Source organism: Callithrix jacchus, chromosome 1 (assembly GCF_049354715.1).
Source record: "Callithrix jacchus isolate 240 chromosome 1, calJac240_pri, whole genome shotgun sequence".
Lineage (NCBI taxonomy): Eukaryota > Metazoa > Chordata > Mammalia > Primates > Cebidae > Callithrix > Callithrix jacchus.
In genome coordinates this window covers 18,724,024-18,796,112 of record NC_133502.1, presented here as the reverse complement: position 1 = coordinate 18,796,112, position 72,089 = coordinate 18,724,024, and the positions used below count along the sequence as shown (strand labels likewise).

Below are 72,089 nucleotides of genomic sequence, written 5' to 3'. Positions count from 1 at the left end.
ACTGATATGGTTTGCCAGTGTCCTCACCCAAAATCCCATCTTGAATTGTAATCCCCATAAGTCCCATAATCCCTGGCTGTCAAGAGAGAGACCAGATGGAGGTAACTGAATGATTCAATTCTCTCATGCTCTTCTCATGGTACTGAGTGAGTTCTCGTGAGACCTGATGGTTTTACAAGTGTTTGGTAGCTCCCCCGGCATTCGTTCTCCTTCCTGCCACCTTGTGAAGAAGGTGCCTTGCTTGCCCTTTGCCTTCCACCGTGATTGTAAGTTTCCTGAGGCCTCCCCAGCCGTGCTGAACTGCGAGTCAGTTAAACCTCTTTTCTTTATAAATTACTCAGTCTCAGGGATGTGCTTATAACAGTGTGAGAACAGACTAATACATGCACCCTCTGTGTACATATCATTATTTAAAAGGGTGTTCCTACGGGGCATTAGGTGACCTTGTCGGACAAGCTGGGGTGTCAGGACCGTGGTCCGTGGTTCTACGATCGTCAGGCCTTTTCCATGAGCCACACATGCATTAACAGTCTCCAACATTCCTCTTCAATGCCTTTTCTTGCTCAGGTCACAAGGAACATTGCCAAGGCAAGCATCCAAGGCTCCTGGGCTGCGGACGCCCACCACCCTGCCATTGTCCCTGCTCCTGTCCCTCTAAGACACCCTTTCTTCCTTGCCTATCCTGCTCTTAGAGAACGCCTGCTCAGAGTTCTTTCTCCCTAACACCACCACTGGCAGAAATGATCCTCCTCTTCGTCACATCCCTACCAGGCACAAGAGACACTAAAAGTGAGGACCATGTTCTGTTGTCTCTGTAGACCCAGCAACTAGCAGAAGTTCTGGCAAAAAGAAGAACGTCTCCATGTAATGGTTGAACTAAATCTTTCCTGGGCTCCGAATGTATTCATCTGACAAGTGTCTGTTGATCACTACTGTGTACCAGGTCTGTGCTATGAGGAAGGGATATATATATATAACTAAGTCCCAGTTTATGTTTACAAAGAGCTCTTAGTGTAATGAAAATGAATGCAAATCTGTCAACCTCTAAGGGAGGAAACCTATCCAAGTTCATTCCCTTCTGATAATAGGACAGAAGCATCTAATTCATTGGGCCAGAGTTCCATCACCATTTGCAGAGAAACTCACCTGACTGGGCATCATACCCATGGCTAATGAAGTCTTAATAACCTGGTATGTTTAAAGCTGAATTCAAGTTAACAGAGGCCTGAAGATATTAGGGTTGATTAGGAGAAGTACAAGAGAGAGAGAAAGAAAATTAAATCTGAAAAAGAGAGAAATAAAAATGATAATAAAATTTTACAGTAGGTGATTTTGTTCTATTTCTCTGTCTCGAAGTGAAGGCGAAAGTAGAATTTTCTTTTATTCTTTAGAAAATCCACAACTGGCCCAGGAGGCTAGGCATGTACTCAGCTCCCACCTCCAGGCTTCATTTATAGCATTCTCCTATTTTTAAAAATGGATTTCTGTAAAATGTTTCATAATGTGGATTGGTTTCTTTGGGGTCTGCCTCTGCACTATAGCTGCATTAAAAAAGACATTAATAACTTCTCCGTTAATGGGTTTTTCAGAGTCTCCAAAGACTTACCTTGTACATTATAACTTCCTCCCACTTAGCCCCCTGGTTATATCTTGATTGCCCTTGTAAGACATCTTCAGGACATATTGCTTAAGTTAAAGACTGTCCTTATGAGAAATAACTTCTCTTACTCTGCACAACGTACGCTCAGGAAACAGCAGTGCTTAAGTGCCGTCATTTCATGTGTCATTTTACCTTCATCCTGTGAAACACTCAGCTCTGAGAGAGGCTGACCCTGCCTAGTACATGAAGAATTTCAAAGACAGAGGCAGCTGAGGCTCTATTCAAGACATAAGAGGTGACTTTGAACTGGTTATTTCATATTTTTGTCCTTTGCCAAGATACTCTGGTCAACTTACCCAATCTTCTCTTTTACAGGGTGAGGTGGAGTTCCTAGAAAATTATTGTTACATGTTGAAACCTGTAGAAGAGGGAAGGAAAGATTCCATAAAATCATAATTTGCTAAGTGTATGTGGATGTGTGTATATATGAAATAGATGAGTATCTTTTCTATCATCCAGATACACTGAAATTAAAGGCAGAGTCTTGCAATGGGTCTCAAATTTTGTACGTGAGTTCTATGACACCATAGAATGGAAACCACTGGAGGGTAGGAACTATGGCAACCTCGTGGTTGTCACTGCTTCTAGTCTTGCAATGTTAGCCATTTCTGGTCCTGAAAGAAATCAATCTTGCATCTCCCTAACTATCTGCCACTGGAACTAGAAACTGGTACCAGCCGCTTTAGCTTGGCAAGTAAAACCTGAATTCAGAAGTGACAAGCAAAGGTCCCAAGACTCTTCTAGCTAAAGTAGGAGTTCTTTGCCTTTTATGAATTACAGACAGCGTTGAGAATGTTTTTTAAATGTATATAGGTTCAAACCCATGCAAGTTTGCATGCTATTTTTGGAGGGTCACAGACCCTAACAGCTAACTTCAGCATCTCTACCTTGAAAATATTTGAAAAAGCAGCCCGCCCCATCAGCTCATATTCCCCAGGTTGGCAGCCCCTTGCTTTATTTTGGTTCCTGCCGTCTTCATGCTACTCAGAGGGCACTTGATAAGTAAGCTGCCTCCAAAATCATCAGGTAACTGCAGTGGTAGTTGTGTGCCTCACCATGCTGCCATGAAAGAAATGACAGTCTGGTTAAAAATGCAGCACTGGTTTTTGACAGATGACAAAGCGTTCACGGCACTGAGATCAGTTTCAAAACAAATGGCTGTCTCAGGCTACTCACCACTCTGTCACGAGACTGTCAGGGACTGCCTGTGCGTGGTTCACATCCGAGGAAGCCTGGCCAACTGGCACTCACAAGAGATGACATCTCTCAACAGCTTCGGTCTCTGTAGGCCTCCGAGTACTACACCAAACATTCGAACACAAAGTGTGATAGCAGAGACTCCCGGTGCGCCAGGTGCAAATTAGTGTCAGACAATGAAAAGCTGGTTCAAAATTTGGCTTCATGGTTTTCACTCAGTGCAGCATGATAAGTGAAAGCAGATTTTTGTCTCCAATGGACCTCATTTGCCACTCACTTGCCCTTTCAAACCACCCTTTTACTCAGTGTCCCTTTATAGAAAATGGGGATAATTGAAAAAGGTATTTTTCAAGGTTACTGTGAATGATAAATATAGTGGTGATTAGTGCAGGTAAAAACCTTTGCACAGCAACTGTCAAGTATTAAAGTATTCAAGAAACTCAGGAATGAAACAGCAAATGCAAGTTAGTTCTAACATATAAAAGAAAATTATCTAAGTACTATCTGAAGACTACATAGTGAAGTCAGTCTGCTTGGGCTTCCATAAAAAAATACCATAGACAGAGGGGCTTAAACAACAGAAATTGATGTCTTGAAGTCCTGGAGGCTGGAAGTCAAAGCCCAAAATGAGAATGGAGATCCAAGTGTGGGCAGAATCTGTTCTTGGTGAGCACCCACTTCCTGGCGTGCAAATGGCTGCCTTCTCACTGTGTCTTCATGCAACAGATGTGCGTGAGGGAGAAAGGGGCAGACCTGGCGCTTTCTGGGGTCTCTTCTTGTAAGCACACTAATCCAATCAGATCAGGGCCACATCCTTATGACCTCCTGTAACCTTCATTCCCTTCTAAAGTTCCTATCTTTAAATACAGTCACATTAGTGATTAGGAATTAGTGCAACTTAGGAACATGGGGGGAATACAATTCAATTCACTGCAAATGGAAATCGATTTTAGGTATCCTGAGAAATTTGGGAAATGAGACCAAACTTAAATAATATCTCCAATTTACAAATTGTATAAATCTTCAACTGTGAAAATTAAAATTCTGAATTGAGAAAGTCCATATAAAATATATTTCTCCCTCTCTGGGTTGAGGGAGAGCCATGCCAAGTCCAGAAATTCCCCACCATTTGACCCATTTTGTGAGTCTGTTTGTACAATTTGAGGGTTGGGCTACGGACATAGAAGAGACACTCCAGCAACTGTGCCAGGGAGTGAGGGTGGGGAAGAGAGAGAAGGCAGGGAAGGGGATGGGCGAGGGTGGGGAAGGGGGTAAGGGTGGGGAAGGGAGCGAGGGCAGCCTGCCACTGCCTCTTGCTCCATGCAGCCATTGACACTGAAGGATTCTGGGAGCCAAAGAGAGTATTTTAAAGTTCACTGCACACAAAGAGTACGGAAGAAGACAGGGACATTTTCTGAGTTGGGAAAGACGTACCTAGTTTTCTGCTAAATCTACACAGTTTTTCTTTTTCTTCTAACTCTGGAGGAACTAAAACGTGAGGGGAACAGCTCCCCTGCATTTTCGTGGCTGGCTGGCTGTGCTTATGCTGGTCCTTTGGCTTGAATACTGTTCCTGCCTTCCCTCATAAGCAAAATAAGTAAGTTTCAGGGCAATAACGCATCCTCCTCGTAATTTCTCATAAGTCCCTTAGTCCATCATTCTCTCTCTCTCACACCATATCCCAATGCACTTTCTCCTTGCTACTCTGTGACCTCTTAGCAAGTTCTTTACCTCTCCGCTACTAGGTTTTCTTGCCTGCAAAATGGATATGATATTGATATATCTCTTATAGATTTGTAGTAATTAATGAAACAACAAATGTGAAACATTTAATACTCTGCATGACACATTATAGCCACTTAATACATCTTAACCGATCGCTATTATTATAATAAATTGTTTGTAACATGTGTTTCAGATATCTTGAACAACTTTCCACGTCTTATTGCTTCTATTAACTATATAATATTTATGGGATTGTATAAAAATAGATAAAGACACTTAAAGGTATGTATGATATGTTCATTTTTAAAAGTTGGATTGAATTTATTCCAATTCAATTGAATTGACAAATTTATTATTTTCTTTTATAAATCATTATTCTTTTCAAATCAACCATGTTGAAGCATAATTTACTTTCAATAATATGTACTCATTTTATGTGTAAAGCTTAATGCACTTTTACAAACGCATACATCATTGTGACTATCACCACATACGAGACACAGAACACTGCCATCCCCATGAAAGGTCCCTTGTGTCCTGATCTACTCAAGGCCATTCCACCCCTACCTGGGAAATTATTGATCTACTTTCTGTTACTGCAGATGAGTTTTACCTGATCTATAATCTGATATAAATCAAATCTTATAGTTTGCTTTAATTTTTTCTGGCTTCTTTTGCCCAGATTAATGTTTTTGAGATTCGCCTATATTTTAAAATCTATTATTAGCTTATTATTTATTGTTTTTTATGTATTTATATCACACAGGCTGTATGTAGCTTCACTGTAGATGGACATTTGATTGTTTCCATCTTTTAGGCATCATGAATAAAGTTGCCGTGAACATTTTTGTACAAGTCTTCATATAAACATACATTTTCATTTCTCTTGGAATGAAATTATTAGGTACAATGTCAAGTGCCTATTTATAAGAAACTTCTGGTTTATCTTCTATTTTTATTTCCCCCAGTGATTTATGACTTCCAACATTTCGTACTGTAAATCTGTACTTTTTTCCTTTCTGGTAGGTATACAGCAGTACCCTGCAGCAATTTTCATTTATTTTCCCCAATGATTAATGATGGTAATGATCCTTTCATGTGCTCCTTGGCCGTTCATATGTTGTCTTGTCTAAAGTTCCTGTTCAAATATTTTATTTTTTCCTTAGTAAGTTATAGAAACTCCTTATGTTTTCTGACTACAAGCCCTTTGTGAGATACATGTATTCTAATATCTTCTCACAATCTTTGGCTTGCTTTTCATGTTCTTAAGAGTGTCTTTTAAAGAAAGAAGCTTTAGATATGGATAAACTAATCATTGTTTCTTATATTTAGCTTTTGTTTTCCAAGAAATTTTTGCTTACCCCAATGTCACAAACATTTTCTTGTATGTTTTTGTCTCATGGTTTTATGTTTTCAGCTTTAACATTTAACTCTATGATCTATTTAAAGTATATTCTTATGTAAATTACAAAGTAGTGGTACTGGCTGAAGTTCATTTTTCCCATACATATATCCAGCTCTTCCAGAACCGTTTACCTTTTAAGAAATGATTTTTTTCCGGTGAACAACTATGACACCGTTTTGGAAAATTAATTGACTGCATATGTATTTGTCTATTTTTAGACTCAATATTCTGTTTCATTGCTCCAAGTGTCTTTTCTTATGCCAATATCAGTCTTGAACATGGCTAAGTCTTGTGATATGGTTTGCTGTGTCCTCACCCAAATCTCATCTTGAATTCCAATGTGCTGTGGAAGGAACTCAGTGGGGGAATAACTGGATCATGGAAGCAGGTCCTTCCCATGATGTACTCATGGTGGTGGGTGGGTCTCATGAGAACTGATGGTATTATAAGGGGGGTTTCCCTGCACAATCTCTTTTCTTTACTTGTTGCCATCCATGTAATTCATGCTTTGCTCCTCCTTGCCTTCTGCCATGATTGTGAGGCTTCGCCAACCATATGGAATTTTAACTCCATATTAAACCTCTTTTTTTACAAATTACCCAGTCTTGGGTATGTATTTATCAGCAGTGCAAAAACAGACTAATACAGTAAATTGGTCCCAGGAATGGGGCATTGCTGAAAAGATACCCGAAAATGTGGAAGTGACTTTGGAGCTGGGTAACAGGCAGAGGCTGGAACAGTTTGGAGGGCTCAGAAGAAGAGAGTAAAATGTTAGAAAGTGTGGAACTCCCTAGAGACTCGTTGAATGACTTTGGCCAAAATGCTGATAATAATATGGACAATGAAATCCAGGCTGACATTGTCTCAGATAGAGATGAGGAACTTGTTGGGAACTGGAACAAAGGTGACTCTTGTTATATTTTAGCAAAAAGGCTGGTGACATTTTGCCCCTCCCCTAGAGATTTGTAGCACTTTGAACTTAAGAGAGATGACTTAGGGTATCTGGCATAAGAAATTCCTAAGCTGCAAAGCATTCAAGATGTAACTTTGGTGCTGTTAAAGGCATTCAGTTTTATAAGGGAAGCAGAGCATTAAAGTTTGGAAAAATTGCAGCTTGAGAATGTGATAGAAAAGAAAATCCCATTTTGGGAGGAGAAATTCAAGACAGCTGCAGAAATTTGCATAAGTTACAAGGAGTTGAATGTTAATTCCCAAGACAAAGAGAAAAATGTTTCCAGGACATGTCAAAGGTCTTCAAGGTAGTCTTCCCATCACAGGCCCGGAGAACTAGGAGGAAAAAAATGATTTCATGGGTTGAACTCAGTGTCTTCATGCTGTGTGCAGCCTAGGGACTTGGTGCCCTGCATCCCAGTTGCTCCAGCCAGGGCTGAAAGGGCCCAATATAGAGCTCAGGACATGGCTTCAGAGGGTGCAAGCCTCAAGCCTTGGCAGCTTCCACTTGATGTTGAGCCTGCCAGTGCACAGAAGACAAGAATTGGAGTTTGGGAACTTCCACCTAGATTTCAGAAGATGGAAGGAACCACCTGGATGCCCACACAGAAGTTTACTGCAGGGTGGGGCCCTCATGGAGAACCTCTGCTAGGAAAGTGAGGAAGGAAAATGTGGATTCAGAGTCCCCCACAGAGTCCCTACTGGGGCATTGCCTAGTGGAGCTGTGAGAAGACAGCCACTGTCCTCCAGACTCCGAGATGTTAGATCCACTGATAGCTTGTATCATGTGCCTAGAAAAGCTTCAGACACTCAACACCAGCCTGTAAAGCAGCTGGGATGGAGGATGTACCCTGCAAAGCCACAGGGGCAGAGCTGCCCAAGACCATGGGAACCCACCTTTCACATGAGTGTGACCTGGATGTGAGACATGGATTCAGAGGAGACCTTTTTGGAGCTTTAAGATATGACTGTCCCGCTGGATTTCAGACTTGCATGGGGCCTGTAACCCCTTTGTTTTGGCCAATGTCTCCCATTTGGAATGGCTGTATTTACCCAATGCCTGTACACCCATTGTATCTAGGAAGTAACTAACCTGATTTTGGTTTTACAGGCTCATAGGTGGAAGAGGCATGCCTTGTCTCAGATGAGTGTTTGACTTGGATTTTTGAGTTAATGCTGAAATGAGTTAAGACTTTGGGGGACTGTTGGGAAGGCAGGATTGTTTTTGAAATGTGAGGACATGAGATTTGGCAGGAAACAGGGGCAGAAAGATATGATTTAGCTGTATCTCCACCCAAATCTTATCCTACACGTTGTGGGAGGGACTTGGTGGGAAGTAACTGGATCATGGGGGCAGGTCTTTCTCATGGTGTTCTCATGGTGGTGGGTGGGTCTCACAATATCTGATGGTATAATAAGAAGAATTTTCCCTGCACAAGCTCTTTTTATTTGCCTGTTGCCATCCATGTAAGATGTGACTTGCTCCTCCTTGCTTTGTGCCATGATTGTGAGGTTTCCCCAGCCACATGGAAATGTAAGTCTATATTAAACCTGTTTTCTGTAAATTGCCCAGGTTCAGGTGTTCTTTATCAGCAGCATGAAAATGGACTAGTCTACCTTGAAATAAAGCAGCATAAGAGACTCCCTTCTATTCTGTTTTTTCAAAAACTTTGTTATTCTTCAGCACCATCCAATATAAATTTTTGTGATGATAAAAATGTTCTATATTTGTGCTTTCTAATACAATATCCACAAGCCATGTGTACCTAAGAGCATAAAAAAATTGGATTTTATAACTGAGAAACTAAATTTTTAATTTACTTAATTTTGCTTAATTTAAAGAGTTACATGTGGCTAGTGGTTACTATATTGCACAATAAAGTTCTTTGCACTTCCATTGAAATTTTATAATCACTTTGTGAATTTCTACCAAAAAAATGCTTTCTAGGATTTTGATTGGGATTGCATAGAATCCATAGGTCAATGGGGAAAATTGATATCTTAATATCAAGTCCTAAAAGCTAAATAAAGTCCTCCATTTATTTATGTCTGCTTTAACTTCTCTCTGTTTATGTTGTAGATGTCTGTCCACAGATCTCACACACTGCCTTAGTTCATTCTGGCTGTTAGAAAAAAACACCACTGACTGGGTCACTTGCAAATAGCAGAAACATTTCTCACAGTTCTTGAGGCTGAAAAGTCCAAGATCAAGGCGCCAGCAGATTTAGTGTCTGGTGAGGGCCTACTCTCTTATTCATAGATGGCCCCTTCGAGCTCTGCCCTCACATGATGCAAGGGGTAACTGAGCTCCTTCAGGATTCTTTCATAAGGGCACTAATCCTATTAAGGATGGTTTCACCCTCATGACCTCACTACTTCTCAAAGGCCCAACCTCCTCATACTATTACCCTGGGGCTAGGATTTCAACATATAAATTTTGGGGAGACAAATCGTTCAAACCAGAATGTACATTTTGTCTAATTTATTTCTAAGTATTTTATGTTTTTCTATGCTGTAGAAAACACTTTACGTTTTTCTATGGCTGTTTCTAATTTACTAGTATTTTGCTAAGAATTTTTGAATTTACATTCACTAAGGTATTAAGACTGTAATTCTGGCTTGCATTGCTTCTTATGAGAAATCAGTGGTCACTTTTAACTGTTCTCTTATGTATCCTGTTTTTTCTTTCTCTTGCTTCTAAGATTTTTCTATTATAACTGTTTTTCAGCAATTTGATTAAGCTATGTCTTGGAGAAACAGCATTTCTATTTATTTTCACACTTTTCATAGCTAACACATAGAAACTAAGCTGATTCTGTGTGTGTGTGTGTGTGTGTGTGTGTCTGTGTGTTAAACCTATATCCTGCCATTTTACTAAAAGTTCACTCATTAGTTCTAGTATGTGTTTTGTAAATTGTAGATTTCTTGTAGGTTTAATACATAACAATTTATGCCATCCATATATAAAGCACTTCTTTCTTTCCAATCTAAAATCTTTGTTTTTCTTACCATATTGCACTGCATAGAAAAACCTCTGGTACAATACTGAATTTAGGTGATGAAGATGACTAGCTTTGTCTTATTCCTGTCTTGGATGCCTAACGTCAGTAGGCATGACTGAAGTAGGTTTCTTTTACAGATACCTTTCACCAGGTTGAGGAAATTTACTTCCAGTCTTAGTTGACTGAGAATTTTTACCATGAGTGTATGTTGTATTTTATGAAATTCTTTTACTCAACTATCAAGATGACATGAGTTTTCTTTTATAGTTAGTTAGTTAAGGACACATGCACAAGAATATTCATTGCAGCACTGTTTACAATAGCAAAGACCGGGAACCAACCCAAATGCCCATCAATGATAGACTAGGCAGGGAAAATGCGGCACATATACGCCATGGAACATTATGCAGCCATCAAAAACGATGAGTTCATGTCCTTTGTAGGGACATGGATGAACCTGGAAACCATCATTCTCAGCAAACTGACACAAGAACAGAAAACCCAACACCGCATGTTCTCATTCATAAGTGGGTGTTAAACAATGAGAACACATGGACACAGGAAGGGGAGCATCACACATTGGAGTCTGTTGAGGGGGATAATGGGGAGGGAGAGCAGCGGGTGGAGAGTTAGGGAGAGATAGCATGGGGAGAAATGCCAGATATAGGTGATAGAGAGGAAGGCAGCAAATCACACTGCCACGTGTGTACCTATGCAACAATCTTGCATGTTCTTCACATGTACCCCAAAACCTAAAATGCAATAAAAAAAGAGTAAGTTTTTCTTTTATAGTAAGAGTTTATCTCTGGAATACAAAGTTGGTTTATTATTTGGAAGTAAACCAACATAATCATATTAACATAATGGTTAATATAATTTCCATATATCACTTAATTCAATTTGCAATTTAGAGAGGGAGAGAGAGAGAGAGGGGGAGGGAGAGAGCGAGATAGAGAGTGTGTGTGTGTGTGTGTGTTGAGATAGAGTCTTACTCTGTTGTCCAGGCTAGAGTGCAATGGTGTGATCATAGCTCAACCTCCCGGGTTCAAGCAATTCTCCTGCCTCAGCCTCCTGAGTACTCGGCCCTGCAAATTCCAGCCTCCTCCTTCTCTGTCTTCTCAGATCAGTGCAACTGCTATGCTCTGCTTGTGTTCCCTCTCCTCATATCATGATCCAAAAAGTGGTTTCAGGCAGAAACCTGAGGCAACTATAGGACTCATATTGTTAGTTTCCCTTTTCTCGGGCATTAGAAGACTGTGTGGCCTGCTGCCAAATATCTGAAAAGTTATTTTCTATATATTGGTCAACATTGCAGTTGATTGCAGAGAAAGGTGAGTCCTACATTACCTATTTCTTTCTCTCTTTTTTTTCTTTTCTTTGGGGGAAGGGGGAAGAGTCTTTCTCTGTCACTCAGGCTGGAGTGCAGTGGTGTAATCTTGGCTAACTGCAACCTCTGTCTCCCAAGTACAAGGGATTCTTCCTCAGCCTCCTAAGTAGCTAGGAATACAGGCATGTGCCACCATGCCCGACTCTTTTGTGTTTTTGGCAGAGATGGGGTTTTGCTATGTTGGTTGACCAGGTTGGTCTCAAACTCCTGACCTCAAATGATCCACCTGCCCTGGCCTCCCAAAGTGTTGAGATTACAGGCATGAGCCACTATCCTTGGCCCCTATTTCTTTCATAGTTAAAAATCTCTATGCATTTCTACATACATTTAATATACAATGTGTCATTTGAATCGTAGCCTTTTAAAATTAATCTACAACACTGCTGAAACACTTTGAGGTCAAGAACTTTTGTCTTTTGTAGTTATAAAACCTGAATTTGGCAAAATGCCTGACATATAATGAACATTGGCATAACATGTTTGTGGAATTTGTTCTTTCTTCTTCCCTCCCAACTCTGGCCTCTGTTCTCCCATATGTGTACTGACAAGCTGACTTAATTTTATTTTTCATGAACCTTGTTTCCCCCATTATTCTCTTCGTTTCCTTCAATTCAGTTGTAGAGCTGTGTAGTTTAAGGCAAGTCAGGTAAATCTACCCTGATTCCTATTTGTTTCTTGACTTGATTTTTGATTTTTGGTATCCCAAATCCAACCAAATTAGTAAGAGTAAGGGAAAGATGTGAACTTCCTCACTTGGCAGGTCTAGGAAAATCAGATCACATACGTGGTAATACATATCCAAAAAATCAGGTAACACATAAATGGTACTTAATAAATGTTATTATTCTCATACTCTCATTTTCAGCCTTCATCAACACAGAAATCATCAGAGGATGCTTTTCCATTCCCAAATACAAATTATCAGAAACACTCAGTGGTTGATCTGCCACTCCAATTACACAGCTACCTTTCCTTTTACATGAAAAATTCTTAATCCAGTTTTGGCCCACATTCACTCTGAGTGTTTTTGTCCACTCACTTATTAGTTCTATCTTTCATGCCTTTGTCTATCAGTTCTTCACATACATAAGTTCCTAGTAGGCATTCATATCAGCAATAGCTTGTGTTTTATCTGGCACTTACTCTGTACCAGACACTGTTGCAAGTATTGTGGATCTATTAACTCACTGAATTTTCCCAACAACCTTGGGTGGTAGGTGCTATTATTATCTCTATTATAAAGATGAGATAACCAATGCCCATAAAGGACATGGAATTTGCCCAAGGTCACATAGCTGGTAAAAGCAGGAGCTGGGAATCAAATTCCAGAGCTGGAACTCCTGCCCATTACAAGGCACTGCCTCCACAAGGATGTTCTTATGTTTCCTGGCAGCAGAACAGTCCTCATACATTTATATGGTGTGACTTGAATTGGATGCCAGGCCACTTCATCATCACCCCAGATCCACCAAGCCCCATCTGGCCCCGGGTCCCAGCCACTTGCTTCATCTCATGGCTACAATGGCTGCAGTAAAGAACGGCGCTTCTGCAATCATTTCTCTGCATCTCATGACACCACCAATTTTCTCAGTCTCCCCTGAGGATAAGAGTCAGGCTTTTCTTGGCTTTTACCTCACACATTCCTGCAGGAACTACAACCATCTCAACGCCCAGATCCAACGTGACTAAACCCATGCAGGGTCTAGCTATTCCACAGGATGTCCAGAGTGACAAATGAACACTCCCAGAAGCATGAGGAGTTAGTGCCTCATGGAAAGTAATTTGACCTTTAATAGACAGGAAGAAGCCAGTAGAAGCCTTCCTACTTGACAGCTCCAAGACAGAGCGATTTTGTGTCACCTCTCCACCTCTCTAGATGCAGACCAAGTAACTGAACAACCAACTATGTCATCCTGCAAAGCTGTAGCCCACTCTATTAGGTACCCCTTTTGCTTCCTGTCTTCCTTGCCTCGCTTTCCTTTTCCCCTCATTATTGCCTCCCTCCAATTATACTCTCCAGTAAAGCATAGGCACACAAGCTTGACTTGAGGCTCCGTTTTCTTGGGCAACCAACTGGTTTTCTTCCAATAATATCCCTGTCTTTGCATATTAATTATCTATTGTTGTATAACAAATTAGTCAACACTTAGTGGCTTAAATCAAGAAACACTATCTCATGGTTTTCATAGGTAAGAAATGCAGAAGCAGCTTAGCTGGGTAGTTATGGCTCAAGGTCTCTTCAGAGGCTGCAGTCAAGATAACAGGCAGAGCTGCAGCCTTCTAAAACCTTGACTGGGGCTGGGCCATCTCCTTCCAAGATGGCACACTCACAGCTACTGCCAGAAGCCTCGGTTTCTCACTAACTCTTAGCAGAAGGCCTCAGTTCTTCACCATCTCTCCATGGGGCTGCTTACATGTCCTCCAGAATGAGTGATCCACAAGGAGGTAACAAGGAAGATGCAATGCCTTTTATAACCTAGTCTTCTGAGTCACACACCATCATTTTTGCCTTATCCTATTCATTAGAAACAAGTCAATAAATGTGGCTCACACTCAAAGGGAACAGTATTACTCTCTACTTTTTAAAGGAAAGAGTGTGGACACAATTTTAAATCACCACACCTGGTTTTCCTAGTTGCTAAGAATATCTATTTACAAGACAGATTGCTAAGGTTATAGTCTATAGGCTTGAAATACAGTTTCTAATGATCCTACCAAAAAAAAAAAAAAAACTCAACTAATGGCACCTCTACCACTTTGCAGAGTTCTAACTAGCTGTCTTGCTGTATTGCACTACGATAAATGATTCGCACTTCTTTTAGGATGGAAGTGTGATGTCAGCATCCCAAAATCATTTTGGTTCAGCCTTTCTTGGTTCTTTTATTCCCTCCTCTCCAAACCTATATCTGCATTTTACAGATATAGGATGATAAACATCCCAACAATTTATCAATACTGACCACATTTACTATTGGTAATGAATGTTAACAAAAATAAATGTTCTCATTTGTCAGTAATAACAAGGTTATTAGAAGAATCAAGTAAGTTAGCAAATGAAAAATGACTATAGAGTGCTTTCTGGCACAGTGGATGGTCAATAAATATTCTCCTCTAAATCAAAACAAAACAAATCTTAAAAAAACTACTTGTCAGCTAATAGTTCTTAGCTTAATGCTGCCTGAGTCACTACAACTATCACCCGGTAGCTTCCAGATCACATAACCCAAATTTGTTCTGTCCCTACATGGTGATAAGCAACTTGTCTCTTTCAACTAATATTTTGTTGGTACGAAACATAAAAACAATGACATGTCAGGCTGGGCATTTCTGCTTCATTACCTTCTTCCCATACTTTTTACATACCTTGTCTATCACTTCAACCTTGGTGAAACGTGCACTGACCCTCACTCACACTGCAGGCTCAATGAGGTTCTGATTGTCCTACATAGTAAATGAGATGGCAGTTTATGTCATTCGTTTCCTGCTTCAAGATACGTTCACTCAGCTATTGAAAGAATTATCCTTTTAACTGAAAACAAACTTTAATTGCTGGCCACAGAAACAACTTTCTATGTATTATTATTATTTAAGATGAATATTTTGCACACACATAAAGGTAAGCCTTATAGCCACTCACCAAAGATCTTTAAGCATCTTGTTAAGTTCCTGCGCACAGCCAATTTTAAATTATTTGTGCTAATAAGTAACAACATAATTGAAATTAATGAGCCATTAACTGTATCCTATCTTCCAAAAACCTTCTCTTTTCTCTTTACTACACAGCTACCACACTTAAATAATGTGTTTTATTTCATTCTATTTATTCTACCTATGCTTATAGAGTGCTAATAAGCAGATAAGGGTCAAAATAGGTTAACCTGAAGAAGAAAAGCAAAGATCTTAGTATACCTAAAAATGAATATTCATTCCTTAAATAAATGAGAATGAAGTACACTTCCAGGTATAAATACAGAGAGGGAAAAATCTTTATATAGTGGTAATTATAAGTGATATGTTCTTAGACCAAGAAATTACATTTATAACTATGCCAATAAATAGTTTTCAACTCATGTACCAATTTCATATGGTGCACATACTGAAATGATCCCAAAACCAAGGACACAGGGGACAGAATATGACAGCACATCAGACTTTTGCAAACAGACTTACTCAAAACAAATTGCTTGAACATTTTCATATCCATCATGTCCATTTAATCCACATAAACCTCACCTTTGAGCCATCAATACCTTCTATTTCTGGAGACAGATTACAATTTACCATTAATTTCTTTCACCCTACCCCTCTTAACCGACCTGTCCCTATGAATTCCTAATAACTGCGCTCATTCTGGAAGGACAGCAGCAACGAGGGCAACTGCATGGCAAGTCCAACTGAGAGAAGGAAGCAGAGAGGAAAAGACAGCAAGGCTCCAAGGGAAGCCAGAGATTGTCATGGTTTTGGAAGGGGTTTATAATGCTCTGCCCAGGAGAAAAGGAGTAATGCAAGTTTATTGTCTCCAGAAACTTCTCCTGGTGATTCCCTATCACAAGAATTCACCCAGCTTGCCTTGTAGATCCACTTACAGGCTAGGGAAGAGGACAGTGGGCTTCTAGAGAGGTAATAGGGCTGGGCTCTACCTACAGCTTCATGCAAAAGTAGCTATCGTACAAAAGGCCAATGCTAAACTAACATACATTCAGCAAACATGGTTACCCATCACCTAGTTGATGAACATTATAGTACATTTTAATTTACTTCTCATTTCTTCCAAGAAGTAGGGAACTTCACCTTGACACTCTTGGCCCCTTGGAAGTTGGCTCAAAGTACCTATCAGGCTTATCAGGAAGAGAATCCAACCTTTTCTCCCAAAGAACCAAGAAAGCAACTTGACAATTATTTCTCTCAGTGCAACGAGGACTGCTTTACATTCCTGGAAAGGCAGTTGATCCCCCATGCTCAGCACATAGCTCCCCAGGAGTATTTTGTCACCAGGCCAACATTCTATTTAGCATCCATGTCTGGCCTTCACAGGGTTGACTCACACAGGTGCAAAAGGCCCCCATGCTTGATGTGCCCAAGATCTGGAATGTCCTTCCAGACAAACGCCCAACAGCTGGGAGCCCATTTATTGTAAAGACAAATGCATTTGTTCCCATCACAGAACTACAGGCAAAGTCTAGCCGAGTAGGAACAGGAAAATGAAAAATAGATCTTTACAATCTACGTCTGTCTATGATTTCAATCAAAGTAACAAGGCCAAAAAACTTTACACCAAAGACTTCTTACTCCAATTTTAACATTGTTGTGGATACAGTTTGTGCAATGTAAAAAATAAAAGCTGGATGTGGTGGCTCAAGCCTGTAATCCCAGTGCCTTAGAAGGCCAAGATGGGAGGATTGCTTCAGGCCAGAAGTTTGAGAGCAGCCTGGGCATCATAGCAAGACCCTGCCTATAAAAAAAATTAAAGTTTAAATTTAAAAAAAAATCTCTTTTGAAGACCAAATATTAATGTTGTAAGTACCTAATCTAAGTACCATTTGTGTTAATCTAGTGGGTCCTAGATAATATCCATATGTAATTTTTACCTTAATTTCTACGACTTTACTGTTCAAACACTGGATTTATTATTTTTTAACTTTCCTGGGCTACTTACCTTCAATTTTTTTTTCTTATTCTTCCCTGTAAGCTAAATTCTAACTTCACCATTTCCAGGCTATGTGATCTGGAACAAGTCACTTCACCTCCTTCTGAAGTTTATCTCCTGAAGTTCTTCATCTATGAAGCACAGATAAAATAAACCCTGCCTCATAAAGTTGGTGGAAGAACTGAGTATGAATACACTGGAACCTCACAGAACTGAGGCATACCATTCTCAGCTTCAATATCACTGCGAGGGAGAGGAAAATACACAGGTTACAATATCCCTACTATATAATGCAACTTCCCTACTATATAATGAATAGCAAAACAATATTACCTATTATTATTGGGCCCACTACCCAAACGACCATGTTCTAGGTATCCCAATTTTAGGCATTTTTATCTTATTCAGTCATTTGTCATCAACATTGTTCTTATCATAAGCTGACTCCTGACTTTAGACTTGCCCCCTTTTAAGTAGGCAGGCTTTGCTTTTATCTTCTGGCTCCAATCTTTCCTGGCTGTCTTGAGTAACTCAGTGTAACATCTGTCCTACAATGCCTCCCTCCTAACGTGCTGTAGTTTACTCGGGGTGGCTGGCAAAATATTAGGTTAATATTAGAGAGAGTTATAAGATTATAGTCTCAAACCTTTTGGAAGGCCAAAAAGTTTTAATGGAAAAGGCTGAAGGCAGCCAGTTCATCACATTAGAACTTTAAGTCATAGGGTAAAAGATAGGGACAATAAAGCTTCCCCAGTTCCTTCTGTTTACCCCACATTCTTTTGTCTCTACTGTTTACTCATGTAAATTTTGTGCTGGATGACCCTCTCAGGGGGAGGTCAAAGGGGAATTACCCGTTAATAGTGTTTACTCTGGGCCCCAGAACCAAACGCTTTTATTATTCATAAAACCACTCTTTTAACCATGTTAATTATCCACAAGCATGTTGACTTAGGACCTCTGTTATTAAATCTATGCTGAATAAATGTGAGGAGGTACAAGGAGTCATGGTTATTTAGCTGCAATCGCCCTCTGAAAGCAATTAAGGACCATCCCTAACCCACTCGAAATCACTGTGTACTGGTTGTAAGAGTGCATTCATTCATCCGCCGTTGAGTCTGGATCTGCAGGACAGACCTCCACAGGAGGTGATGGACGTGTCTCACTAACATCCTTCCCAAGGTAAGTGGACATTGATAAACAGGCACCTGTGCAATGAGAGGGAGCTGCTCAAGTGCATGAACTGGAAACAGCATCTTGGGCAAGCACTGATCAATCAGCATAGGTGTACTTTTTGAGCTTGTTTCAGCTCACTCTTTCTTCCATCACTTTGTGGTTTATAGAGTGATAAATAACATTTTCAAATGTTGCTTTTCTTTTACTCAAGTGGAAAGAAAATTTGCCATCAACTAGATAGCAACCTTTGCACATGCTATTCCCCTGTTCCCTTTTCCTGGGCAAGCCTACAAAGCCCAGAACATAAGAAGGAAAGTGAGACGCATCTAAGTCCAGAAGTAGCAGGGAGCTGATTGATTTGGTGTAGCCAAGCCTCTTTGAAAGAAGCAGGCTGTAACACAACCGACACTCTCGGCTCTCCTCAGATCCACCGTTACTGCCACCGATCTTCTTTAGAGTCTTATCACCTCTCACATGGATTCTAAATTGCTTCCAAGTCTTTCTTGCTCTTACTCGCACATTCCTTCTGATCCAAAGCGCTTTTCAAATTGATGCCAAATTAATCTGATTATTGCAGGCAGATCTTCAATGGTGACTTGCAGCTGGCCACATTAGGTAGAAAAGACACATTCCTGGCATTCAAAGCCCTTCAGAAGATTAGCCCCAACCTAACTTTCTAGCCTGATCTCCTTTCATTGCCTACGCATACCAGATTCTCCAGCAGGGCTAGATCTTTCTCAGTGATCTTTTTCAATGACTTACAACTTTATTTCCACTAGAAACTTATTACCCCGTTTCTCCCCCAGTCAATTTCCATTTCAAATTTTACTTCCTTCCTGACCAGAATCACCCCATCCTCCTGCTCTCACAACGAGATGTAATCTCTTCTCCAACAAACATGTCTTGGGGCGGCGGATACAGCCCTCCTTAGGCTCTCACTGCATTCTGTTCTATATGATAATCACTTGCATATTGAGTTTTTTCCTTGCCGCCATCAAACCATCATCACCTTGAGCATGAAGACTGTATCATTACATTTCCTGCCATGTTCTAAAACAGAGCTTGGCCTGCTGAAATCACTGAGTAAATATTTTCCAAATTGAATTGAATACTGTATCATGAAGAAACATCCTTTGCTTACCTTATTTTTATTTAAATTTGTTTTATTTTTCAAATATTAGTAACTATATCAACCTAACATTTATTTTTCCCTTTTGGGCCTATTACTGGCAGTGAATAATATTTTCCATAGCTGTGTCTCCATACTGAAAGCCAGAGAGAGCGAGAAGGGAGAACCAGGCATCATACTTAATGTTTCCAGATGAAATCCCACCAGTACCTCACGTTCTCAGGTGACTGCATAATGTACCAGGCCATGGAGCCACTGAAATAAAATAAAGTTTAAAAGGCAAGATTCGATTATTATTCTTTGGGACCACACTTCTCAATTGCCCTTTGGTTTATCTTTAAAAGAGTCTTTCATCCCATCAAATTTAGTGTTCTCTCCCTTTTCTCATTATAAACAATTCACTTCACATATGCAGAAAAATAAAATTAGGTTGAATAATACAAAGTTATGAATGCTGTTAGAAAATAAATATCTTTTTATCTTCCCTTCACTTTGCTTCTTGGTCTCTGTGGTTTTGCCTTTCTGGATCTGTGCCTTTTAAATGCCTTAAAGTCTTAAAGTTGAAAGGTGGGAAAGATGAGAAGATTTACTGTTAATGAGCACAATTGGGTCCTATGTCTTTATATTCAAATATTTTAAGTAGTTTAAGGAAAAGAATGTTAATTGAAGAGACAGGTCAAATGTTTTGTCTTGCTTTTCAACAGGAGCACCTGGAAGAATATGTTGTTTTCATTTATTAGATATTTATAAGGCATCTCATAGCCCAGCAAATTATGATGAACACTAGGTATTTAATACAGACAATGTGATAAGCATAAAAAGTGCCCATACAATTTGTTTGTTTCCAGGTTGTTTAAAAAGCATTGAGTCACAGAACCAGTAAAAAGAAAAACAGAGAGAAATAAAAAGAAGGAAGAGAGGAAGGAAGGAAGGAAGGAAGGGAAGAAGGAAGGAAGGAAGGAAGGAAGGAATGAAGGAAGGAAGGAAGGAAGAAGGGAGGGAGGGAGGGAGGGAAGGAAGGAGGGAGAGAGGGAGGGAAGGAAGAGGGGAGGTGGGGAGGGAGGAAAAAGGAATGTCAATATTGGGAGAGTTAGCCCAGGCCGCCTTTTATAATAAGTACATTGAAAGAGCAAAGGGAAGACTTTCGGCTAACTTACTGTAGCACCTGTCAAAGTGCAGGTTGAGTCTATCTATAGAAAACAATATGGTCAGGTTCTATTTCCATTACAGAGCTACAGTAAATCTATTTGAAATGTCTAAATGTATGCTTATTGTGAGTCCCTCTTTTCCTGAACACACAGTCATGGACCTATCTCTTATACAGGCAGTAGCATTTAAGGTAACTTTACTACAGGTCGAATGACCAAAAGGCTATGTGTCTTGGAAAACCTTCATCCTTTACCTTATATAGAACATCTATGCTGGTGGATCAAGGAAGATGAAGGTGGGGTCAGAAGAGGGTGCTCAAAAATATACAATTAAAAAAAAAAAATCAATGAGGAAGAAGGAGTACTATTCCAGGGATTGTTTCCACCACAATTCCTCATTCAGATATTTCTACTCAAAAACTAATTTTCTTAAAAACAAAATGCCTACATATATTTCCCTTGCCATTTCCTTAAATTAAAATTCCTTCTATTTCCTATTTTTCTTATTGGGGTTGCAAGATTTAGCAAATAAAAATACAGAACATCCAAGAAAGTGTGAATTTCAGAAAAATAATGAATAGATTTTAGTAAAAGTATATTCCATGTAATATTTTGGATATACTTATACAAAAAAATTCATTGTCTGAAATTTAAACATCAAATCATTTTTTAGTATAAGTATATCCCAAATATTGCATGAACCGTATTTATACTGAAAAAAATATTTATTGTTTATCTGACATTTTTATTTAACTGGACATCCTGTAATTGATCTGGCAACTCTCATGTAAATTCCCTCAAAATTCAAAGCCTATATCAAATCTCATTTTTTTTTTTTGAGACGGAGTTTCGCTCTTGTTACCCAGGCTGGAGTGCAATGGCGCGATCTCCGCTAATCGCAACCTCTGCCTCCTGGGTTCAGGCAATTCTCCTGCCTCAGCCTCCTGAGTAGCTGGGATTACAGGCACGCCCAGCTAATTTTTTGTATCTTTAGTAGAGACGGGGTTTCACCATGTTGACCAGGATGGTCTCAATATCTTGACCTCGTGATCCACCCGCCTCGGCCTCCCTAAGTGCTGGGATTACAGGCTTGAGCCACCGCGCCCGGCCCCAAATCTAATTTCTTTAGTGAATAGTTTCATGTCCACTTTATTTCAAAAGGATTCATGCATTTATTCATTCAATCAACAAATACGAGTTGAACACCTAGTCTCCTCCAGGAACTGTTAGGCGCTAGGGTTAAAACAAAGAGCCTATTGTTAAAAGGCAGAAGGTACCCTTGAAACCAGCAAGAATGACACAGGGAAATGAGAGCTATGAGAGAGATGCACGGGGCATTACAGGAGACCCCCAGTGAGCCTCTCCCTCTTGTCTCCTGTCTAACTGCCTCACCCATCAGCATTTGGAGCTACACCTTTCACTTCTAAGCCTCTCCCTAGTGTACTACTTTGCTTATGATAGGCACTTAATATTTATTTGTTTTCATGTAATGAAAGCCTTTTTCCATTCACTTACCCGTCACTGGAGTTATTAGAAAGCTAACCACAGGATTGGGTTGGGTTTGCTTCTCTTTTTTTTTTTTTTTTTTTTTTTTTTTTCTGAGACGGAGTTTCGCTCTTGTTACCCAGGTTGGAGTGCAATGGCATGATCTCGGCTCACCACAACCTCCGCCTCCTGGGTTCAGGCAATTCTCCTGCCTCAGCCTCCTGAGTAGCTGGGATTACAGGCACGCGCCACCATGCCCAGCTAAATTTTTTTTGTATTTTTAGTAGAGACGTGGTTTCACCATGTTGACCAGGATGGTCTCGATCTCTCGACCTCGTGATCCACCTGCCTCGGCCTCCCAAAGTGCTGGGATTACAGGCGTGAGCCACCGTGCCCGGCCGGGTTTGCTTCTCTTTAACCAAAGTAAGAAACTGCCTTTTTCAATAAGCTAAATGTAACAAGCTTTGCTCCATGTTCTTTGAATAGTCACTTAATCCTCATGCTGTCATCATGAACTAGATACTATTTATACCCTTTTTACTAAAGAGGAAACAGAGACACAAAATGCTTTCGTTAATTTGCCCCAAGTCAGATGAGTAGGAAAGGTGCAGGGGTGCTGAGATTCAGACCGAGCGGTCTGGCTCCAGAATGTTCTGTTGCCACTCTGTAATAAGTAATAGAGGTGACTTTAAAAATTAAAATTAATAAGCTTCTAGAATTTTCTATAGACAATATATTCTTTTTTAATTTTATATTTTAAAAGAGCTATCCTTATTATATTTCTGATGATCCACAAATGAACCAAGCAGAATTCCCTCTAATTCAAGGGGAAGAAATGACAAAGAGAAGGAAGCCAAAATGGTGCCATCTAACATAATGAAAGCATTTGTTTGTCCATTGAATGTTCCTTCATTGCAGCCAATGCAAGTCATTCTGGTCTGTGCTACAGTCTAATGTCTGATTCCAAGAGTCCACTCCATACCCATCCACACGACTTTCTACTGGACAATAGCAAATCCACTCTCACTAGGAAAGTAGTCATAAAAGCTTTTCCAAGTGACTGTTTAACTTAAGGTAAGCCACTGTGGAGTTAAAATAAATCAAAACATTTATAAACATTTGCTAAGACACTTTGAGGAAATCTACCATGCCAGAGAGAGAAGTCCTAGGTATTGACTTAATTGCCTATCTATAAAAATTCAAATGTAAGTATGCTGAATGTTATAAAGTCTACGTAACTTCCAAAACGTGTTCTGTGTGAAGCCATTGATGAACGTTAAAAATATCCACTTTCCATTTGTATAGAAGGAGGATACCTAAAACATAAAATTATTTTGAATCTACTACAAGTCGCCTTTCTCTCAACACACACTGCTTGTTTCTACTTCTTGATAGATAGAATTTCTAGCAAATATGTCATGATTTAAATGTTAGCTACCACCTGGAATACCAACGGGAATCAGATAAAAAAACATTTTTCCTATGAAAAAAAGATTTGACAGTGCTCATAAAGGGACTTTCATCTTCAGGAAATAATTGCCCTGCTTTGAATAATGCAGGTTGTTGTGGTTTGGCCTCAGTGTTCAAGTCCCACTTAGATTAATGCATTACATTAAGAGAAGCCTAGCTTCACAGAGTCTTTGCTAATAAATTATGTGTTAAGATAAGTAAAATAAATAAAATTGTTGAGACAGGCCTGTTTGTCCCTAGATGGCACACTGATACCAAAGCTAAGACTCTATTGATATTTTTTTAAAGGGCTTTTAACTGTAAAATATAGTTTATGGCCTCCTTCACTTTCAAAGTCAGAAGATAATGCAGAAATGGGAAGTCATTATAGAAAACCCGGTGTAATACCTTATATAAATCAAAAATTTCAGAATCTCAAAACCATACAAAGCCCTCTTACTTTGTATAAATTGTCCCATATAGAAATTAATATAAATTTCATATATGATGGATAAGAGCATGACATTTAGAAAAATATAAAATGTCAACAGGGACATCTTGAGTAAACATGTCACAAAAGCCTGTATTTATAACAATAAAAGATAAATAGACTTGGAGGATAGTAGAATCTCAGAGGTTGAAAGAACTTTAAAGGTTGTCTAGTTCACACACCCCTCTCTCATACACTCTGTATTAGCTGCTCCAGAGCCTTCAGCCTGGGTGCTTGGACAATATCTCCTAGGAGTTCACAGACTCTGTGTCCACCCAAACGTTATCCCTGGGACTTATTGGTAAATAACGAGAAAATGAGGCCAAGATCAGGAAGGACTTTGAAAGCAAGTATTCTCCACCTCTCCCACAACAAGCAAAGCCTTTGTCCCCTCTAAATCTGTCAGCACTCTGCCTTCTAACTCTTTGATAACATGGGTGCTCTAGAAGCACCACATAGTGAACCGAGAACCATGGACAGGAAAATCCAAGTGCAATGAAAGCAAGGCCAGGAAAAATGTGAGGTCCCACGGGACAGTGTAGAGCTCTGATGGGGGTGGCAAGTGTCCTGGTGTTGGTCTGAAGCTGGAGAAAAGCCATACGAACCAAGACAATTCTTTCATGTTTAAATTGTGGTGGAAAAAATATGTAACCTAAAATTTACCATCTTGCCCATTTTTAAGTGTACAGTGTTAACCGTATTTACATTGTTGTGCAACAGATCTCTAGAACTTTCCATCCTGCAAAACTAAAGCTCTACACACACTGAACAACAACTCCCCATTTTCCCCTCCCACAGCCCCTGGCAACCAGTTTTCTACTTTTTGTTTCTAAGAGTCTGACTACTGTAAGTATCTCCTGTAAGAGGAATCATGCAGAAGTTGTCCTTTTGTGACTGGCTTATTTCATTTAGCAGAATGTTTTCAAGATTCATCCATGCCGTAGCATATGATGGGACTTCCTTCTGTTTCAAAGCTCCATAATATTCCATAGGTATATATCACATCTTGTTAGCCATGAATCTGTCCATGTTCGTTTAAGTTGCTTCTACCTCTTGGCTATTGTGAATAATGGTGCACTGAAACATGAATATGCAAATAACTCTTTGAGATATTGTTTTCAATTCTTTTGGATATATACCCACAAATGGGAATGCTGGAATGTATGGTAATTCCATTTTTCATTTTTTTGAGGACCTCAAGACTTCTTATTTAACCATATTGCTATTTATTCATTTCAATTGCCTGTTCTAATTCTTGCTTCCCAGTAGAGGCTCTTAAAATGATACAGAGATACCTGCCACTGGCTTCTCCTACACACATTCACACTACTACTGGGACCAACCAAGTCTTTCTATACCTAACTTTTCACACATGGCTCCAAAGATGAAACACAGTCCAGTCATTCTGTACTTACTACATGTGGATGGGGAATAAATATGGATTCCTTTCAGTAATTATTTCCCTTTTCAGTTTCAAGATATCATTCAAGAAAGTCTCCCAACTACACAAATGCAATTTTTATTTCAAAGGAATGATCTTCTTTCTTTCTTTATTTGAGAAAAAGATTAGATAATTTTAGGGGTAAAAAATATTATTTTGAGAGACGATATGAAATATGTAACTATGTTTATGTATATTAACTTATGAACATAATCTATAAAATAGATAATGCCCACAAAATACCTAAGATGGTTATCTTCTGCAAATTAAATCGGTAAAATAAATATGTCAAGGAAAAGATAGATTTATTGCAAAAGTCTTCAGAAAGACAATGTTTCTAGGTAAAATCCTCAAAAAGCAGTGCCTATGATATGGTTTGACTGTGTCCCCACCCAAATCTCATCTTGAATTGTAGTTCCCATAATTTCCATGTGTTATGAGAGGGACCTGGTGGGAGGTAATTGAATCATGGAGGCAGGTCTTTCCCATGCTGTTCTCATGATAGTGAATCTGTCTCATGGGATATGATGGTTTTAAAAAGGGGAATTACCCTGCATAAGCCCTCTCTTGCCTGCTACCATGTAAGACATCTCTTGCTTTTCCACCGTGATTGTGAGGCCTCCCCAGCCATGTAGGACTGTGAGTCAATTAAACCTTTTTCTTTATAAATTATTCAGCCTCGGGTTTGTCTTTATTATTGGCATGAGAGTAGACTAACCCAGAAAATACTTAACTAGTTATTCAGAAAATGTCCAATGGGATTATTATTCTGAAAAAAGAAATGCATAAACATCAAGGCAATGTTCAGCAAAGGTCAAATAAAGGCAAGTGCAAAGCAGAGAAATTCCTCTCTGTTTATCAAGGATTATTCAGAAGAAAGCAAGACTGAATCAGGGACAGACATGCTGCTCTCTAAAGCTCACTAGAATTGAGAAATCTAAAAGGCAGGGAGAGCTCTCTAGATTTTACATAGCCTGGAAAAAAAAACAGATTTTAAGATTAGCTATCTCCTTTTGTTCATATCAGCAAGCAAAATTCTGAGTACCCCTAAGGTACCCTGACACTACAAAGGAGGTATGTGGATAGAGACCACCAGAAATAAATTTTCTCCATTGTAATTAATAATTATTTGGCATTGTGTTTCAAATATCACTGTCTTGTGAATTGATTTAAGGAATCAGTCATTGGAAAGTTGATAGACTCCAACCACTCTGCACCAGCAAACCAGAAGCTAGGACACACAGAGAGACCTGATCCTCTTGCTTAGCTACGCAATCCCTCGACCACTTCCTGAATGATAGAAACCCAAAAAGTGATCAACTGCTTGGAATAAAAAGGAATTCTTACAGCAAAATAATAATAATATTTGTATTCTCCCACGTATGCAGCAAAAATTCAAATGCTCTCCTCAATAATTATCAAATATTAAGACAACCCTCAATGAAACAGATGCAATAAACTGTAGTTAAATTTTTTAACATTTATTGGGACTGCAGCAACTTTGCAGACAGCCCAAAATTCCAGAGTAATATTCTTCAAGATGTAGTGGAGGTTTTTGGAGTTCCAAACATATCTGAGAAGCGCTGCTCTTCCTTTTCAGCACTCGGTCACAGAGAAGGGCATTCTGATCAATAACTTCCAAATCAATGAGATTTTCTGTTTGCGGAAATGCAACATGCCACAGGAAAATCAAGCCCCTATGTGAGTAAATTGTTGTGTCTTATGATACTTGATGGGAATTGAAACCCATCGATTTTTCAAAATATACATTTTACCAGAACACACTTTTTTTTTTTTTTTTTTGAAATAGAGTCTCTCTCTGTCGCCCAGGCTGGAGTGTGGTGGCATGACCTAAACTCACTGCAATCTCTGCCTCCCGGGTTCAAGCAACTCTCCTACATTAGCTTCCTGATTAGCTGGGACTACAGGCACGCACCACCACACCTGTCTAATGTTTGCAATTTTAATAGAGATGGGACTCAGATATTTTTAAACAAGGCTTTCCCACATAATATCATCAGCTTCACTCACTCTATAATTCAGTTCAATTAATATGTCCCAAATACCAGAGAAGTTGGCAATAGTGACAATATTTAGTACAAATGATGTATAAAAATTAAAATGTTTGCTCTTTATTACATTCAGTTACATATCATATTCTCTTTACATCTCTAATGTCTCTTCTTAGAACCCTGAGAATTCAGTATTCTTGTGGTAGTTTGGACATATCAACACAATTTAAAGACAAGTTTACTGGAAGATCACATAGTATGAAGAGTGAACAATCAACTCATAATAAGAGTGAGAAGTTTCCACCCCTGACCCCTCTTTCCTGTCAACTGGCTGGTTGAAATTAGTCTTCCCTGAAGAAATTGTCTTTGAAGATAAGAAAAGGGTAGTTTGAAAAGAATAAATAGAAGGTTCCTCAAGATATGCAATAGTAACCCCCACTTCTATCAAATAAGGGGAATGGACTAAAATAAAATCTACGTACAGTCATACCTACAATATTTAGTGACTATTTGAGCATAAAACAAAATACAATGGTAAGAATCAAAGACAGACAGCAGCCAGCAATAAACTACATGGTAAGGTTAGAGATGATGCTTACTAGTAAGACTTATTATCAGATTTTTCTCAAAATAAAGTTTGCTCATTGATTGCAAATTCTGAGTGACTAACTCATTGACAGAAATAAATTCACATAGAAATGTCAATCAGTAAAAGGATAAAAGAAAAGTAACACTAAAAAGAAACATATGATAATTCATCAATATAAAAGTACTCCAGTTAAAGCAGAGTAAGCATTTCTGACCAACTTTTCCATGAGATGAAAATAGGTGTAGAAACCTTTAAAAGTAATCTGCTTGAAGATAATAGAGAGCTAATAGGATAAGAAATACAGATAACCAAAGAGGTTAAACAAACAGCGGAAGCCATTTTTCCCCAAGGATTGTTCTTGAAATTCTAGAAGAGACGGTAGAGAGAATTCACTGCACAGCTGACAGTGTTTTGGGAATAGAAGACAGTGATTAGAGTCCGTTATGTAATTTTTTTATTAAGCAAGGAGACAGACCAACACAAATGAAACCCAGTATGGAAAAAAGGCGATAGAATCAGATCCATGGTGTTTCCAGATACTGGAGAGTCTATATTTTTAGGAAGTCTGCTTACTGTGTTCAAGAAGATCACAAACAAAATTTTCATCAGAGAACTAGACAACTTAAAAAAAAGAAAATTCTAGAAATAAAATGTACAATAATTGAAATTAGAAACATATAGATCAGCTTAGCAGTGGAATAAACAGTAGAATAAAAGAGATTTAGTGAACTAGTAGACAGACCAGAAGAATAGATTCAAAATAAAGGATGGAAAAAATGTTATAGATGATCTATAAGAGAGAGTAAGCAACTCAGAAATCACAGTGTGGTGATTCTTCAAGGATCTGCAAATAGAAATTCCATTTGACCCAGCAATCCCATTACTGGATATATATCCAAAGGATTATAAATCATTCTATTATAAAGACACATGCACATGTATGTTCACAGTGGCACTGTTTACAATAGCAAAGACCTGGAACTAACCCAAATGTCATCGATGATAGACTGGACAAGGAAAATGTTGCATATAGACACTATGGAATACTATGCAGCCATAAAAAATGATGAATTCATGTTTTTTGTAGGGACATAGGTGAATCTGGAAACCATCATTCTCAGCAAACTGCCACAAGAACAGAAAATCAAACTCCACATGTTCTCACTCATAGGCGGGTGTTGAACAATGAGAACACATGGACACAGGGAGGGGAGCATCACACACTGGGGTCGGTTGGGGGGAACTAGGGGAGGGATAGCATGGGGTAGGGAGTTGGGGAGGGATAACATGGGGAGAAATGCCAGATATAGGTGATGGAGGTGGAAGCAACAAACCACCTTGCCATGTATGTACCTATGCAACAATCCTGAATGCTCTGCACATGTACCCCAGAACCTAAAGTGCAATAAAATATGTATTTTTAAAAAAATAAAATACATGTATTTAAAATGGAGAACTCTATAAATATTTATTGAGTTTATTTGTTCCAGATCTGAGTTGAAGTCCTGGATATCCTTATTAATTTTCTGCCTCGTTGAGTCTAAATCTCGTTATGGGTCTTATGTATCTGGGTATTAAGATCTCTTATTGTTGCTTTGAAATCTATTTTATCAAATGTGAGAATTGCAACTCCTGCTTTTTGTTTATTTATTTATTTTTGCTCTCCGTTTTGTTGGTAAATTTTTCTCCAACCCTTTGTTTTAAGTCTTTGTGTATCTTTGGATATACCGTTAGGTTTTGGCTGTATCTTTTGATTGGGGGATTTAGTCGATTTAAATTTAGGGTTACTGCCTATTAATATTGATTGGCCATTATTAATAACCATTTTTAGAATGAAGCAATATTCCTGTTCTCTCTCCCTCTTTTTCTTCCTCTTTCTTCCTCTCCTTCTTTCCTTTTTTTACTTTTCAACATCCTAGTTCTTCACCTCTACTCAATACATTCCTCTGAACACCTGATTCCTTGTGATTCTCCCGTCCCACTGAAACCTCCAATCCATAAAAAAAAAAAAAAAGATTCAAAAACAAAATGAAACAATTTGAAAGCAAAAAACTTACTGTGAGTGTAGCTACTACCTACAAAATATGAGAATAAGATGTGGAGATCTTTATGGATTATAACCTTTTACATGACAATGATGATGATAATTACTTGAGACAGGGTCTCATTCTGTTGCCCAGGCTAGAGTGCAGTGACAGGATCTTGGCTCACTGCAACCTCTCCCTCCCAGATTTGAGTGATTCTCCTGCCTCAGCCTCCCAAGTAGCTGGGACTACAGGGATGTGCCACCATTTTTGGCTAGTTTTTGTATAGGTTGACACAAAAGCAATTGTGGTTTTTGCAATTTTAAAAGTTATTTAATTTTTTTGGTAAAGACGAGGTTTCATCATGTTGGCCAGGCTGTTTTCGAACTCCTGACCTCAAATGATCTGCCCACCTTGGCTACCCAAAGTGCTGGGCTTACAGGTGTGAGCTGCTGCACCTAGAAAATTTCTAGCCCCATCTAGAAATTTTAATAGTAGCCAAGGCATAATCGGTACCAAACTATCTAATTCCATCTACAAAGGGTTGTTTTGTAAACTCATTTTTACAATGAGTTGAAAACTCATTTTTTAAAGTTTGAATAGTCTGTCCATAATCTTAACACTTCCTGAAAAAAATAAAATAAAAATAAAGAAAATAATAAAACCAAGGCAAGAAAGAAAAAGGGAATATCAAATATGTATTCAAATAGGAAGTATTTGATAAAACTAAAGGTTTAAACCCAGATATACAATAAATTATATTAAAAATAAGTGAAAGGAATTTTCAGAATAAACTCTACATTGCTATTAAAACCACATCTTAAATTTAAAGAAAAAGAAAGACTACAAACCAGAGAATACAAAAAGATATGCCACACAAGCACTGCAAGGAGAAATCTGCTGTAGTCATTGACATGGCTTGGCTCTGTGTCGCCACCCAAATCTCACCTTGAATTATAATAATCACCATGTGTCAAGGGTGGGGCCAGATGGAGATCATCGATAAGCATTGGGGCAGTTTTCCCCCATACTGTTCTCATGAGAATAAGTCTCACAGATCTGATGGTTTTATAAATGTGAGCTCCCCAGTACATGCTCTCTTGCCTGCCACCATGTAAGACGTCTCTTGCTTCTCCCCCATCATTGTGAGGCCACCCTAGCCTTGTGGAACTGTGAGTCCATTATAAATTATCCAGTCTCAGATATGTCTTTATCAGCAGCATGAGAACAGACTAGTATGTCATATTTTTAAAAACCAATAAAATTTAAGATGGAAAGCATCACCAGAGATAGATTGGCAGGCATTGCCCGTGTCTCTCCATGTGTCCAAATGCCCTCTTTTTCTGAGGACACCACCCTAATGGCCATATTATAACTTAACCACCGTTTGAAAGACCTTATCTCCAAATATTATTACATTCTGAGGCAGTAGGGATTAGAGCTTCCCATTCATGAATTTTGGGGGAACACAACCTATAATGGGTAATTCCTAGAAACAGAAAATGTTGATCTGATTAGCTTGAAAATCACAGCAGAGAAGTACAGTCAGTTTTTACTATTTTATACTATATGACAAAAGCCCCCACACTCCCTGTTGTCTATAGCACAACCTCATGTTTCTGTGGCTTCCGTGGCAAACATGCAATGATTTTAGGAGTTTCTCCTTGGAAGTAGCATACCCATTACTACCACTCTTACTTACTTGGCCAAAGCAATTCCATGGCTTAACACTAATGCTTAACAATTGGCTATTCCGGGCAGGTGTGGTGGCCGGTGCCTGTAATCCCAGAGCTTTAGGAAGCCAAGATGGGAGGATTGCTCCAGCCCAGGAGTTTGAGACCACTCTGGGCAACATAGTGAGACTCTCCAGCACACCCTCCAACCCCATCCCACCCCCGCTCGTGTTTACAAAAAAATTAAAAAGTTAGTCAGGCATGATAGTGCATGCCTGTGGTCCGGGCTAGTAGAGAGAGTGAGGTGGGAGAATTGCTTGAGCCTGGGCAATGGAGGCTACAGTGAGCTGTAATCACACCACTGCACTCAGGTCTGGGTGACAGAGCGAGATTCAGTCCCCTATCCCGCAAAAAAAGACAAAAAATAAATTGGCTACTCCTTCAACAGAGAATCACTGCAAGTCAATCTCAACAGGTGTGGCTGTGGAATCTCATTACGGAGGAGCAGGAAGCAATTAACTGAGAGCAATAATACAATCAGCCACCGCAAGGTCATGGATTTACAGGAATTCGCTATTCATCCACAATCTAAACGCAAAGACAAAACTGTGAGTAACAAAATGTTTGTCATGCTTGCAAGAGACAACAGGAGCTATTGGCAAAATACATTGATTAATTTTCTACTTTAAGATTACCTGTTACTAGTGAACCAGAAAGCGTGCGGGTCCAGGAAGAGGATTTGCTTGAAGGTTTATCTATGAAGGATTAACCAAAAAGTATTTAATTATAGATTCAGAGAGCTTAATATTTTCCGATATTTAGAAAATGTTTAACTGACGACAACAACAAAATGAGTAAGACATAGGATAATTAACAGAGCTAACCCTTGCTAAAATTGTGAAGGTGTAGCCGGGATGGGAGCAGCAGCAGGGGTGCCGGAAGACGCTCCCAGTTTCCCCGATAGGGATGGGGGCTACTCAGCTCCCTCCCCATTGCAATGTTTTCCCGACGTGCCCAGGTCCTTGGCCTCTCTGACCCCAAGAATGGGGGAAGGGGCCCTGGGAGGCGCGGTGAGCTTACCGTTTCAATGAATATCGTGAACCCAAAGAGTTTTTCTGAAAGCAATTTATTAGGCAGAGAGAGAGAAAGTAGGAGGGACAATTCCCACGCCGCCGTGGAAGGGGATCCACCTAAGGAGCAGCGGAGTTTTAAACCTGGAGTTACTCCCGCCTCATTCATGTTCTTGTCCAATAAAAGGAGTTCTTTCAAACTTCCTCTGGAGTGATTGATCTTAGACTCTGATCCTGGATTGGCTGCCTGGCCCACAATAGAGCCCCCTCCTCCCAGAGCTTTTGGTGGGCTTTTAGAACAAAGATGCTCACCTGGAATTTCTAACTAGCCCGAGCTTGGGAAACTTAGACATAGAACTTTACATTCTCAGATGCGGGCATGGATGGAGGCATGGTGCTGGGATATTTCTGCCTGTGAAGCCACATCCCTTGTGGACTCAGGAAGAGTTTTTTTCCTTAACACAGTCCCTCAAAGGTGAACTATCCATCCACCTATGCACTTCCTAGCTGTATATCCCCCAAATTCTTCCATCTTTACTCCCAGCCTTCTTCTCTCATGACTTCTTCTCAAGGGCTGGAATGACTGGGTCAGAGGGCATGTGGACATTTAGCTATAATCATTTTCCAAAGTGGTGGGACCATCCTACAAACGTTTCATAAGGATTCACATTCATTCATAAAAACCTTAATAGTCTGCATAGTATTTTCAAAAGAAGCAGATCTAGAACCCAGTTCTGATTCCAAGCCCAGGGCATTTTCCACCCAGTAGACTCCAGGTTCTTCTATCCTGCTTTCTTCCCTCAATACTATGCTGCCTTTTTCCTCTAATGCCTCAAGAATGAAGAGCTAGTCATTCACAGGCCATTCTCCCCAGAGTACCTTTTGCCTTAAAGGAGGTCAGTGGTAACACCAAAGAGCTCTAATTGTGGAACTTTCAGGTTCCATAAAAGATCAGTCTGTAGGAAGGAACTAGAGAGGAGAGAGAGGGGGATAACCTCAGTCACAGGAAAGCGCTTAACAGAATCACTCAAATCCGAGAAGGCCATTGATCTGAATAGAGCCATTTCTGATGAAACACAACAGAAGATAGAAAGCTCATCTTTTATTATGTGAACTTCAGGGCAAACATAATAGAAAGCTATTGAACCCTGGCCTCCTCCAATTGATATACAGAAATCAAAGGGAAGCCTGGGATGTCAAATTAAACCACAATTCTCATGTCTGCACCCAGGAGGCCAGAAGCAGGAATCGGCTCCTGGTTTCTTGAGGGGTGGCATGCAGAGTGTGACGAAATGGTGCGGAAATGACTGAGAAGGATGACAATGAAAATCAAGCCCCAGCCTCCTGACTACCCCTCTCAGGTGTGCATCTGTTCCCAATTCTGTGTTACAATTAAAGAGAATGATTTTTATATATTTAGATACTTTCAGTGTCTGGATTTGAATATAGCTGAAGTTAAGTGTACTAATTAATTGTGAATCATTCCAGTACTTGACTGTAAAACCTCTCGAGCCTAATGTGCAAATTTATGTAAAAACAATGTGAAAATTAAAAATGCATTGGCACTTTTTTATAAGCAGAACTGTAGCACTCTGTCTAGTCAAACAGACTGCTCATTTGCAAGTTGTCTATATGCAAAGCATTCTGCCCCTGGGAGCCTAAATCTCCTTAGCAAGTCATCTGAAATTTGAGAAGAGCTTTGTTCTGAACCTGCTTTCTGCTCTCTTCACTTTTCTTCCCTGCTTCTAGCTGTGTGGGCAAAAAGCCTAAGTATGGATGACACCTGGCCAACCCAGCCACAGCCCTCGCCCAAAACAGGAGGCCTGCCCTGAGAACCCCATTTGAGTTCAAAGGAGGGTGTCTGAATATTCTTGTCTTGAGTCATGTGCTTTGGGCCTGGCACTGCAGCCTTCCAACTTTAAGAGAAATTTCAGAATCCAAATCCTTCCCACCTACAGGGCTCAAATTTTCCTTTGCAGATCAGACCTGGCAAAGAGGCTATTTGCTGTTCAATCCTGGGCTAGCTTTCTGCCTTTCACCTAATGTTTGAGGTTAAGAGAATGCGGAGAGGAGAGACTATAAACTAATCAACACTGAATGGACATCTGCCTTAACCAGTTTTCAGGGTGGGGTGCAGTGAGGGGGAAGAGCCAGCCACAAGTGCTCAGGTACAGGTGCTCAGGTGTGAGCGGCAAGGCGTAGATGTTCAGGTGTGGCAGCAGGGAGTGCACTTGGCTCATCTGTACTGGGGAGGGCCAGCTCCTGACAGAAGTAGACCAGAGGTCAGTCCCAGGAGATGCTTGGAGAGGCCAGCAGGGTAGGGCCAAGTCATGACAAATCTAGGAGTGGGAGGGGTGGCCTCTTTGGAAATTACCTGGTTTATCATTTAGCTGTTGAGGAGGGGAAGGAGGTAGGAAAGGCAGAAGGCTCTCCCAGGAATTGGCAGGCAGCCAGTCCGGAACTAATGGCAGCCCACTTGTGCTAGAAAAGGCAAGCAGTGAGACCTGACAACTCGGAGATTCTCTCCTGGGCCAGGAGCCACAACAACAAGTGTAAATCGTGGTTTCCCTGGAAGGAAAAGGCTCAGGTTTTTCCCAGTAGCTCAATCCCTAGCCCCCATCACCGCCACCACCTGCCACCAGCGGCTTGGACATTTCCCTCTGTTAGCTCTTTGCCCAGTGGCCCATTCTGCTAGCCACAGCTCACATTTTCTCAAGCTATAAAAAAAGGTTAATTTTCCCATATTGAGTTTCTCTGCAAAAGCTGCTTTCAGTTGTGACCAGAAGTTCCATTGTCCCCAACATGGGTACAACTGTTGTCACCATGATATTCTGAGGCAGTGATACTAAAAGTGTGACCCCAGATCACTGTCATCACCATCGACTACAAGCGTGCTAGAAAGAAAACTCATCCTAGACTTCCAGAACCAGAATCTGCATTTTAACAAGGTCTCCGGGGGAATCCCGTTCACACTGAGTTTTGAGAAGCTCTGTTCTAAGATATTACTCCAATCCCCCGCAAGCCAAACCAACTGTTTTCTTCCCATAATCATAAAGCTGGGTTCCAGTATTTCCAGATAGGAGCCACAGGAAAGAAAATTGTTCTCTCATTTCCCTTTAGCCTTATCTAAAGCACTCCATTTCCTCAACACTTAAGTCCTCATCTGTAAAATGGGGGTGCTAATCCCACTTAATTTAAGATTATTAAATTGATGCATAAATTAGAATTTGTCCTACAATTTGTGAATCATAATTGAAATATTCAATTTTTTTTATTTTGCTGTGTCAATTGGCTTATGAACTCCTGACTCAACTGGGTTATAAACTCCTGAAAACAGGACAGTCTCTTTGCTACATCTTTCTTAATCTTCCCTATACACCAAAATACAGCATTCTGACCATAATGAGGTCAACTATTTGACATTTATGCAAATCTCCCTTGGAATCCCTCTACCAAAAAAAAAAAAAAAAAAAAAATCTAATCTCTATTTATAACTCCAAGCATAAAGAGATCCTGTCACTTTGACCTAATCCTCTGAGGTTCATCCCTCTAAATAATTGTATTGTCTCCATCTATAAAGCACTCTGTTACTATGACAACGCACACATAATTGCATGTGTAAGTAACTGAAGGTGGCTGTACAAGTCAGATTCCTTTCCACCAGAAAACATTCTGTCCTCCCAAATGTTACTGTCTCAGATTTGCACCAAGGCCCCTGAAGTTTCTCAAACTTCCCTATACTTTATGGACACTACAGAGCAATTCCAGAAAACACTGATAAAGTAGCAAAACTATTGGAAGAGGAAATTGGAGATCTGGGTCCCAGTTCAGAGTCTGACACCTAATTTGCAATATAATTTGGTACAGGGCACTCAAAGATTCAAGACCCTGAACCCTTCTATTTGAAGGGAAATGTGAGAACACTATACGTTCCTATGGCTCAATCCTATAAGATTCTGTACTATGCCAAGTTGATTTTAAGTGTCACTTACCTGAAATTATGCAACAAACCTTCGTGGCATTAAACATTAACACGGCTCTTTTTATATGGCATGGTTCATTATCATGCCAATAAATGATTAATCTTAACTCTCTGTCTTGACCAATAATTTTGCTGGATGTTTATGATCCACAGTGCGCTCTGTGTTGTAATGTTACCTCTCAAAACTGACATACTAGCATTTATTGTTTTTTATTACTTCCCTAAGGTGGCTTTCAAAAGAGACACCAAGTGACATATTTTTAGGAGGGCTTTAAAAGTTTGATGGGGTGGAAGTAAACACTGCTTATCTCAACTGGCAGCAGAGCCAGGCCCAGGGACCAGCGCTTCTGTGGACTCAGCCTGTTGAGCAGCAGTCCCAGCAATGAGTGGCCGGAACATCTGTGTGGACAATGCAACAGTTTGCTCCGGTGCATCCTGTGTGGTACCTGAGAGCAATTTCAATAACATTCTAAGTGTGGTCCTAAGTACGGTGCTGACCATCCTGTTGGCCCTGGTGATGTTCTCCATGGGATGCAACGTGGAAATCAAGAACTTTCTAGGGCACATGAAGCGGCCGTGGGGCATCTGTGTTGGCTTCCTCTGTCAGTTTGGAATCATGCCCCTCATGGGATTCATCCTGTCGGTAGCCTTTGACATCCTCCCCATCCAGGCCGTGGTGGTGCTCATTATGGGATGCTGCCCTGGAGGAACTGCCTCCAATATCTTGGCCTATTGGGTTGATGGCGACATGGACCTGAGGTAAGATTATCTACACTTCTAACTCCTGCAATCGCCTGGGGGTCATCCTTCCAGAAGCCTATGGCATTCTGAATGTCCAGCTGATTTGCCATCGATCTAAAGTATGACTAAGGAATTAAACAGGAGGGAATAAATACATTCATATGCCTTCTAGCACAGCTGTTTGGCTATTGGAATCGGTGGATTTATATTTTGTGTTTGTGCTTTGAAATCTAACTCAGTTAACAGGGAGTTGCATAATTGCTGTTGATCTCTAGGAAAAGATTCAAAGTTTTTCAAAAAAGTAATCTTTTCCAAACCACAAGCTGCAGCTGTGGAGGTTTATCCCGTTGGCAGCAGGAAAAAAACAAAAGCAAAATACACTTTCTTTGTAATGATGAAGAGCTCTGGGTACAATCATAAAATCAAACTATTTGTCAAACATTAGACACTAGTGAGATAGCGGTCAGCTCCGTCAAATATAGCCAGTTCTTTGGGCAAACATTTTCCTGGTATAAAACCTAAGGAAGAATTCATAAATTTCCTTTACCTCTACTGGCATTAAAAGTGGGGGAAAAAAAGCCTACAGCAGCTTTTTAAAAATTATGCTTACTTTACTACAAAATAAACAAAATGGTCTCTCCACCTCGCACAGAATAATCTAAATTGCAATGTTTGCCCAATTCATCCCATGCCAGTCTGAACTAGCACTGGAGGAAAAAAAAAAAACTAATAGAAATAAGATGAGCATTAATGTGACTAGACTGAGAATTTTAATGCTGAAAGTTGAATGGACAAATGTCTTTTTCCTTAGCTCACAATTCATTTCTTGTGATAGGTATGCATTTCCTTCTGCAAACCATACAGATGCTAATGCAACATGTACTTATTACATACTGTACAGCAGGCAATCAGCTCTGTTCATCCCCAGCTAATATAGGCAGAGGACGGAAGCACAAAGTGTAGCAATGTAAGCACTGGATTGACAGAGTACCCAGTGAGCAATTAGGAACCTGCTATCTCATTTCAACTGGTGCTGGTTCCTCAAGAAGCTTTGGAAAAGTCAAACAAACCCTATACCTTCACATGGCTCAGTCTTTCACATAAGAAAACACACGGTATCCACCTTCCAATTGCTTTTTCTTAAGAAAAGCCTATAAAAGAACAAAGAATAGCAAGTGCTATTCAGGGGTTTAGTTAATCTGTGAACCACACTGTAGCAATAAGTTCTTTTTAGACTTCAGTGTAGTGTGACCCGGACGCAGACACAGAAGTGAGAATTCGAAATGCCGGTAGTTATTAAACTGAGAAAAGTGAACTACATGGAACCTGGGGCTTCGACCTCCACCAAACAGCTTTCTCATGATATTTGTAACTTTTAATGCAGAAGAGTTTTGTACCTCAATGTAATGCCACACATGGAACCCTTTTATAAGACTGGAAAAAAAAATGTGTGTGGTGCTAGGCTATTAGGTTGTTGAAATGAATTCTCTTCTGTGAGCTAACATAGTAAAATCTAACCTAAAAGCTCCAAGTTTCATTTTTCTGTGATTTTAAGGAAATCTTATTTCTCTTGAAACAGGAGATGATTATGTAATCCTGTCTACCTAGCATAACAATTCTTATAATTTTTTTGAAATCAGAACCAAAGTAGAACATGAAACCTTGGTAGAAACCTCCAGCTATATCCATGCAAATGAATCCTTCCAGCAAGTCAGAATAATGCCTATAATGAGACATGGAGCAAATTCACCTCTCCAGAGTTCAACAAGACCCAATAAGAGATCTGCACACCCAAAATAAATTTCACTTAATCTCATAAATGCTCCTCATGCAGAACCTACTTAACTATTTTTATTCTAAAGCTTTGTTGTGCTATTTCCCAGAAATAAGAAGTGGGGAAGGAAGCAGAGTGTTAAGAAAGGCAAAACAGAATATCAAAAGCCTACAAATCAAAGCAGACCACTGACAACACACAGCCATCTCTCCATCACTTATTCTCTCTGGTTTCTGTTGCACTTATTCTAGTTTCTGGTCCCTGTATCACTTATTCTTCTTCAAACACAAGAAGATGTCACTGCATTTTAGAACAGCTGATAATCATGTTTATCATCAGAGCCTTAATCATTGAGAAGAGATTCAATTATTGTGCTGTGTAAGATGGTATTCCGCATTGTATGTTAGGAAAACAATATTCTAATATTTCTTCAATACAAATTAATTCAAAGAGTAAAACCTAAGCTATTAGGTAACAGTTTTCTGAAATTTATTATTCTTCTGGATGGAGAATTGGATAAAGTCTCCTTATAATTTATTTAGATACAATGCTAGCTAACATTTATATTTCCAATTGTGTACACTTAGAACCTTACATTCTCCATCTCCACTTGAACTCTAGCGACGGCATGAAGACGCGATTGTTTATATCAACAATCTATTAGGCACCTTCACTAATAGAGCTGATACCACACAATGCCAGCAAAGCCATTCCACCTGGTTCTAACTCTCCTGGTTATGGTTCTTGGGAGAAGAAACCAGAACATTTCCCTCTCGCCCTGTCACCTCTTACGAACCTGGAAAGCCACTGCATTTTGCAATCTCTAGTGACTTTGAAAAATAAAAGACAACAAACAGTAATCCTTGCTCATTGAAATCCAGCAAGCACTATTTCAGTTCCTTCTCTGACTATTCCCAGCCTGGAAAGTTGTTTGTGAATCTGATCGGTGCACATTTCGTTTCACCTAAGTTATAGCTGTGCCATGGACATCACATGCACAAAAAAGCGTCAGACAGAAGAGAAGGTGACCTTTCAGGTGAATCTGCTGGTGGCCAAAACCCATAGTTCAGGGGACACAGAAACCTCCTATTTCCTTTGTGACTGCTCTCTCCGCAGACACAGGCGAATATCTGGGGTCTTCATCCTTCTTAATGGCCTCAGCCACACCATGAAAAGAGCTCATCTCCTTTCTTTCGCTGTTGCTTCGGAGAATCCATTCTTATGCATCCTTCTCTCAGTTTCCCCAATTCCTTCCTTACCACCTACTTTCTACTTTCCTTTTTATTATTTTATAGATTTTCTATTTTATAGACTTGCTTATCACATCCTTTGTTCTTTGGGCAAATGCTGTTAAACTTTTCCCCTTCCAGTTCAGTATTCATTGATATTTTAGATATTCCAGAAACGTGACCCTCTGGCTTATCACAAATTCACAGCACTCAGTCCTTCCTATGTCAACCCCACAAATGTCTTTCTCTTCTCTACACTGGGAGAACTAACCCAAAACCATTTGGCTTTTTTCTTTATTCTCCCTCAAAGTAACCAAACATTGTTCCTCTCCAGTAGCATTTATTTTGCTAGCTAATATTTATTAAACATTATTAAACAATTAAGGGTATTAAACAATGCACAGTACTAAGGACTCATATACAATGGTATATTTCATCCTCAGAAGAATCCTCTAAAGTTAAAACTATTATTTTCTGCATTTGGCAGATAATTAAGATTCATAACCTTGACCAAGGTCATTGAGTGGATGCACGCCGGAGTCAGAACGGGAATCACCGAGCTCTAGCCCTTCCCCTGTGCAGGCTCGTAAGCTTTCTCTACACTGTTTCTACCACTTATCATTTCTCCAATGTCTATACTACGTTTGATCCTTCAACTTGGTATTTTACTCCTAATATGATTAAAATCTTTTGCATTGCTTAACACTGACTTCACTGAATTCCTCAACATTCACTAAATTTACGTTTATTCTTTCTGCTATTTCCATACACACAAAAAAATTCTCCCTGGCAGTTAATAGAGCTGAAGTTGAAATTAAAGCCTTTGTTTTTAAATTTTCTTACACTTAAGTATTTTCTCTCATTCTAATAGAAGTGCATGGTAGTACATTTATTTTTGATATCCATGCCTTTTATAGAACTTCAGATTTTTCATGTAAGATATTTTCTGGCTGAGCATGGGGGCTTATGCCTGTAATCCCAGCACTTTGGGAGGCTGAGCCAGGTGGATCACTTGAGGTCAGGAGTTTGAGACTAGCCTGGCTAACATGGTGAAACCCCATCTCTAATAAAAATACAAAAATTAACTGGGTGTGGTGGCACACACCTGTAATCCCAGCTACTTGGGAGGCTGAGGCAGGAGAATTGCTTGAACCCAGGAGGCAGAGTTTGTGGTGAGCTGAGATTGCACCACTGCACTCCAGCCTGGGCAACAAGAGTGAAACTCTGTCTCAAAAAAAAAAAAAAGATGGTATTTTCTTTTGCTAATTTGTGTTTCTATATTATTTCTTAAAATTTGTTATCTGTGGATTTTTTTAACCTCATTTTGAGTGGTTTGATTTTGTTCTTATATTCATTCAGATAGCATCAACTTCCAGCCACCTATTGTCCTGTTCCTCTGCAGGAGCTCTTCGTCAAGGCCGCCCACAAATCTAAACCTTTCCTTCTCCAAATCCTCTTTGGTCCCTCCTCATGATCTTTGAGAAACTGTTCTCACCAAACTCAAAATTATGATACAACCTCATAGATTATCTTAGCAATATTCAGAATTAAAGGTTTTGCAAGGAACTTTGAAAGAAAAACAAAGACAGAAAAAGACTTCCTTCTGAAACATTTTCTCACATTTAATCAGCCTTCTCTTTACTGTGAACCAGGTAATACATCCTCCTCACTTCCCCCCACCCTGTGACTTCCACCACACTCTAGAAAAAAATATTGGATGCACAGAAACAAAAGTGAATTTATTATTGGGACAACTTTAAATCCATTCTGATATAGTTTTTAAAATAAAAGATAAAAGAGAGAACACTGAGAAGGGGAGGAAGGAAGAGAGAAAAATATCACCTTCAAACTCCAATACTTTCATTGTAAGTAGGACAAAGCGCTATTAATAACAAATTAACTTATTTGTCTGGTGTCAAATTCTGCCTTAGTATCTATTTTATATCTAAATTAAGTTAACCTATGACCAGAATAGAATTTTAAATACATCCATAGCATTCGTTACTTTATAATATTTTAGCTCTACTAAAACAAATATTTTTATCTAAACTATTTAAACCTATTTTAAATGAGGTCATTCTGGTTAAAATATATATATATTATTAAGGAAATTAAGCTCCCTGAGAGACTTTGCCCCCAGCCTTTATTTTGCCAAACTGTCCAAATTTATCTACATGCCTCGAAACAAATTTTCTCATTGTCAGCTACTATCTTTTTATTTATTTATTTATTTGGTGATGGGATGTAGTCTCACTCCGTTGCCCAAGCTAAAATGCAGTGGCCCCATCTCAGCTCACTGCAACCTCCACCTCCCAGGTTCAAGCAATTCTCCTGCCTCAGCTTCCCAAGTAGGTGGGCCTGGCTAATTTTTGTATTTTTAGTAGAGACGAGGTTTTATCATATTGGTCAGGCTGGTCTCGAACTCCTGACCTCAGGTGATCCACCTGCCTCGGCCTCCCAAAGTGCTGAGATTACAGGTGTGAGTCACTGCACTGTCCCATCAGCTACTTTCTTAGTGTGTTGTTATTGTTGTTGTTTTGTGGGGCAGGTAATATAAATATTTAGCATTTTCTTTCAGGTACACACATCATACCTTTAAGAAACTACTACTCTTGACAACCTCAGTTATGACCTATTAGGGGAAGGGCCTTTCAGAGAAATTTCTTTTAGTTTCCTGATTCTATTTAGTGGAATACAAAATACACAAACATGATACATAAGTGATCACAGCAAAGGGATGCAGAGTGCAGTGGCTACTGCCTAGCTGAGGTGGGAGGATGCTTAAGTCCAGGAGTTTGAGACCATCCTGGACAAAGGGTGAAACCCCATCTCTAGAAAAAATTTAAAAATTAGCTGGGCATGGTGGCTTGTGCCTGTAGTTCCAGCCAGGCATGATGTCTTGTGCCTGTAGTCCAGCTACTCGGGAGACTGAGGTGCAAGGATCACTGGAGCATGGGCTTCAGTGAGCCAAGATAGTGACTAGCCTGGGTGACACAGAGAGATCTTATTGTTTAAAAAAATGATAGTAGCAACCAGCTTTTAATAGAGTGCTTTGCATTGTTCTGAGTGCTGGACACTGTTGGCTCATTCTATGCTCACAGCCATGTTAGATAAAGTAACTGGTAAAGAGAAGTCAACTAAATTACTCAGGTTAACACACTTTAACACACTAAGTGGCACCACCAACTGCTTTCAGCCCAGATAGTGTGTGGCTTTAGAGCTCAGGCTTCAAAGGCAGAGAAGGTACGCGGTGTATAGATCACTTTGAAGGGGACCAGGAAGACTCACTCTTTGACCCATGGTCCTAGTACTAGATTTAGCATCATTTGGTACTAATTTCTCCATGTAGAAAGCCTACTCAGCCAGACCCACTTACTAAAATACAAATGCTCTGAGCAGGTATGATACCAAACACTATGTGCTCAGTTCTTCTGAAGACGCATTGCTAAATTGTCAGAGGCTTGCTCAGTCCTAAGTATTTAGGGCTACCCTGGCTGCTTGCACATTTGCTTTTGATTTTTAAGTGTGCTTCCTCTTCTTTCTCAAGCTAGGGTCACTTGGGCAGTAATTTTTTTGCTTCATGGCAACACACTGAGGCCTCCTCCCTCAGACATGCATTCTATTCCAGGAACCCAGGGAGGCCCGTCCTATCTGAGCATGGTCAGACACGTGCAGCCCTTGTAGTGTTGGCTGCTCTAAATGTATTTGCTGTTCTCTGATGGAATGTTTGAAGGATGGCACACCCAGGGAACCTTACATTGTTTAATGATGATTTTTACCCCATCATTTAATACTGCTTCTGACCCTTGAGAACAAAAGGGGAGTGGAGGATGGCACAAGGCAAAGTGGAAAGACACCAAATATGGCTTATTTTGCTCCAGATCAGGCCCTGAGCACACTCAGGCACGTGTATATTGCTATTCATCACACCAGGTGATGATATAGGTTGAGATAGGTTCTTGCAGGACTTTCTAATCATGAATTGAAAATAAAATTTTGCTCCCATTCTGGAGGTTGTCTGATAGTTAGTTGATAGTTTCTTTGCTATACAGAAGCTCTTTAGTTTAATTAGATTCCAACAAAACAACAAACAAACCAATTAAAATGGGCAAAGGACATGAACAGACACTTTTCAAAAGAAGTCACACATGCAGCCAAAAATCAAATAAAGCTCAACATCACCGACCATTAGAGAAATGCAAATCAGAACCACAATGAGATGCCATATCACACCAGTCCGAATGGCTTTTATTAAAAAGGCAAAAATTAACAGATGCTGGCAAGGTTACAGAGAAAAGGAACAATTATATACTGTTGGTGGGAGTATAAATTAGTTCAACCATCGTGGAAAGCAGTGTGGCAATTCTTCAAATACCTAAAAACAGAAATACCAAGCAACCCATCAATCCCATCACTGGGTATATATCCAAAAGAATACAAATCATTCTATTATAAAGACACATGCATACATATGTCCATTGCAGCACTATTCATAATAGCAAAGACATCATATCAACCTAAATGCCCATCAGTGGTAAACTGGGTAAAGAAAATGTGACACATACATACCATGGAATACTATGCAACCATGAAAATGGATGAGATCATGTCCTTTGCAGGAACATGGATGGAGCTGGAGGCCATTATCATTAGCAAAGTAACACAAGGACAGAAAACCAAATAATGCATGTTCTCACTTATAAGGGGGAGCTAAATGATGAGAATACAGGGACACATAGAGGGGAACAACAGACACTGGGGCCTATTGAAGGGTGGAGGGTGGGAGGAGGGAGAGGGGCAAGAAACATAATTAATGGGTACCAGGCTTAATACCTAAGTGACTAAATAATCTGTAAAAAAAAAGACAAAAAACCATGACACAAATTTTCCTGTATAACAAATGTGCACATGTACCCCTAAACTTAAAAGTTAAATTAAAAAATGAAAATAAACTGTGTCCACTAGAACACACAGGTGGATCAGGTGTTCTAGGATCAACCTGCCTGTTGCCTTTCAGCATCAGCATGACCACATGCTCCACACTGCTTGCCCTTGGAATGATGCCGCTGTGCCTCCTTATCTATACCAAAATGTGGGTTGACTCTGGGAGCCTCAAAATTCCCTATGATAACATAGGTAAGTCATCCCTGTGCAAGACTGTTAACTGTTACCCTCAAACTCTCTGCTTACCCCCACTAACCTCCCAGACCAGGCTCACACCCAACCATTATTGCCCTTGCAGCAGTTTTTTGCCCAATTTTATTATAAAGTCACCCCCGTGTTTGATGAGCGTTGGCAGAATGTAAATTCCAAACCTTGACCTTATGGAGGAATCTGCTTTTTCTGCAATTTCAATCTCCAGGGAGAGGAACCACCTCCCCACACCTGTCAGTCTGGACTGAGGAGGCTTAAGCTTTGTAGATGTGGGAGCCTCCACCTATTCCTTAACCCAGAGTATCTCTAGTTCTTAGTCATAGGATTTTGCCTCCAGACACTCCAAGAAACTTTTTTTTTTTTTTGAGATGGAGTCTCACTCTGACACCCAGTCTAGAGTGCAGTGGCGTGATCTCAGCTCACTACAACCGTCATCTCTTGAGTTCAAGCAATTCTGCTGACTCAGCCTCCCTAGTAGCTGAGATTACAGGCATGCACTACCACACCCAACTAATTTTTGTATTTTAGTAGAAACGAGTTTTCACCATTTTGGTCAGGCTGGTCTCAAACTCCTGAGCTCAAGTGATCTGCCCACCTCGGCCTCCCAAAGTGGGATGACAGGCATGAGCCACCATACCCAGCCTGAAGAAATGTTTTAAAATCCTATAGTAGTGTCAAAATAGAGCACTGAGTAAGCAATGTGGAGTATTACAACAGAAAACTACTAGTTGAAACACACTGTTTCTAACACTCACCTGTGAGCCACATCTTGAGGCAAAAATGGATTTAATGGCAAAGTCTGTATCTCATGCTCCAGAAGTCAAACTTACTAGTAATAACCCTGTCTCATTTCACCCCCATTCCAAAAATCTTATTTTCTGTTTTCAGATAAACAAACTATAGTGGGAGATTAAGTTATTGTTGTAACTTAGAGATGAGAGTCAAGGGAAGAACAAAAGAGTTCCCGGTACACCAGGAGTAAGCATTGCCCACAGGACTATCACAAATAAAAGACAAGATGTAGGCAAAATAGTACATTAGTATCAGTCACCATGTACACTACATGCTAAATAGTTGGATCTCTTTCCCCAGTGACCTTGGAAACAAATCTCAATGAGCTGCCTCAAAAAGGTGTGGGTTTCCCACTGAAGGAAGCAGAGAAGCAAAGGCTAGCCAGTGAGCCACATGGATGCTTGCAAGAGGGGCTCCTGTCAGGATGGGTAGCTGGACTGAAATGCTTTCCATTTCCAGAAAGACTGCTTCTGTGATTTAGTATTATTGAGGGAATACACAACTGAATTAGAATAAACTTGGTGAATGCTAACTGGGGATAATCTGTATTACAATGTTTTTAGTCCTACTCTTACCATTACTATTAGAGAGGAAAAAAAAAGTTGTCCTCCTTGACATCCCCTATTCAGTATGGGTTTTTGATATACAAGATTCTCCTGACCCCTGTCAGATGCTGACATCTGGATGGGGAGGAGGCAGACCATGCAGCTGGTACCACTGAAAAAAAACACTTCTGCAAATTGTAGTACCTACTCCTCTCTACCACATTTGTACGTGTCTTGTGCCAAGAAGTTTCTATCAATTTCATCATTTAATTCTCACAACAGCACTATGAAACAGACATAACTCCATCCATTTTACAAATGAGGAAACCAAAGCTTGGAGGGGTTCAATGATTTGTACAGTTCCCACAATTTGAGAATACAGAAAGTTTCAGCTCCAAATCTATTTGGCTCCCAGTCCCACCACATGAATCCATTCACCACTCTCTTTCGTTCTTATTCTTCTTTCTACCTTTCTTTCCTCTGATACCTACTGTATAAACTTGATTAAAGACCAAGTTCCGAATTCAAGGTGAAACTGCCAGGGGATGCTTTTTCATCCACATAGACAGGGAAGAGAGAGCATGGGCATGTGAGGAATATGTAAAACAAAGAGAGCCTGGGGAAAGAAAAGAGCAAGATCACCAGCCCACTGGACACCAAAGAGATACAACATCCTATACAAGCAGGAGCCACACACTGTGGGTGTAAAGAAAAACACAGAGTGACTCAAGTCCCTGAAAAACTTCATCTAGCCTCATCTGGTCAGGAAAGGAAAAGCAATTCTGTCATAGATTTCAGCAGGTGATGCTGCTTATGTGTTTATCCTGTTGGCTTGGATGCCCTTAAGAGATGAAGACTCTTAGCAGGAAGGGCCAAACAGATTCAGCACATTAAAATATAGGATCAAAACCTAACTAACCACGCTAACATTCCAAACACAGGACTTGCACCCTACATTTAAGCTACCACATCACAAACAAGTCATGTATCCAGATTGTTTAAATTTAAGACCTATAAACTTCAAAAACTTAGGCAATGGTCTAAAGACCCAGGAGAAGTTGTTTTCCCCCTGTATTCATCTGTGTTCACAATGCTATAAAGAATTACCTGAGACTGGGTAATTTATAAAGAAAAATTTAATTGGCTCACAGTTCCACAAACTGTACAGGAAGCATGGCTGGGGAGGCCTCAGGAAACTTTCAATCATGGCAGAAGGGAAAAGGAAAGCAGTCACACCCTACATGGCTGTAGCAGGAGGAAGAGAGCAAAGAGGGAGGTGCTGCACACCTACAGACAATGAGATATCATGAGAACTCACTATCACAAGAACAACAAGGGGGAAGCCTGCCCCCACAATTCAATCACCTCCCACCAGGCCCCTCGTCCAACAGACACCTCCTCTAATTGTAATCCTCCAAATGGGGGTTATAATTCAACGTGAGATATGGGTAGGGACACAGAGCCCAGCCATATCACTCCCAAAGCAGCAGGGTGCAGATACCCAAGGGGGATTTTTCTGGGGGATCTCAGCAGTACATGTGTCAATGCCACTCTTTCACATCCTTTTTTCCATTATTCCCTCCTTACTCCCCTTCATCCATCTTTTTTATTCCTACTCTTAGTATCTTTAGTCATTACTTAATTCTGCTGAATAATTTCTGGCAAAAGTCATCACTGACCCTTAGACTACAAGGAAATTAAGTTTTCATCATTACTGCATTCACTTTAATTAATATCCATAGCCTTGGATTCTAGAATCCGTTTTCCAGTCTGAGTTAAATCTACCTAGTTCAGTCAATACTAAGCAACAGAATTTCATTGTTCAATATCACTTTCTCATACTGCTTTAAAGGGATGTTTGAAAAAGAAACAACCTATGAAAAGTTAGAAGTTGTTGGTGCTAAATTATTTGAAATCAGCTATTGGACAAATGAGTGTTAAATAACGTGGAGCAACAAACCATATATCACAAGAACAGCAGTAAATTTAGCATGGTGAAATTGAAGTATGGCTCTTTTATCTGGCCGGGTGAGCATGTTATGGCAAAGAACTATAATTACATGAGAGGTCGTCAAATATATTATCTCATGGAAAATTTAAAGCACGCTTTCTCCACTCATGTTCTCACCCCTCTGCTGTAAATTTGAATAACTAAAACTAGGTTTAACTAGAAGTCATGAGATGTCAGAATACCTGGTGATCTTGAGCTAATTTGGGGCATTTTCTGTCATTATAAAATATTTTTAAATTATTTTTTATTTCTACTATCATTAAAAAATGTAAAATATTGCCTTTTTATGACACACACACACACACACACACACACACCTTGTTGAGGCATTTTTCCTAGAAATATAAAGACCAAGGAAGCCAAGATTCTGACAAAGTGAAACTAATGTATACGGAAAATATAAGAAACTCTAAAAAATTAATCCAGAATTTAGTGAAAGAATTTACAGCATTGATATTATCAATTATCTACTGATAATATTAAATTATTTACTGGAGTGGGTGAGGAAGGAGAGAGAGACAGAGAGAGAGAGAGAGAGTGTGTGTGTGTGTGTGTGTAATTCTGTATTCTGTTTTGTGTATTCTAGAAGGAAGACTGAAATATTATGTAAGCCTTTTTTAGGCTGATTACTCTTCTGTTTGTCTCTTTCCTGTGTCACCTGTTCTGGTGATCACATTGCCCTCCTGTCATCTTTAGGTACATCTCTGGTTGCTCTTGTTGTTCCTGTTTCCATTGGAATGTTTGTTAATCACAAATGGCCCCAAAAAGCAAAGATCATACTTAAAGTAAGTATCCCAATCCACACCGTTAAATGTTCCACAGTGACAATCAAAACTATAGGGTTTTCCATCCATGAAATGGTTTTGTTCTTATTTTGTGATTACTGTTGAGTGGGGGTCTGAAGTCATCAGCCATTCAGTCTCCTCTTTTCGAATGCCCTTCTTTATCTGTGTGTAGAGAGAGAGAGATGGGATCTCACTATGCTGCAATGCTGTTCTTGCACTGCTGTGCTCAAGTGATCCTCCCAAATGCTGGGATTACAGGAATGAGACATTGTGCCCAGCCTAGCATGCCCTTCTGTATTGCAGTCACAGGAAAAATTTCTACCCATTTTTTAAGACACTCAACTGAACTATCGCCTCTTGGTTTTACTCTATTCTAACTCTGTTATGTGAGTTTGTGTTATACAATATATATAAATGGCTTTCTTAGAAAATAGAACATATCTTTTTTATGTCTGTATCCATTTGGCCATTTCATTGCCTGGCAATTGGTAGATGCTATTCATATAGCAACCATTCACTCCCCTTTACCAACTATATTCTAGCTATATGATACAGATAGGAATGCAGGTAATATAGATAGATTCTGCTGCTCAGGAGGCAAAGCAGGTCCATCGTATTCCTTGCTTCTCTTGACAAAAAGTTTATAATCTCCAAATTTTGTTTTAAATGTGAAAAGAAGAAAAAATAACAACAGGGGTTTTTTTTTTTGCTTGTATCTTTTTTAAACTTGTATAGAGTTTTATATCCATTTTCTCATTATCCCAACAATCATAAAAGGTAGCTGGGGTGAGATTTTATCCCCAATTACAAATGAAGAAACTACAGTTTATAAAGTTCATGATTGACTAAAGGAAACAGAATAGGAGTAGTTGAATCTAGAAACCAAGAATTCCAGGCTGTCACTGAAACGGGTTGTCTTTTTTTTCTGACAGGGATAATTTGCAAGCTAAAAAATCTTCAGGCTAATTTCAAATGGATGCTACATGTCCTGTTGTGTTCTTAAAGCTTAAAGCATGGGACAAGCGCCAGTATTTCCAGTGGGCTGATTGCAGCCTTCTGGCTAGAAGTACATAGAAAGACAACTTTATCATCACTTCCCCCAAGGACAAGGAGACTGCTGAGGTTTTGTCTCACAAAAATACTTGGATTTGCTTTGACTCTTGATTGCTGGGTTCACTTCTTCCTTTTACTCCAGATTGGGTCCATCGCGGGTGCTGTCCTCATCGTGCTCATAGCTGTGGTTGGAGGCATATTATACCAAGGCGCCTGGATCATCCAGCCCAATCTGTGGATTATAGGGACAATATTTCCTGTGGCGGGTTACACCCTGGGGTTTCTTCTGGCTAGAATCGCTGGTCAACCCTGGCACAGGTATGGCGTTTTAGTAAATCACATTGGGAATTTTCATCTGTAATAGCTGTTGTATTCCTTTGCTAGAGTTGCCATAAGATAGAACCACAAACTGAGTAGCTTAAACAACAGACACTTATTGTCTCACAATTTTGGATACTAGAAGTCAAAATGAAGGTGTCACTGGATGGCTTCTTTCCTAGGGCTATGATGGAGGCATCCCTTATCTGCCTCCCTCATGGCTTGCAGACAGCTGTCTTCCTTCAGTGCACGTCTCTGTGGCCACACCTCCCTTTTGATAAGGACACCAGTCATATTGGATGAGGATCCCCCCCATCTTAACTCATTGTATCTGCAATGACCCTGTTTCCGTATAAGGTTACATCCTGAGGTGTGGAGTGTTAGGACTTCAACGTATGAATCTGTGGGAGAGGGTGACATAATCAACTCATAACAGCTGCAAACACCAAAGACAGGAACAAAGTCCTTCGCCTCTCATCACATTCATCCTATTTCTGAATATGTTATTCTAAATTGACCCATTCATTCCAAATTCATGCAAGTCCCCAGGAAGAAAATACTGACCGCCTCTTTTTTGCTCAAAGTCTTCTGGACCATTCCTCTTACAGTGCAGATGGGGCTCTTCCATTGCTAGGCATTCTTATTCTCTGCGTGGAGTACATTAATGAAAGCAGTTGGGTGCTGTGAAATAGACAAGTGTTCCTCCAGCTGGCAGCAGGGTGAGCTCATCCTCCAAAGGCGCCAAATATTAGAATGGGTTTAGCACTTCTAGATTTCGTACTGGGTAGAAATGATTCTTTTTGACTAATCCATCTAATAGACTGGCAGAGAGAACACAGGTGTAGAGACAGATGCATGTATGAGGTTGGGAAAGAGAGGAGTGGCGTTGGGCAGTGGGAAGAGAACAGTATTTGAGTCAAGCAGACCTGGGATTGTCTTCCAATCCTACCACACACCACCCAGAGGACCTCAGGCCTAGCACTTCCTCTTTCTCTGAGTTTTATCATCTTTAGAAACAACAACTAAAACATATGCTCTCTTAACATCTTCTTTAGGTGCCGAACGGTTGCTTTTGAAACGGGGATGCAGAACACGCAGCTTTGTTCCACCATCGTTCAGCTCTCCTTCACTCCAGAGGAGCTCAATGTCATCTTCACCTTCCCCCTCATCTACAGCATTTTCCAGCTCGCCGTTGCCGCAATATTCGTAGGATGTAAGAAATCAAGCCGATCCCATTTTATGATGATTTTCTTTGAAAAATCCTGGAGTTACTAAAACAACATTTTTTAAAAACTCCCTGTTTCTGGTGGTGAATTGTACAAATACATGTGAGGAAAAATCCACCATAATATTATCATGACTTTCAGTTGCTGATGAAAAGATTGTAGTTTTACCAAAAGATTCTAGCAAATATTATTTTTAAGTGAAAAGTAATGGAGGCCAATTCTCTCCACTGACTTTCTTTTCCTCAGTAACTAGGAAGGCAGAGGAACTGGTTGGGAGCATTATATTGTGCGCCTTTAGGCATTCGCCCAGGGACTCAGGAGTTGGCAATCTCTTCCAAAACATTGTCTTGATACATTTTATAAACATCGGATATTTATCAGAAAACTGGTATACAAAGAAAACTTACCAGGCTAACACTTACAAGGCAGATGTGTGTGTGCATACATGTGTATATATATGTATATATATTTTCAAATACCCAGATAATTGAAGTGGTCGAAGCAAAATGTTCTTTATGTAAAGTGCTAGGTGTAATTTAAGTAATTCTTACTTCCGCTGTGCTGTGGCACGAAGCTCCCAGTGTCTCCCATCAGGCCCCGGCACCCACTGGCCTTCACCTAGTTGAAAATTCTTTCTACATTTTCCTTTCCAAGGACTGATAATATCGAACCTCTATTTTTACACTCTAATTTTTAAATAAAAAAGCTAGTTTTTAAAGCCTCGTGACCTTTTAATGGAGAATATAAAGGGAAGGCATACAACAAAAATAACGTAAAAGTTAAGTCACAGAATGTCCAGAGACACAATTTGGTCTTGTTTGGTTGTGCTTTACCCTTCTACTTAGCTTCATCAGGTCTTCAGCTTGTCCTTGGATGCTAATCTCTGCACTACTGTCTTGAATGTCATTCTCAAAGCAGAGGCTTCCTTTCTAGAATAGAATACTCTGGATCCACTGAAAACATCCCACGGATTTACTGCTGCTACAGGAAGCAGGAGCCCATGCCTAATTACTTTGTTTCCTGTAGAGTAACCCTTGTTTGATTGTACAGAGCTCTGCCCAATTTGGCACACAGTGGGATCTTTCCAAATAATTACTTAATGATGGCTACTAGACAAGCCAGAGAAAGTGGACTGGTTGAGAGAACAATTAAGTACATGCACTAGTTGAAAACTAACCCCAAAGGGATTGGTTAATAAAAAGTCAAGTTGAAGGAATGAGGAAAGGGGAGCATTCAGATTGGTCTGGAACTTTCCCACAGTTATATCAGTAAAGTATAAAAATGAGAAAGGAATCTTTTTTGAGTGCATACAATGGCCTGGAAGCATATTTTAGCGATAAAAGTGGGATTCTAAATATATTTTGGAAAAGAGACAGGGAGGAAAGAAAGAAAAGAAAAAAGGAAAGATGGGAGAGAGAGAGGGAAGGAAGAAAAGAAGGGAAGGAAAGAAAAAGGTATAAATAAGAGGTATGGTTTGGTTAAATAAAATTATTTGCATAAGTTTAAGTTGAGGGACTCTCAGCTTAAAATTGCCCTATTATTATGGCCATTTTATATGTGAGGTATTAACATTTGAGGGGAGGGTCCTATAAGTAGTATTTTCTGTCCTCCTCTTGCCTTTGTGACCAGTTGAGAAGTAGAAGAAAAATCAGATATTCAGATTACAAAATAGCACTTTTGCTATGGATAAAACTTAAATGGGAAATATGGCTTGAATCCACAACCAAATGGGCTTGTGGATACCACCCTTTCCCCCACGGCCTCACACATGTGCAGACATGTACTCACACACACAAATACACCGCAGGTCTTGCCTTGCAGGGCAGAGCCTATCCTGGTGAGCTGACCTTAAAAATAAGCTGAGAAATGCTTGCTACCAGAGACCAGCAGCTCCACAGAAAAGAAGGTTGATCACCCATCAGCTGAGTCTCTTCTTTCTGTGTAAAAGACAGAATGAAGACAGGGAGGGAATGGGAATGTTGCAGTTCAAGTCCTTCTATGGACTTGAAAGACCATCGAACCAAGGTCCTGGAGGTTGCACTGCGCCATGTGTATATTTATTGAGGACTAGCATATTCCCTGGGATAGGGTGGTACAGAATAAATGCTTCCTATCGTTCTCATCATTGTCGAGTACCACGAGCAGGGCTGAATGCCTGAAGAAGGCTTGTGGCTGCCCTGAGCAAATGTCTCCTAAAGATTTACGCTACGTCTTCCTGAAGTGCAGTCATCCCTCTGGCTATGAGTAGCCATAGAACTAAGAATGGTGATTGGTGATTGCTTTCTCTAAGCCACTCCAGTCTGCAGAAAATGTGATCTGCCGTGTGAATCATAGGTTATAATCTCTATACAAAGTAATTTTGCAGTTTATTATTATAAAATTTACTTAACCACCTGTGTATTGTTTTCCAGTTTATGTGGCATACAAGAAATGTCATGGAAAAAATAAGGCAGAACTTCCAGAGCAAAGAAAATGAAACGGAGCGTGAGTCACTGTCTTATAAGATGAATGGAGGATTTCAACCGGATGAAAAGTAGACACCAAATGGACAAAAAAGACGAGTTCTAAATTACATTCTTAAACCATAACTATATTTAATTATGTTTTGGTGGGATAGTTGGCAGAAAAGAGTTAAACTAAAAATTTGAATTTCATTTGAATTCATGTATTGGTTTCAATACCAAGTGACTGGTGGTCCAATTCTCTAATGTGACAAATATTGTTTCATATATATATATGTATATATATATATATGTATATATATATATGCTTTATATATGTATATATACTCATATAGATATATTGTCATTGAAATATTCCCCCAAAATATTCTTAGACTAAACCTGACATAGGTAACACTGAGAATGAGAACACTGTAACACCAAAACTTAATTCTTACACAGAGTTTCCTAGCCCAGAGATGAGGACTTGACTTTCTGTATGTTAAAATAGACATAATGAATTATTATTATAGTGGTCAAGATTTTCTTCAGTATTTATGATTGTAAAAATTGACATGAACATCTTTCACTAACATTTTAATCATTATTCTGAAAACTTTGCAACCTATTTATTTATATAACTTTGTAATATAACATGGGCAAAAACCTGACTTCTGTATTTTTAAAAAATTGCCTTCTCCAGTGACAGTTCAAAGGCAGAAATGAGAGGAAATTATTATGAAGTAAAATTCAATAACCATATTGAATGCAGACTCAACTCAGCAGGGATATTGCACATCTGTTGCTCTACCTCAGGGGTCCAGGGATACCCACTAGATCTTTCAAGGACAAACCTAATTCTTTTAAATGGTTTGTATTTGGCAAAGAGCTCTTCAAACCTGGGAGCGAGACCTCCTCCAGGTTTTCCTGTGTGCAGCAAGTCCACGTGACTAATATGACAGCTATTCCGTTCACAGGCACCACCCGCAGTAGACATCATGGTCAGGGAGTTGGCAGGAGGTGCACAGACAGAAGTATTGGGAGAAACACCTTGACTCTAGTGGAAGAATTAATTCAATGGGAGATAGTAAAAAATACATAGAAAAGGCCAGGCGTGGTGGCTCAAACCTGTAATCCCAGCACTTTGGGAGGCCAAGGTGGGTGGATCAGGAGGTCAAGAGATCCAGACCATCCTGGTCAACATGGTGAAACCCTGTCTCTACTAAAAATACAAAAAATGAGCTGGGCATGGTGGCGTGTGCCTGTAATCCCAGCTACTCAGGAGGCTGAGACAGGAGAATTGCCTGAACCCAGGAGGCGGAGGTTGCGGTGAGCAGAGATCGCGCCATTGCACTCCAGCCTGGGTAACAAGAGCGAAACTCCGTCTCAGGAAAAAACACACACACACACACATAGAAAAGCACAAATAACAGAAACCCAGTTGAAATGCTTAACCACAGTCAATTAGATGTACAGGAGTAAGTAGTTTAAGAAGAATCAAGTCCAGGAGTGATCGGGAAATGAGTATTAGGCAGTATTCAAAAAACAGCCAGGAGTATCTGGTATATGGCAGGAGGGGTTTATGGCTGCCAGGGGGAAATAGCTGGTCAAGTGTTGGGCTCTCAATTATAAGATCAAATTTAATTTTGTTTCCCTGATTCTGTAGCAATCAGAATACATCATCTTAACCACTGGGGCCTTAGTGATTTTGTTCCATTGTGCACTAGATATTTCCACTGCCTCATAGTCCGTTGCAAATGTTTTGGCTGAAAGGACTTTTTACATTTACATGTTCTGAATTCAGATCCTGCTGGTGCACCCAAGCATTATGGGAACTAAAATGGACTAAATAATTTTAAGAGATAGTGGAGGAGAGGGGGTACAGATTTCCTTCTTAGAGAATGTCAAAGAATATGCTCCCAACGGTGGAAAAGGAAGATTTTCACTCTACTGGCTAAGTACCTCCTACACATTTCTCATCAATCAGAAAACAGACAGGTGCACTTAAGGGACCATAAAAATTCATATTGTAATTTCAACACACCAAAAATCAAGTCCCCAGATGCCAGCAGCTGCAGCAAGAAAGTTTTTCCTCCCTGTTGATCAAGACAGCTGAGCAAGACAGAACTTGGCTTTCTAACATGATGTGGTATCTTGTGACTTGTGTCTTTTTCCCTAATATGCTAGTGGGAAGAAAAATAGCTGAGCTTTCTAAAATGATAGCTCTATATTTTTAAGTGAATTTGAAAAGTTGATTAAATTATGTATTTTATTGCCTCTGTGAGTATCATATTAAATGAATATTTTATTTTAAATACTTAAATAAATAAAAATGATTTTTGTAAAGTTTGGTCTAGCTGAATCTTTGTGACTACCGTCGAGATTTTTCTCACTGCTCAATTCCAGAGATACAAATAAGGTAGAGTTTCTCAGATATTAAATTGTTCTTTGGAAAGTGCCTGAAAGAAACTCTTAATTAAACACTCTCATAATTCGGTCTCCCACTGATACTGACTGGGATTTTCCTCTAGAAAATCAGACAAGGGGAACATTAATTAATGACTCTTAAAAATAGTTTGACAATGATAACTGATTTAAAATAATAATAAAAGTATTTTATGAATTTATAAAGCCACCATCTTCTACAAAATAGTGATGTATATACATATATATACACCATGTATATGTATATGTATATGTATATGTATATGTATATGTATATGTATATGTATATGTATATGTATGTGTGTGTGCATATACACACATACACAATGAATAGTCTATTTAAAATAATAAAAGTATTTCATGAAGCTTTCACCTCCCACAAAATGGTAGTAGGTAATATATATTTTATATATATACATATCATATATATATATAATATATACATACACACAGAAAGAATTATATAGTCCTTGCGTTAAAATCTCTCATACATGAGACTTGAAGAAATTCAGGTTATCAACCTCATTTGACTCCTCCTCAAAGATATCATTCTCTTTTCCAGCTAGGAAACTCTCACTCTCTTCCAGCAGGAAACAATTTCTCTCCTTGGAATATTTAGTATCCCATTGCTTCTCAATTCTTCACCTTGTCAAAAACCACATAAGTTTAGAACAACAGTCTTCAAACTGTGGTGTGGTTACCCCTGAGAGTTCACGAAATTGTTCGAAGGGTATGCAGGCATGGATAGGGAGTAAGTTTCCATTTCAGCAACCTGCAGACATATGCCTTCCCCAACTGCTCTCCTGAGATGCCCAGTGTCGAGTTGTCCTGGGTTCCCTGTTCCCACCTCCTCTTTCATGGCCAGCCCTTATTCTCAGCCCTAATCTTACTATGGTGCATTGGTCAAAGGTAGGAACACTTTTGAACACCAAGCAAACAATTTCAAATATTGATATCTGAGAAAAGCTTATCTTCCCCAATTGTATGAATATGTATTTAATGATTTAGACATGAAGTATTTGGGCCTGTGTTAGAATATTTGTATAGATATGTATTTAATAATTTAGAAGACTGTGTGGCAATTCCTCAAGGATCTAAAAATAGAAATACCATTTGGCCCAGCAATCCCATTACTGGATATATACCCAAAGGATTACAAATCATTCTATTATAAAGAAACATGCACACGTATGTTTTTTGTGGCACTGTTCAAAATAGCAAAGACTTGGAACCAACCCAAATGCCCATCAATGATAAACTGGATAAAGAAATGTGGCACATATACACCATGGAATACTATGCAGCCATGAAAGAGGATGAATTCATGTCCTTTGCAGGGACATGGATGAAGCTGGAAACCATCATTCTCAGCAAACTGACGCAAGAGCAGAAAACAAAACACCGCATGTTCTCACTCATAAGTGGGTGTTGAACAATGAGAACACATGGACACAAGGATACCAGGGCCTGTCAGGGGGTGGGATTCTAGGGGAGGGATAACAGGGGGTGGGGGGGATAGGGGATGGATACATCACTTTTAAATACATCCAGTGAAATCTACATACCTCATAGATATGATACTTATTACCTATTTTTTTTAAATGAGAAGTCTGCCTTTATTTTTCAGAATTTTACATTGTTTTTCTTTTGACTAGAATGTATGTGAATCTATTTTCCATTATAGAATTTTATTCTAATGTAATGTATTTATGAAAGTTTTGATACTGTGTGTATTTTTGGATAAATAGTATGTGGTTAGACAAAAGCCTGGAATGCAATACATCCTACCCTGTTATTGTTAGACTGAGACAGAGTTCAGCAAGTATTTTGTGCCTCTATTTTATGGATTTAAGTGCTTATAAAACTTCTTTACATAAAGAGGAAGACGGTAAGAAGAGGATTTTTGGTATACATTGTCCCTCAAATTTCCAACTTACAAGTGAAAACAATAATCACTTAGTGGTCTATCATCAAAACTCTTTTAAAATATAAGGATTAACAACTTGACGGGATTCTCTTTCAGCTTTCTTGAAAGTAAAGAATTGGAATTACCCATGCTTCAAAGTGCTTCTTGAACTGAAGTCATTTGCCATCTCAAATCCTGGGAAATGTGCTACCAAAGGCTTTAGTAGCTGTATCAAAGAGCTCTAGACTCTGTTACACTTCTACATAGAGTCTCCAAATTGCACTCTATTCTAAAAACAGGGTTGGGAAGATATAAGTAGTAGACACAATTCCTGCTACATCTTGGGCAATAAAATATTTGATCAGCTTTATTATGATAACATTTACATAGAAAAAGATTCCACAATTTTAAATGTACAGATCTACGAATTTTGACAAATGTATGAAGTTGTGCATCCGCCCCCAAAGTTATGATATAGAACTTTTCTGTCACCCCCGAATGGTACATCAGGTCTTTTTGCAGCAATTCCCTCCCCAGGTGCTTGATGCCTAATTGGCTTTCTATCACAATTTTATTTCTGGTTACCTTGGGGAAATACCTAGGAGGGAGATTGCTCGGTTCCATGGTTAGTGTATGTTTATTAGAAGCTGCAACATGTTTTTGAAAGTGGTTGTACAACTAGCAATCTATGAGACCTACTGTTTACATTCTTGTCAAAACTTGTTATTATCAGCATTTTATTCCTTTTAGCTATTTTATTGGGCATGCTGTGGTACCTTATTGTGGCTTTAATTTGCATTTATCTAATATTAAGTTGTATTGAGTATCTTCTCATGAATGTACCTCCCATTACCATGTGCTCATTTGCTTTTGGTACCATTCTTTCCTGAAGTGTCTATTTAAATTATTTTGTTCATTTTTTCAAATGGGTTCCTTGACTTCTTATTATTGATTTTTAAGAGTTCTTTATATATTTTAGATCAATTATTTTATAGGGTGCTTTTTATATGTTTTATTTGTTTTTTATTATTATACCTTAAGTTCTAGGGTACATGTGCAGATTGTGTAGGATTGTTATATAGGTATACACATGCCATGGTGGGTTGCTACATCCATCTATCCTCCCATCACTTATGTGAGGTATTTCTCCTAATGTTATCTTTCCCCATGCCCCACCCTCTGCTATCCCTCTCCTAGCCCACCCTGCAACAGACCCAGGTGTGGCAGAAATAAAGATGTTCTTCAAAACCAACGAGAACAAGGACACATCATATCAGAATCCCTGGACACATGTAAAGCAGTGCCTAGAGGGAAATTTATAGCAATAAATGCCCACATGAGAAAGAAGGAAAGATCTAAAATCAACACATTGTCATCAAAATTGAAAGAACTAGAAGAACAAGATCAAAAAAACTCAAAAGCTAGCAGAAGACAAGAAATAACTAAGATCAGAGCAGAACTGAAGTAGATAGAGATATTTTAAAAAACCTTCAAAAAATCAATAAGTCCAGGAGCTGGTTTTTTGAAAAGATCAACAAAATAGACTGACTGCTAGCCAGATTAATAAAAAGAAAAGAGAGAAGAATCAAATAGATGCAATAAAAAACGATAAAAGGGATATCACCACTGATTCCACAGAAATACAAACTACCATTAGAGATTACTACAAACAGCTCTATGCAAATAAACCAGTAAACCTGGAGGAAATGGATAAATTCCTGGACACTTGCACCCTCCCAAGCCTAAACCAGGAAGAAGTTGAAACCCTGAATAGAGCAATAATAAGAGCTGACATTGAGGAAGCAATTAATAGCCTACCAACCAAAAAAAAGCACAGGTCCAGGTGGGTTCACAGCTAAATTCTATCAGACACACAAAGAGGAGCTGGTACCACTCCTTTTGAAACTATTCCAAACAATCCAAAAAGAGAGAGTCTTTCCCAAATCGTTTTATGAGACCAACATCATCCTGATTCCAAAACCCGACAGAGACTCAACAAAAAAAGAAAACTTCAGGCCAATATCCATGATGAACCTAGAGGCAAAAATCTTCAATAAAATACTGGCAAACCAATTGCAACAACACATCAAAAAGCTTATCCATCACAGTCAAATAGGCTTCATCTGGGGATGTAAGGCTGGTTCAACATACGCAAGTCTATAAACGTGATCCACCACATAAACAGAACCAAAGACAAAAATCACATGATTATCTCAATAGATGCAGAGAAGGCCTTCAACAAAATTCAACAGCCTTTATGCTAAAAACTCTCATTAAACTAGGTATCAATGGAATGTATCTTAAAATAATAAAAGTTATTTACAACAAACCCACAGTCAATATCATGCTGAATGGGCAAAAACTGGAAGCATTCTCTTTGAAATCTGGCACTAGACAAGGATGCCCTCTCTCACCACCCCTATTCAATATAGTATTGGAAGTTCTAGCCAGAGCAATCAATCAAGAAAAAGAAATAAAGGGTATTCAAATAGGAAAAGAGGAAGTCAAATTGTCTCTATTTGCAGACAACATGATTGTATATTTAGAAGACCCCATCATCTCAGTTCAAAATCTCCTGAAACTGATAAGTAACTTCAGCAAAGTTTCACAATATAAAATCAATGTGCAGAAATCACAGGCATTCCTATACACCAATAACAGACTTAAAGACAGCCAAACCAAGAATGAACTCCCATTCACAATTGCTACAAAGAGAATAAAATACTTAGGAATACAACTAATAAAAGATGTAAAGGACCTCTTCAAGGATAACTCCAAACCACTGCTCAAGGAAATAGGAGAGGACACAAACAGAACTGGAAAAAAACACCTTAAACTTTATATGGAACCAAAAGAGAGCCCACATAGCCAACACAATACTAAGCAAAAAGAACAAAGCTGGAGGCATCATGCCACCTGACTTCAAACTATACTATGAGGCTACAGTAATCAAAACAGCATGGTACTGGTACCAAAACAGAGACATAGACCAATGGAACAGAAGAGAGGCCTTGGAAGTAACACCACACCTGTACAACCATCTGATCTTTGACAAACCTGACAAAAACAAGCAATAGGGAAAGGATTCCCTGTTTAATAAATGATTTTGGGAAAACTGGCTAGCCATATGCAGAAAGCAGAAACTGGACCCCTTCCTGATAACTTACACTAAAATTAACTCCAGATGGCTTAAAGACTTAAGCATAAGGCCTAAAACCATAAAAACCCTAGAAGAGAACCTAGACAAAACCATTCAGAACATAGGCATAGGCAAGGACTTCGAGACTAAAACATCAAAAGCATTGGCAACAAAAGCCAAAATAGATAAACAGGATCTAATTAAACTCCAGAGCTTCTGTGCAGCAAAAGAAACATTAATTAGAGTGAATCGGAAACCAACAGCATGGGAAAAAATTTTGCAATCTACCCATCTGACAAAGGGCTAATATCCAGAATCTACAAAGAACTAAAACAGAATTACAAGAAAAAAACAAACAAACCCATTCAAAAGTGGGTGAAGGACATGATCAGAGACTTTTCAAAAAAAGACATATGTAAGGCCAACAAACATGAAAAAATGCTCATCATCACTGGTCGTTAGATAAATGCAAATCAAAACCACACTGAAATGCCATCTCGTGCCAGTTAGAATGGCGATCATTAAAAAATCTGGAGACAACAGATGCTGGAGAGGATGTGGAGAAATAGGAACACTTTTACACTGTTGGTGGGAGGGTATATTAGTTCAACCATTGTGGAAGACAGTGTGGTGATTCCTCAAGGACCTAGAAAGAGAAATTTCATTTGACCCAGAAATTCCATTACTGAGTATATATCCAAAGGATTGTAAATTGTTCTATTATAAAGACACATGAACACATATGTTCACTGTGGCACTGTTTACAATAGCAAAGACCTGGAACCAACCCAAATGCCCATCCATGATACACTGGACAAGGAAAATGTTGTATATAAACACCATGGAATACTATGCAGTCACAAAAAAAATGAAAAATTTGTGTCCTTTGTAGGAACATGGATGAATCTGGAAACCATCATTCTCAGCAAACTGACACAAGAACGGAAAATCAAACACCACATGTTCTCACTCATAGGCAGGTGTTGAACAATGAGAACACATGGACACAGGGAGAGGAGCATCACACACTGGAGTCTGTTGGGGGGCAACAGGGGAGAGACAGTGGGCAGTGGGGAGGTTGGGGAGGGATAACATGGGGAGAAATGCCAGATATAGGTGATGGGGGGATGGAGGCAGCAAACGACTTTTCCATGCATGTACCTATGCAACAATCCTGCGTGATCTGCACATGTACCCCAGAACCTAAAGTGCAAAAATATATATATTTAAAAATAATAAAAATAAAATAAAAGTGATGTATCACTTTAATTTTAAATTTCTGTTTTTACCAAATTTTATTTTCAACTTTTGTGAGAAATTGAACTTGTAATTATTTAACCTTATGATAACAAATGTTAGATATCAATAAGAATGTACAAAGCACACATCACTTTTAAAAACTGTTTTGGATTTATTTTTGTAATTTTTGATTATGTAATTAAGTTTCTTTTTTTTTTTTCTAAATTCTGTGGTTTGGCCTTTTATTAATTTGATAAGTGGTACATTTAAAAGCCTGTTCAGCGTTATAAAGTTGGTAGAAAAACCTAATTCTAAGAAATAATCATTGCCTTTGCTATGAATAAATACATACCAACAAATACATCTATAATAATAAGACAGTATCATCATTTAATATTAAAAATAGTACTTTAGGATATTTAAATACAAAGATTACTTGCATGTCAAACCAGCAGGGTTTTCAGCTGTATGACCGATTTATACAATATAAGTGAATTCTTAAGTTATTGTGGTTACTGTTCTCAAATCAGAAAATTTAAAAAGAATAGCTTTGAAAAATAACAAATATGATTGTGTCCTTTTGCTACTGTGACATAACGACTCTTTTATGCCTCATGGCAGTAAGAAACGTAAGGCTAAGGCTTCTAAGCTGTATCACTAACGTCAATCCTTTAAAGGAATCGGTGAAGATGACACAGACATTCATTAAGAACAAAATGAAACAGAGAAGGAAAAGGGTTAAGCGAAAAAAGCAAATTGATAATCAATTATATTTATATTGCAATGTGTACAAACGATAGGGAATAAAAAGGAATGGAAACATTAAAGATTGTTTTTAAGGAAATAAGACTGTGAGGTTGCTTTTTCAATATTGTTCTTTAGTATCATATGATATGTGAGACAGTAACATCAAGAGAAAGAAATATTAAAAGTGGCTTCGCAGGTTAGCAGGTCTCCCCTGGGGTCAGCTACAGGTCTAGTGAGTATAGATGCAGCAGAGAGAAATGAAGCTCTCCATTGTCTCCAAAGTTAAGTGACTTTCCCAATGTCACTCAGCTGGCCCGGGGTCAAACTTGAACTCCAGCAGTTTAGCTGTATATTCTGTACTGTTGACCACAGCACTACACTATATAATATTTATCCAAAAACACACAAAATGTCAAAATTGGATCTCTGCTCCTTACCAGCAAAGCATAGGCTTTTCAGGGGCGCAGACACTGTTGTCTGGTTAACCCAGCACTCACTTCCAACCCCCTCTCCCATTCCCACCTCAACTAAAAACTCACATGTCAACTTTCACTTGCAGCTAGGTAGCCATGTAACACGTTTCTAGACAATTACATAGAAACAGAAATCTCTTCAGGAAGATTCTAGCAAAGCTTTGGTAATTTTTTGTTGATGTTGCTATCGAGGTAAAAGAGGCACCTGTCACTGACCCTTCTCTCACATCCTCCTGCCTTAAAGACGAAGGTTTGCCTGGTGCTGCCACAGCGCCCGTAAAACAGCGCAGCACCAGCTGTAGCAGTGCTGACCCACTGAAGTAAAGCCAACGACCGCCAGCCTGTAGACTTGACACCTAAGCAAAACAGACACCTACTTGCTTAAGCTGTTGTTACCCAGATATGTTATGACTTGCAGCGAGAAGCATTCCTCATTTACAGACCTGTTGATCCCTGTCACTGGAGTTGCCTCGGGTATAAGGTATCCACAAAAATGCCTGAGGAATCAGTGACGGTGAATAACAGAAAACTTAAAAGGCTAAGAAGAGTATCAAGGCAGTCTCTCCATACAGCATTTGGCTTGGGGCACAGCGAGGTAAACAGTTCCATAAAGACAATGACTAAAACTTTTAATTTGCCATATCTCTCATTATCACAAAAGAAACTTATTGCCTACTTATATTCATACTGGCCCTGAATCCGAATATGGAACATGTTGTTCATTTTCAAGCCAAAAGAATCTTCCCCAGAGACTTAAATTTAAAAGTAATGACCATAGAAGTTACAGATACAGAGAATAAAAATTACTTGTTAAATTTCCAAGTGGTTACTGCCAAGCTCTATGTTAAAAATATTCCATTTGTGCACAGTGCAATTATAATGATTCTTATTAATTCTCCACCAGACTATACAAATTTCTTTAAAGGATAATTATACTGTTTCTTTACAGTATTAAAAATAAAGTCCTGCCATATAGAAATTAGGTGGGGGTAAAGGACAGAAAACAAAATAAAAATCATGTCATTCTAATGTGTAGTAATAGTTCTTAAAGCTTTTGAGTACATATTTATTACATTGTTCTTCTAACTGCACATAGAGTCACCCCTCACACTGTCCTAAGACTTTTGAGTAAATATGCGATAGGCGAGTTTTAAGCACTTATTATTAAATCAGCCAACCAGAACAAATTCATTAACTGTAAGCTTATCTAGTTTATCAAGTGAATCTAGACTAGGTTCTTGGGAATGTGCTTAAACTTTATATATTTATTCGTTAGAGCTTGCTAGAATCCTACAGTAATATATTCATTCTGCCAAGGATTTTTTAACGTGCTGTGTCAAATTATGTTCTCCCAAGTGCTGAAGTGATATAATAGAATTAACTTTATAGCCTGGGTGTTAATTCTCATGATATAAAGGGCCATGAATGAATCACCAACATTGCAGGGATTTTCTGCCTTTGGTCACAAAATCCCCTATATGTTGTCTCTTCAAACTTTTTCAGCTCTCGCTTCTCTGCTCATACTAGAAAATTTGGTTTCTTTCTTCTTCACCTGAAGAGGCTACTGTTGAAACAAGATCCTGTGCTTAAAGTTGCTCCTAAATCTAGCCTCCCTTCTAAAGAATCTCTCACCTTCCTAGGGCCAAGCAGGTGAGAATAAAATCCGTTGTCCAGGGTGAAATGCTGTCTCTACAGGATTCATTTTATTTTACATGCCACACACCACCATATTGATTAAGATATTGTCAATTAGTTTTCATATTTCGTTATCTCATTGTTCTTCAGCCTTTCTAAACTCCCATCATTTTATCTTCTGCACTATCATTTGGCACTTGCAAAGTTTTATTTTGTTAGTTCTCTTTTACCCTCTCCCAACCTCATAAATAGTTGTGATTTGGTGACCATTGAGTAAATAATGGTTATTTTACAGACCTATATCAGAGACCTATAATGTAGGCTTTTAAAAGTTTCAAAATGTCTTTATTCCTTTTCCCTGCCATCTAGCGAAGGTGTTCTTATTCTTGTCTTTTAAAATATCATTATCCCTGCAGGAAATCATCTCATAACTCAGAAAATATACATTGTTGGCTCCACACATACCTATCCACAACTTGTTCACAGTCACACCTTGCCATTCACACCAAATGTTTCCTGGCTAACTCGGCAAGCATTTACATACGGCCATACTTAACAGCAGAAGCTGAATTATCATAATGCCACGGAAAAACTTACAAGAAATGACGACAGTTACCAAAGGGCCAACTGCCGTGTTTGTGTGTATGTACGTGAGCATGTGCAAGCAGGTTTCATGTGTCTAATATGAACAGGATCCTGATATGCAGATGTTGTCTATGAGATACAACACTATCCCTGCAAAAGCAAGATGCATATTTGCAAAGGAGAGACCTTTTGATTGGAATGAGTGTGTGTTGCCAAGCTTCCTGAAGCTTCTTCCCTTTGTTTATTACCTACTTTCCTAACAATGCAGAAAAGGCCTACTCAGCAGCTTCATTCCGCAGAGTAACAAATGTGTCTCAAGTGCCTAGTCCTGCCCTGTCCCTTTACCAACTCCCTCTTTCAAGGACTTGAACGCTGTATAGACTTGGAAAGAAGCTGTATTATATATGATGGTGATGTGCATAAGTCACACACCTCAGGTTCTGTTCAGTCCACATTTCATCTTATCTTCATTTTATGACTCTGTTTTATTGTCATTGAGATTACTGAATCATAAACCTAAGAGGAAAAGACATTTCATTTTAGAAGTATTTTCTACTATTTGGGGCTTACACTCATAGTATGAATCTTCAGATCTATGTCAGTTAGTAAAAATGCCTGTGTGTTGTATCACACAATATTACAGTATTTAAACCTCTCCTGCACTCACCCCACTGACAGGTAACCTCCATGAAGTCAGGGACTTTTATATTCTCAGTCTTAAAAGCTTAGTGTCTAAAATAGTATCTAGCTCATAGTAGACATGCAACAATATTTGTTTAATGTTGAAAACTTCAACACATGTGACACTTGGCTGCTCCCATGTTTCTGCCCCTCTCTTCATGTTTCTGTGATCTCTCCTAGAAGTTGTGAAGATGTGTGACATTTATTTCTTGTCTCTGTGATATCAAGCATAGAAAATAAGTAATTTGCCTTATTAAATTAGATGTATTGGCTTTAACTTTATACTGTTAATGACTCTAACATCTATTTCCAATCTTGATCTTTAGTTTAAGCTTCAGTCTTACATCTCGAATTGCGTACAAGACCCTACTACTTTAAGGTGCTACCTGTCCTCTTCACAGTAAAATTGGATCCGTTTACTTAATTCCATTCTTTCTATCAATAGGATTCTCCCAGTCAGCCCGCTGAAAATCTGAAGCTGTCTTCTACTCTTTCCTTTATGCCTGAGAGCCAACCAGTTAAAATGACTGGTCTAATCTTAATTGAAAAAGTCTCCTAGATCCATTCCTTCCTCTTTGTTTTCATTACTTTATTCCAGTGATGGTTCTCATTTTCTGTTATCTGGACAACAGATCAGCCTCTTGGTTTCCCTTATTCTAGTCTCTCCTTTCTCTGAACCCTTAGACACTCAACTCTTGACTGATTTTCAGCAAATATTAGGAGTCAAGTACTATTTGCTCAATGAATAAATGAAAGAATTATTTAATGGATAAATGTTGTAGCATATAACATGCCTTAGATACTGAATGTATCATGGGAGATGTCTGCCCCCATACATCCCAACCCAGACTTCAAATCTGTACATACTCTGACTCCAATTTTTGTCCACGTCTAAACTAGCCCCACTGTCCCAGGTCGTTTACCCCCCGTCAGTCCAGACTCAAGTTTCTCAAGCTCTGAAGGGCACCTCTCCCACTTTTCACATACGTAAAATTTGCCCTATTGCCTCCATGAATAGATGTCTAAAATGACTTGTGCTGCTCACTGGCCGCTCATCTTCTCAGAATTCTTATAACATTCCCTACATAACAGTAATAAATTTTGACATTCTCATCTGCAATGTCACTTCACTACTTCTTGCACATAAGTCTTTTTTTCCCTCAGAGAGATTTACATAATCTGGGAAGCCTGAGACAGTGTCTTAAGGTCTTTGCTTGACTGACTCCAATGATTTAAATGACTGGGTATTTCTTGAATGTCTACATACTTCATTTTTCCTTTGTATAAATCCTGTGAAGAATAAAAAAGGAAACTAACTTTAATGCAGAACAAGATCTACCCATAAGCTTTCCTGAAATGAGAGAAAATCATGTTCTACATCAATTTATTAACTTGGAGTATATAACTCGAGGACCTTTATAAGTAGAACTCCCTAAATGTTTTCATTTATAACCATGAACTAGGAAAAAAATAAAATATCAGAATAAGAATATTTTACTTTTTTATTATTGCTTTCTGAAATGCCCAAAATTGAGTTGCTAATGCTGCATATTAGTAGTCAGTTAAAATGAGAAAAAGCATATATACTTGTTCCTTTTCTCATAAAAGAAATGTCTAGAAAAACATTTCATTTGAAGGTTTTCTATGTACTTAAAAGTAGCAAATCTGCACAATCCATTTTTAAAAGCATAGTAATGGTAATAGTAATAGCAATGCTAAAAGAAAGACAATAAACAGAGCTAGAAATCAGATATCAAAGAAAGTACCATATAATTTTATTAAGATTGTTTGTTCCTACAACTCAAAAGTTGAAAATACTCTTATCAGGTAAGTTTCAAAGATAAGAAGAATGACTGAAGATAAGAGTTTATTTTTGACCCTCCAAGGACTTTACTTCGAATGAAGTATTAAAAATAATAAAAGAAATAACTCACATTTTTTCACCTAAGGAAATACTCTGCTGTTATGGAAATAATTTCCCAACTTTTAAAACTTCCTCTTTTTTCAAATAATTATTTCAATATTTCTTTGGCTTTGGTGCTTAATGATAAAATAAGAGTTTTTGAGAAAGATCTCAGGCAAAAACATTAATATTTGAACAGAACTAAACCCAAGGCAATTTTGAGAGATGAATTGTGTATCTTCTTTTTCCCTGCAGTCAGCTTTCCTCTTCCTGCCAGGTGTTCTCTGTTGGTTATTATAAGTTTCTAGTCTTATCTTGTACCACTTCCCTGGAAAACCTATTTTCTAAAAAGGCCAATCCATTCAATATGTTACATGAGTATCCTCATGCGTAGTCAACTCCATGCCTTTATGTGAACCACTGCAGTGGCCTGGAACACGTTCGTCTTCCCATCCAGATCTCACTCATCTTTCAAGGTCCCACTCAAGCTCCACCTTCTCTGTGTAGCCCTCCCTGATCCCAACAGTCTCTTCTGAAACTATACAGAGCTGTAACAGTCATGAAAATGCTATATCTTCTCTCCTCAAGTAGATTTGCATGTCCTGATAAAATGATAGCATGTTTTATTTTACAGAAAACAACTGATTTGGACCAAAATATACATCTCTCTTGATTAAAATGACTATTTATACTTTTAACTCTCTCTTCTACTTTCCTGTGTAGAGTTCTGTTAGGTTTTCACATTTTGTTTATTGCCCTGTATTTTCATGAGTGCTTGTTTAAACTTTTTTTTTTCTTTTTGAGATGGAGTCTCAGTCTATAGCCCAGGCTGGAGTACAGTGGCACAATCTTGGCTCACCGCAGCCTCCGCCTCCCAGATTCAAGTGATTCTCCTGCCTCAGTCTCCCAAGTAGCTGGGAGTGCAGGCATGTACTAACATCCCCAGCTAGTTTTTTTTTTTGTATTTTTAATAGAAACAGTGTTTCTCCATGTTGGCCAGGCTGGTCTCAAGCTCCTAACCTCAGGCAATCTGACCACCTCAGCCACCCAAAGTGCTAAGATTACAGGCGTAAGCCACGGCGCCTGGCCTGTTTAAACGTTTCTTATCTTCCTGACAAGAGTATGATCCTCAAAAGAGCAGGGATATGTCTTATGACTCAGCCACCAAGACTAGCAGCATGGTATGCAGTCTGCTCTCCATATCACTGGGTTCCATGTCTGTGGATTCAACTAACTGTGGATTGAAAATATTTGGAAAAAAATTTCTGCAAAGTTCTAAAAAGCAAAACTTGAATTTGCTGTACGCCAAGTAGTGCACTGAATCCACACGAATAGAGTCATATGTAAGCATTGTAGTAGGTATTTTAAGTAATCTAGAGGTGATTGAAAGTATACAGGAGGATGTACATAGGTTATTTGCAAATGTTATACCATTTTATACAAGGGACTTCAGTATCCTTGGATTCTGCTACCCGTGGAGAGTCCTGGAACCAACCTTCAGAGACACCCCATGTATATATAGATATACAACTGTATATGTAATAAGAGATCATTGGGAATTCAACAGTAGTCCAGAGAGCTGGAAAGTCCTGGAATCCTGTAAGGAAAATCCTAGCTTTGTCATTTACTAGCCGTAGCGATGTCACCTTGGTTTTGCTATTTGCCCTCCGCCAGCCTCAGCTGCTGCATCTGTAAAATGCGGTTGTTCCCTGAGATTGTCAGTATTGTCGGTGTGGTTGTGGTGCTGTTGACAGTCTCCTTTTACTCCACAACTGGAGGAATAGCCATGTCTGCAGCAAGAGACAATTTTTTATTTAAGAAATCTTGCCAGGCACGGTGGCTCACACCTGTAATCCCAACACTTTAGGAGGCAGATCACCTGAGGTCAGGAGTTCGAGACCAGCCAACGTGGTGAAATCCCATCTCTACTAACAATATAAAAATTGGCTGGGTGTGGTGGGACATGCCTGTAATCCCAGCTACTCAGGAGGCTGAGGCAGAAGAACCACTGGAAACCAGGAGGCAGAGATTGCAGTGAGCCGAGATCACACCATAGCCAGGTGTGGTGGCTCATGCCTCTAATTGTAGCACTTTGGGAGGTTGGGGCAGCAGGATCATTTGAAGTCAGGAGTTTGGGACCACCCTGGCCAACATGGTGAAACTCCATCTCTACTAAAAATAGAACAATTAGCTTGTCATGGTCGTGCATGCCTGTAATCCCAGCTACTTGGGAGGCTGAGGCAGAAGAATCACTTGAACCTGGGAGTAGAGGTTACAAGGAGCCAAGATAGCATCACTGTACTCCAGTCTGGGTGACAGAGTAAGAATCCAGCTTAAAAAAAAGAAAAGAAAAAAAATCTTAACTATATCATTAAACTCTTCAGAAAATTTATTGACACTTATCACTGTATTCTTTTGAAGTTTTTCTTTCAGACTCCTTTAAAAAAAAAAGTATGGGAAGACAATAAACACAAAGGAAAGGAAATATTTATAATATATGTGTTCACTCTTAAAAATCCGAACAAATGATACAACAAAAGTATTTGCTGTCAAATATCACTCTGTAATCTTTGATGGGTATCAACCTCAGTTATGAACCATATGTCAGATGTGGGGATGATTTTACAG

General features: G+C 39.2%; 1 protein-coding gene across 1 annotated transcript; it reads left to right on the top strand.

Annotated features, from left to right (window-relative positions):
- The first annotated feature begins 36,941 nt into the window (after nt 1-36,941).
- SLC10A2 (solute carrier family 10 member 2) lies at nt 36,942-56,998 on the top strand. Its single transcript, XM_017970393.4, has 6 exons — nt 36,942-37,398; nt 45,401-45,519; nt 49,582-49,670; nt 50,866-51,041; nt 52,097-52,254; nt 54,679-56,998. The coding sequence occupies exons 1-6, from the start codon at nt 37,022-37,024 to the stop codon at nt 54,741-54,743; spliced, it is 984 nt and encodes a 327-aa protein (XP_017825882.4). The 5' UTR covers nt 36,942-37,021; the 3' UTR covers nt 54,744-56,998.
- Nucleotides 56,999-72,089: the final 15,091 nt, after the last annotated feature.

Bases quoted from the DNA above. Each gene is read 5' to 3' on its own strand.
- SLC10A2 (XM_017970393.4), top strand. From the start codon at position 37,022: ATGAGTGGCCGGAACATCTGTGTGGACAATGCAACAGTTTGCTCCGGT. The intron at 49,671-50,865 runs GTAAGTATCCCA...CTTTTACTCCAG, and splicing joins AAGCAAAGATCATACTTAAA to ATTGGGTCCATCGCGGGTGC. The intron at 51,042-52,096 runs GTATGGCGTTTT...CATCTTCTTTAG, and splicing joins GCTGGTCAACCCTGGCACAG to GTGCCGAACGGTTGCTTTTG.